Here is a 54,686-nt window from a genome sequence, read left to right on the forward strand (position 1 = left end):
CCACCTAGGGTAAAATAATAGGTGATCAGTGTTAGGAGTATTAGCAACATTGTGTGGCAAAAGCAAATAGGCTGAAAAACATTTATTAGGTATTGTAGCAAAGAAATAGTTTGGCTTCTGATGGAATGGCATTGAGATTTAAGTCTCTTGTGTCTCACCCTTCTATGAGATTGATAATGGAATAAAATCTTTTAAAGACACCTCTCAATTGCCCTGTCCTGTAGAGCTGGGTTTTTCCAACAGGTTAAGATAAGCAGAACTTCTTGTCCATATGGACATGTCTATGGCATAAAAACTAAAAAATAACTGTGGGTGTGCTTAGCAGTTCAGGAGTTGTTACCAGTGTGGCCACAAGCACTTTGTAATGCACAGATTACACATTCTGGCTGGGGTTCTAAATATCGATATATTGACATAAATGGTACCCTAACAAATGGTCTTAGGATTTGGAGGAAAGCAGAGGAAAATATTCTTGGTCTCTGTATTTGGGCCTATATTCTCCTTTATCCTCTCATCTTCAGTGTCTCTTCCCGGAATCCCTTCCCTTTTCTTTTGTCAAAAACATCACAAGGAGTGCCTTCCCCCTCCGTCCCTCCCCCCCCCCCCCAACCCCCCTCCCCCCCAAGCCCCCCTCCCCCCCACTTCCACAATACCTTTTTCCCGTCCGCACAGCTCTCTCCTGCCCACTTCTACCCTTTTTCGCTGTTCATTCCTCCATTTACAAGAGAAGACAGAAAGGAGCTGCAATTTGGAAATACTCCAAAGGTATTGTTTCCAGTTGTATAAGCTTTGCCTTTGTCACACTGCCATCATCTCTGGGGCATGGACTGCTGGCCTCTGAGCTCCAGCCCTTGGGCACCTTCAGCAAGCTCAGGGTTACCCAAAGGATGATTGTCATGTGGCTCAAGGACCATGGGATCTGTTCTGAGACAGAAAATTCCTTTGCAACTCCAGCTAACACCTTTCACCTCTGTGTGATCTTGGTCCATTCCTTTAACCTTCAACATATCATTTATAAAGCAGGATAAAGACAATCTTTGTTTCAGAGCAATGCAGTGAGATGACCTAGAGGGACATTTAGACTCCCTATAGAAATGAGACGCAAATGAGCACCCAAACCTACACAAGTGCTGTCACCTGGAGAGTGTGAGGTTGTAAATACGTGGTGGCCTGTCCTTTACTTTGCAGTACTTTTATTGGGCCACATAAAATGTGAGGAGCCATTGGCACACAGCTCTGGCCAGGATGAAGTTCTGTATGTATGATGCTGATTTCCCCAGGAACGATTAGAGGTGGGGTTTGTTTGTTTGGGGTTTTTTTGTTTGTTTGGTTGGTTTTTTTTGGTCTTCCCTGCCCTGTGGCATTGAGCATGAATTTCTCCAACAGCAGTGTAGCATTATGGGACAATGAGCTTTGCTTTCAGGGACAGTCATGCCTTGTTAGGTGATGGAAAACCAGCACTCCAGCTCAACCTGCAGCACTAGATACACAGATATTTCTGTAATATAGGAAGACTGGACATTAGGAGGAATTTCTTCACAGAAGGGATGATTAGACAGTGGAATAGGCTGCCCAGGGAGGTGGTGGAGTCACCATCCCTGGAAATGTTTAAGGAAAGCCTGGACGTGGCAGTCAGTGCCATGGTCTGGTTCACAGGGCGGTGTTCAGCCATAGGTCAGACTCGGTGATCTCAGAGGTCTTTTCCAGCCTCATGGAAAAGGTTGGAAAAGGTTCTGTGATTCTGTGGTTTACAACGTCTCTGTCCATGTGCTTCACTGCCAGCAATTAAACCGCCAGAGGCGCCACGGACGTTAACTACACGCACACTCGCTACTTTCTCCACTTCACTCTCGATTTCCTATTTTAATTTCTCTATTTTTTACTTCCCGCACTTGAAGGCCCATTTTCTCTCCGCCCGGGTGTCCCGGGTTAAACAAACCCTCACGGACCCTGGTCCCCCCGGCCCCTCAGCGCCGCTTCCCGCCAAAACCGCGCGCCCCGCGCGCACAGTCTGCCTCCGTTGCTATGCGCGATGACGCCGCTCACTCCGCTTTTTCTCATTGGCCGCTCTGCCGGTGACGGCACGGCGCGGCGCGGGATTGGCTGGGAGCGGGCGCGCGGGGCACGTCGGGGCGGGAGGGGCCGATGGCGGCCATCGGGGTCCACCTGGGCGCCACCTGTGCCTGCGCCGCCGTGTACAAGGTGAGCGCCGGGGGCGCTCGGGGCTCCCCCTCGGCCGTGAACCCCCGCGGCCGTGAACCCCCGCGGGCTCACGGCTGTGCCTTCTTCTCTCTCCCCAGGATGGTCGCGCCGACGTGGTCGCCAATGACGCCGGGGACAGGGTCACTCCCGCGGTGGTGGCGTTCTCGGAGAGCGAGGAGGTAAGGCGGCCCCTCCGCGGGCTGGGGTGGGGAGGAGGAAGGGACGGGGCTCTGGCTGCTACTCGGTTTTTCCTTTTTTTGTTTTCCTTTATTTCTCGTTCAGGTTGTTGGCTTAGCTGCGAAGCAAAGCAGGATAAGAAATATTTCAAACACTGTGGTGAAAGTAAAACAGATCCTTGGGCGAAGGTAAGAGAAGGGTCGGTGAGAAATTTTTCCCATTTAAGGCTGATTTAACGTCTCAGCACTAATACTGAAGGCATCTCTTAAAAAATCGCTCTGTTATCATAGAGTCACCGAATGGTTTTGTTTGGAAGGGATTTTAATGATCACCTCCCTTCCAACCCCCCTGCTATGGGCAGACACACCTTCCCCTAGAACAGGCTGGTACTGTGAGCTTCTTAGCCTGTGTTTTCTTCCAGCAGCAAAGAGATACTTCTGAAAATAGAAAAGCAGAGAAGAAAAATTGTATTTTAGGTCTGAACTTGTATGTGAAAATCAAGTTGTGAAATATAGTAACAAGTTTCATACGTGCTTTTCATACATAAATTTCTTAACTATTAATTCTTGCCACCTGATTGCTTTTCTGTGTGTAAAATCCGCTGTGGTTTTGTTTGCATGCAGTGTGTTACTTTTATTGCAATAGTGAAACTATTGATTAGTGCCTGTTGTGATTCCTTTTAGTGATCATTTGCACTGACAATTACAGTGGCAGTAGAGCTAAACCTCTTGGGTTGGAGTTAACATCAGAGATGTGACAAAACTTTTTAGTGATGACCCAGCTGTGTGTCACAGCCCTTTCATTGACAGGAGCCAATAAGATGTTGCCCATTCTGGTGTATTTCTCAGCCCTTTTCAGATGCAGAACTTCACTGAAATCTTATATGATGTTCATGGGGAATAGCAGGTTAAAATAGTGGTTTTGATTTTCCATTTCCATAAGTAGTAGGTGTTTTTTCAATCGTAAGTTTTGGAAAGGAGAATGAAAGATGCCACCAGTCAGAACTGTTGGGTTTTCTTTTACTCTATTAATGTATCTGTAGAGTGAAAACAGGAATTTTTGGTTCAACTATAGCTTGATGTGTTGGAGATGTTAAAAGGACTCTCAGCAAGATGCATTTGTGTGATCAACCTTGAACGCATGATTTATTTTGTTATTTTGAATTTTTATGTACAGCTCTAGTGACCCTCAGGCAAAGAAATATATTGCAGAAAGCAAATGCTCGGTGAGTATGATGATTTGTAAAGATTTATGCTTTTCTTGCCATTGTTTGGGCCACACCATGTCTGTGTTCTGTAGTGATCACCTCTCATCATGTGATGTTCCTTTGCTTCTATGTGGAATGTTTCTGTTTTTATCCAGTAGATTATCATGTTCTGGGGTCTGCCAGCATAGTATAGTTAGTTCCAACAGAATTTTTTTTATCTCATGCCCATTCTCCAAAGAGATGACTCCTAATACATTTAGGTAGTAGCATTGTGGTTTTTATTAGAGCTTTTTATTAGAGCTGAAGTTACAGCACCTTGTGATTAACATCTTTAACCCATTGATTTAATCTCAGTATTTAATTTTCATAATACTGTCCTTGTTGCTAGAAAATTTTGCAAAACAGGTGAAAAATTATCCTGGAAAATACATTAATAACAAAAGAGTGAGTTTTTCCCTGAGTTTTGACTGTTCATATTGCTGTGATTTTATAAATGGCTGGGGGTTTTCTTACCAGGAGTGTACTTTTGTTCTAAACATTGCTTTTGTGCTCAGGAAAACTTAATAAAAAGGGAACATCTCGACTCTAAGTTCTTAAGTGTCCCTGTTGTGTCTGTCACATTTACAGGTCTTTTTGTGATCTTTGATAAGCATCTGGAAAGCATGTATTCCCTTGCAGTAGAAAACTAATGCAGAGAGTGTTTACACAGTTTAGTGCTTTTTACTTTAAACAGATCCTAAATTAAACATTACTATTTGTTTTTAACCGAAGTACTGTCTAACAAAGATATGTTGGTTTTGCCTACAGATAATTGAGAAGAATGGAAAACTTCAGTATGAAATAGATAACAAACTTATTAACCCAGAAGATGTGGCAAAACTAATTTTCAGTAAAATGAAAGGTATATAATAATTAAATTCATAAGATGTCATGTATTTTGTTTTGTTTTGTTTTTTGCTCTTACTCACCATACTCTGCCTGTTTCTAAACAGAGACTGCACAGTCTGCCTTGGGTTCTGATGTGAATGATGTTGTTGTCACTGTGCCGTTTGATTTTGGAGAGAATCAGAAAAATGCCCTTGGGTAAGAGCATTGAGGTTTTTCTGTCATTTTATGTGCCCAAAACAGATGGGCTGGAAGATCAGCAGTGGGAATTCTGCTGCTGGACTTCAACTTGTGACCCTCACTAAGATATTGGGATGTTGTTTAAACTGGGAAAGTATGAAAGCAAGAGATTAAATCTTGAGCTGAGAAACTTTTAATGGAGTTTGCTGATGTGGCCAAAAGGAAATGCTGAATCACTGAAGTGAGAGAAAATTTCAATTTCATCAAAGATAGAACCTCATTTCAGATCAGGATCTTCAGTGACCCCTTTGAAATGCAAATAGTTTCTCACCCTCCTTCATAATTTCCCCTCCCTGCCCTTCATATTCTTCAAAGTGGTGCTACATGGCCTCTTGAGGTCTGCTTTGTATGGAATCATGCCAGTTTTCTACTTGGAAATTCTGTTTGGAAACACTTTTGCTCTAGCAGTTCCTCAGTAGGAAAACATAAGCATGCTTAAAGCTGAGCATAAATGGCAGCATCTATTTCTGCTTTCTGATATTTCTGCCTTTACATTCAACTGTCATGAAAGAAATAAATAAAGCACACCAAAAAGTTGGTCAGAAAAGAGTGGTCTGGGTATTTGCAGTGTCTATAATGAAACATGTATTACTCTGGTAATAAATTACTCCACTTCAAAGTGGAGGAAACAAGTTGTGGGGTATTCCCAGGGTCACTGAAGTTTCAAGAAAACATGTAAGTTAAATGTTGCAAGTGAGGCAGGGTACATTAATTTTGTTACCTGTTGAAATATTGTATCAAGGAGTTTTAATACCACATCTGAAGTGGTATTATGTGGTAACCACATCATAAGTTATGATCTTTGATTTCAGGTAGGGTGTAGTTGAGGGTATTTTGCAGTTTTTTATGGGCTATGTAGTCTGATAGACCATTGTTTTCTTTGACAGTGAGCACACAGCAAATCCAATTATTTGAAGAAAGCTGTAGCAACTGACCTTGTTGGTACTTTTCCAGTCACTCAGTTTTATTAATACCACACTATAAGCAAGGTCTGATTTGGTGGCACATGTAGTTCAGGTGCAATCTTAATAGTGTGTGACTATAGTGAGATCATTAAAGTAAAATGAAATGCTGTTATGGCTCATTGCAGGGAAGCAGCTGCAGCTGCTGGGTTCAATGTTATGAGATTAATTCATGAACCATCTGCAGCTCTCCTTGCTTATGGAATTGGCCAAGATTCACCCACTGGGAAAAGGTAAAATCCTAATATTTTACTTCTTTTTAAGCTGCTGTACTTAAGTCTTGAGAAATCTTAAATGAGGGAATGCTGTGTTGCCTTAGCATGAGGCTTGTTTTGCTTTTTTCTCTCAATCAAGACAATAAGCATTTAGAAGTTGTAATTTCATAGTGTATTGAATCCCTTTGTTTTGGTCTTTATATTTTGAGAATTGTCTTTAAAGATTTGTCCCCAGTTTCTGACTTTCTGTTTAATAAGCTGATTGGCTTGAAGAAAAATTAATCCCTTTTTAAACATATTTTGGCATAGCTGGTTTTAACTGTGGGAGATGGGATCATTTTACATGGGCTGGAAGAACTAAAGCAGAGCTCCTGGGTTCAGTAGGTACATCTAGTTGCCTTTATGAATATACAGATAATTCACTTTCAAAATAGCAAAGACTGCTGTCAGTTTGATTTTTTTTTTTTGTTCTTCTTGTTTGGTGTTTCTTTACCATTCTCATATACTGGTTTGATTGAAGCCTTCAATACGTGGTGGTAATCTTTTGACAATGTGTCAAAATTAATGCTACTTTCAATATTTTTTTAATGTGGCAGCAATGTGCTGGTTTATAAACTGGGTGGAACATCACTTTCTATCACAGTCATAGAAGTAAACAGTGGAATATATCGTGTGCTCGCTACAAACACAGATGACAGCATTGGTGGAGTTTGCTTCACAGAAGCTCTAGCACAACATTTAGCTTCTGAATTTCAGAGGTAAGATTTGAATTCCAAGCATGTTGCTGTTAGGACAGGATCCTTCATTATGTGGTGCTTGCTTAAAAAAAAAAAAGAAGTAGCAGAATCTCTGTGAGTGAAATGGTTCAAATAAAGAGGATGCTGAAGGAGCAGTCAGTTGTTTGGGGCCAAGGAGGAGGACTGGAAAATGCCTGAGTTTGGGTGGATGTTGCCCGAGGTTGGCATTGAACAATAAGGGCTCAGCTGTGGACTCTGCTGTGTCAAAATGTGTGCAAACTTTCAGTAGTGGCATTGCAGTTAATACTAAAATGTTCACCAAAGAAACAGTTCAAGAACTCTAACTTGTTTTTCCTTAAAGAAAGTGTTATGAGTCAAATTCCTGCCTCTTTAAACTGGTATCATCTTTTTTTTTAAATACAGGTCTTGTAAACATGATATTAGAGGAAATCCCAGAGCCATGATGAAGTTAATGAACAGTGCTGATATTGCAAAACACTCTTTATCAACCCTGGGAAGTGCAAACTGTTTTGTAGATTCGTTGTATGATGGATTGGATTTTGATTGTAATGTATCCAGGTAAGGCAGATCCTGAAGCTTCTGAAATCTTTCCAGGTGGTATTATGGATGTTCATTCAGTAGGCTTTGATTTCTGATGGTGTTTATTTTAGAGAAGGAAGTAAGACTGACGGCAAATTTGCTGTTTCATGTTGATGGTTCTGATATGCTGCAATCTGTAGTGGTCAGGGCAGTCACACCAACAGTGTTGCCATGATGGTTAGAAAATGAAGTGCAGAAAGGCACAAGGAGACCCCATCTTCAGAGTCTGGTTGTTTATGGGAAGGGAGTAGATATTGTAATGAATCAAGGTGGCTGTTTCCTTCCTCTTAGTGTTTTTATTGTTGTAATTTCCTTAAAGAAAGGATGGCTTGTGGACTCTTCATCTAAATGAGATCCAGAATGGTAGGAGTTCTGGAAGTCTTGATGTTGCTACTCGCTGAGAGCTGGAGTAGAAAGATCTTTTCTGTCTTTTTGTTCCTACTGCTGTGTCCTACTCAGTCTCTTTTCCCTTGGGATGATCTCTTACTGAAATTTTTAGCTCACTTTGATTGCTCTTCCAGGCAGCAGCAGCAGCTTTAGCAAAATGAAGCAGACTTTTCCATTCCAGAACTCCAGGAGCTGGAGCTGCTCAAATAAGGCACAGCACGTTTGAAAGTGTGAGAAGCAATAATATATAACTGGGGTCAGCTCCTTTTGGATCAGGATGCCAGTCCTGTGGATCAGTGTTGCAGACTTTGATTTGTTGCATTCATGCAGAATAGAACTTCATTTGCAGGCTTGCAAGAGACAAAAGCTAGCAAAATTTGTTTTTTAATTTGCTTAATCTACTCCCTGTGTGAAAATCAGAATGTATCTCTAAAAATTGAGTCCTTGTGTCCATTTTAAAGATCATGGAGCAGTTCCAGGATTTTTCTTTATTTTTTTGGCATGAGTCAAGACAGCAATACTGGTGTTGTCAAGACAACAATACTGTTTTTTTTTTCCTCTTGAATACACTGAAGAAGAATGAATGTGCATTTATGTAGGTGTTGTTGATGGAACAAATAGCACAGATATTTCCACAACAAAATCACTTGAAGGTTAATAATGGAAAGAGATGATTTTTTAAAAATCCCTTAGTACCAGCTGGAGAACTAAAGTATATTCTAAAAATTACTGTTCTTCCATTTCAGGTATTCATCTCTAATTGATGACATGAATCTTTTTTTGAATGTTTTGTTTTTCTCTTTTAGGGCCAGGTTTGAACTTATCTGTTCTTCACTTTTTAGTAAATGTGTAGAAGCAATTAAAAAGCTCTTGCAGCAAGTTGGATTTACAGCAGATGATATTAATAAGGTAATAATAGAAATCAGTTGTCTGTAGGACATTTCCACAAGAGCAATGCTTAGGGGGCCTGTTTTTCTTGCAGACTGAGATTATTTCATGATATATTTAAGCAATTTTTACTGGGATCAAACAAAGTCTATAGATTCAGGGTCTTTAGAACTGCTGTATTTGCTTTCATTTCAGGTATTTGAAGTTAAGAATAAGGTAGAGTCACATTTAATTGTGTGGTTTACTGCTGCATATTGAGTAGGTGGGGAGAATCTGTCTCCATTTGGTGCATTTGTGTAACTCTGCCCAAATCCAAGCTGAGGGGTACCTTCCTTGAGTTCAGTCTGTGGGCTTTTTTCTGCCTCCATTGAACTTTGGACAGGGTTTGCTGACACTTTTGAAGGAAGGCAAAGTTTTGACTTAAAGTTGAACAAATCACTAAAGTGTCCACTTGGTGCCTGTGCTCATCCTTGCTGGCTTAAAAAATCACATGAGGTTTTTAAGGTGCCAAACCAGAGAGTGCTTTAATCCCAAAGATGGTGAGCAAGGCAGCAGACATTAGTAATTTAATTCATGTTTCTTGTGCCTTGGTGTAGGAGAGGAAATTCATTTCACCCCCTTTGTACCTGTGCTTGGCAAATAGTGCTGCATTCACTGCTGGAAGAATTGGCTCATCAGGTCTGCAGCTAAAGCTGCCTGGTGCTTTTAATGACACTTGATGCTGTTTCAGACTCTTAATTAGTTTTTGCTGTGTCACGTCTCAGTTTCTCTGATGGGTAATGAAGTATCCCAGGCCGCTGTTCAAAGAATGGCTTTTGTATTCTGGTGGCAGTGGTTTTTAGGTGGCCTTTTAGGCTCTCGGGCTTTAATGCTTTGGATGGAGGGCAGTGGAGCACTTTGAATGTAAAAAAAATTAACTTCGGAGTTGTACATTAGATTTATGTTTTACATGAGGAAAAGTGGGAGTTAGCTTTGCTTCCAGATCTGCCTGATTTCAACAGAGTCACTGCAATAAGACTTGGATTTATGGATAATACCTGACTTGCTCCTTCCTACAGGTGCATGATGGAAGGGTGAGTGGCAAGCAGCACAAGTTACAACATGGAGAAAATTTAGATTCCAGGAAAGGGATGTGTAGCATGAGGGAAATCAGATGCTGACTTAAGGTTCTACAGAGTCTGTGGAGTTTGTATCTGTGGAGGAAAGATCCTGAGCAGGCTGTTGTAACTGTGCCTGTTCTGGCCAGGAGGTTGTACTAGATCTCCTCTGGAAGTCCCTTTCAACCTGATCTTTTTGTGATGAATTTTTCAATTTTCAAAGTGTTACTTTATCTGGGTGATTCTTGCTGTGAAAGAAACTTTAAAAAAGACATCGTATTTCCTTTAATTTCAAAAGCAAAAGTATCAGAAATCAACCAAAGATTACATCAGTTTTTATTTCAACAAGTGCAGATGATAAAATATCCCAGAGCAGTTTGCACTTCTGCACTGCAGGGTGTGACCTGTTTTATTTCACAGACTAAAGATTTGAAGTTACTATGATATGTTTTCCAGGTAGTTCTTTGTGGTGGGTCTGCTCGAATCCCGAAGCTACAGCAGCTGATCAAAGATATTTTCCCAACTGTGGAATTACTGAATTCAATTCCTCCAGATGAAGTTATTCCCATTGGTGCAGCCATAGAGGCAGGAATCCTGCTGGGGAAAGAGAATACTTTGTTAGAAGAAGATGCACTCATTGAGTGTTCTGCCAAAGATATTCTTCTTAAGGTAAGGCTAAATGTAGAATATTAGGGAATTGTACTGCTGCAGTGAATATATAGCACTAATTATGTATGATTGGTGTTAGAGAAACAGCATTGTTTATTGTTACTTCTACAGATTTGCTATAGATTATCAGTACATGGTAACTTATGTTTATTGACAGGAAAAACTGATTTTAAGGGGAGACAGGTTGTTTCTTTCCTTTGTTGTAATAGCTGGACTTCTCATTTATAGGAATGTCAGGGTTTTTTACTTGCTATGATGGTAAATGTGACAGAGGGAATGAAGCTTGGATTTCTTTTCTTGTGGAGCATTGTAACACTTCCAGCTCAGTGAAGCACTTAAAGAAAAACATGAACTATCTTCTTTTTTCAGGGAGTAGACGAGTCAGGGGCTGACAAATTCACAGTGCTGTTTCCATCAGGGACACCACTGCCAGCTCGAAGGCAGCACACCCTGCATGCTCCTGGAAATATTTCCTCTGTGTGCCTTGAGCTGTACGAGTCACTGGGGAAGAGTCCCATGAATGAAGAGGAGAAATTTGCACAGGTGAGTATCTGCACACTCCTGTGCACTTTTAACAGCAGCCACCTGGAAATCACTTGGACCTGGGAAAAGAATTAGAAACCAATTCCAAAACTTGTTGTTAGAAAATTACAATGACATGCATCTCTTTGGTATTGGTCTTTTAATTATTCTTCTGGACATGCAAAATATTGAACTACTTTGTAAAGAAAGTGATGTTTCCTTTTTGCATTCCTAAATGGCTGACAGGGTTTGACACTTGGCACTACTATAATAAGATCACCTGGGATGAGAGAACTTTACCAGTTATTCCAGTAGTGCACAGATCCTTCAACATTATAAAAATGAAACTGATAAAGAAAATGGCATAGCTAATGTGTTGATTACTTTTTCATCTTCTTAGATTGGACAGGATCTTGGTATTAAATATTGAATTTGATTTATCACTGTTGTAAGATGAAATGATTCTATCAAGTGAGGGTTTAAAGTTGTTGGTTAGGAGTCAACCTGCAGAGAGAACACAGCTTTTTTGAAACAGTTATGATGTGCTTTAGGTGGAAAGCATCAGGGGAGGGCCAGATGTGTCTGAAATTGATGAAATATTTAAGAAGACTGTTATTCCACCTTAATTCTGCCCAAATATCTTCAAAGGAGATAGGGAAGGGATGTTACCTAATAATTAAAGTACTGATTGTAAAGGACTCTCTGGGAGTGATAGGTACTTCAGCTATCTCAGGGATAGATCCTAAACCAGACCACAAAAACAGTAGTGCAAATAGCCAAAATGCATGAATTTTCACATCTTAGCTGTTGTGTCACTTCCCTTGAACTGCTGCACATGAATAACCTATTATAATCAAACTTTTTTTTTTTTTAATAGATTGTACTCCAGGATTTAGATAAAAAGGAGGATGGCCTACATGATATACTAACTGTTCTCACTATGAAAAGGTACCCAAAACACTTGTTGTTCTGCTGTTTACCCTGCTATGTCACACTTCTGATAAGGAGTCTTTTTTCCTGTTACAGAGTATTTAAATTTTTTTTGAGGAATTTCAGCATTTCATTGGTCACAGGCCTGTACAGTCCTAGCAGGGGTAAATTCTGTAGAAATGTGGGTTTTCTGCAGTACCTTTGGTGCTGTCATTGTTTGATTCCTAAAGAAACAAAGCTTAATACAATTGTGTAGATTATTTTTAGCGACTTGTGAACTGTTGATCAGTTTAACCATTCTTGAGAACAGTCAGGATCTCAGACTTCCTGTGGAAGTGGGTTGGGTAGTTTTGCTGAATGCCCACACTCTTAGGAAAAACTGAAGGAGAATTTGTCTTTTTTAGGTATGAAGGACTGTAGAATTTACAGTGTCTCTGTCCTTTCAGAGGCAGGGTTGTTGAGCAGATAAACAGTGCCACAGGAAATTTCTACTTGCTATTTAAGTTTCAAAATACTTCATTTTCTTATGTTAGCTATCAGGTATATTAATGCCTGTTAATAGACCTCACGTAAAATGCCTTGTTTGTCATATATACTGAGCACTGATGAGGAAAACATTTTGGAGATTACAGATGCAACTCTGTCATGCATAAAAAACCAGCATTATTTGGAAGGAGGTTTAAGTAATATTTAGGTGAAAAAGGGAGACGAAGTTTAGTAGAGAACATCTATTTCTACCTAAATTTTTTGTGTGACTGTATGTCCAGCTGAAGTAGGGCTCAGCATTTTTTCTTATTTTTTTCTTGGATTTTGACAATTGGAGGTTTTCCTTCTTGAAGGAGGTCCTTAGAATTTAAGGACTACTTACGCTTCAAAAGTCAAGTTCTTGTGCTCTGACAAGACATGCTTATCAATCCATTGCTGTTACTCAGCTCTCACAAGGAATGTTTTGAGTAATATTACCACGTATTCTATTTACAAACCTGTACGAAATAAATTCAGTTGCGATATTTAAATGTGTTCCTAGATCTATTCCAGCATATATAGAGAAGATAGGTGCTTTAAGGGTGAGAAGTGCATATAAAAACCCTGCCTAAATTAAACTTTATTGCATAAACCAATTTCATCTGTGTTGAAGCATGTTTGTCCCTGGATATTTTCATGCTGATCTGTTGTTCTTTCATCTGTGTGAAGACTTGTTTATCCTCTGTGGCACATGCAGTAGCATAATAAGTGTTGTGTTGAGATAATCCTAAACATTACTCTCTCTTTTATCTAGGGATGGGTCCTTGCACGTTACCTGCACAGATCAAGATACTGGGAAGTGTGAAATCATCACTGTTGAAGTGGCATCATAATCCATTTTGGAAGGCAACATTTTTCTAAATCAACATTTGATTTTTGTCTCTTACTGGCTTTTCTACCAAAGCAGTGACTCTCCGTGATGTCTCTCATGATTCTTAGAGGACTGTAATAAACTAAAGTAAAATGCCACCATGTTAATTTGCCACCAAGTCTGTTTAGAGTGTGGTGCAAAAAGTTAGTCAAGACATGTGACCAGCAGATTGTTGAATTACCTTATTAGCTCTTGATTTACAAAATGCAAAGCACAAATGCTTCTGCCTGTGGTTCAGCAACAAGCATATTACATGGTTTGAAGATTTTTCCTTGACCAATCAGGTCTTGTACCTGTTCAGCCAGTGCATCTGTGGCTTCAGTAGCATAGCTTTAAACCAGTGAGAATGAGACTGGTGAAAATCCACTCTCTGGTAATTACACTGGAATCCTGTGTGGTCTTGATGTTGCCCAAAACCATGAAGGTTGATCCCATTTGCGCTGGCCTCTTGAGCAGGTGAATTTTTTTTTTCAGGAGGTTTTTTCTGTAAAATGGTTTTGTGCTATTACCTGAGAAATGTAAGCGTTAAGTGTGCTTATTTATATGTTATTAAAAATACTTTTTTTTATGCAAGTCCTGGCAATCTTCATTCTCTGTGGCACTGTTTTAAATCTGTATTGTTATACATTTGTTTGGGTATAAGCTGGCAGGTTTTTTCAATAACAAGATGGAGTAGGCAAATGTGGTTATGGAATATGAGGGTCTCAGCCTAAAGTGCAGTTAAGGGACAACAGTTCAGTGCTTACTACAGTGTGTTACCTTGTAAAATACTGAAAGTGTCACAGAGGATCCTCAAAAATTAGAAAACATAGAGCAAGAGATCCTTGTCCGTGTTTGAAGAGGGTTGTAATTCCATTACCTGGGGTTTGAAGTGAACTTAAACACTTCAACAACTGCCCGAAAGGAACCTTCCTGTCTTTTAGTTGCCTGGCAGAAAGAGCCCGACAGGATGAGAGGTTGCTGACTGAAGCTGTGACAGGGGAGATTTGGGTTGGACAGTGGGAGGAATTTCTTCACATTAAAGGTAATTAGGCATTGGAATGGGCTGTCACGGGGCGGGGGGGGGGGGGGGTGGTGGTGAAGTCGCCGTCCCTGGAGGTGTTTAAGGAAAGCCTGGATGTGGCCCTCAGTGCCATGGTCTGGTTGACTTGAGTGGTGGTTGGCCATAGGATGGACTTGATGATCTGAGACGCCTTTTCTAAACTGATCGATTCTGTGATTCTGTCAAAGCTACATTAATAGTTAACACCTCATCTGAGGAGTGATGACTGTAACTTTTTTTTTTTCTTTTTGTTCTTTTCTTTGTTGGTTGGTTTGTTTGTTTTTACCTAAGAAGGGCCGGGCCCATTTTTCCGAGGTTCTGCTCAGTTCTGCAGTTGAGGGGCCCGGGAAAGAAGCTGCCTCGCGTTTCCCCCGCCTTTCCCAGGCACTGCAGAGCTGTAAAAGAACAAAAGCGAAATGGTTTTAAATCCGTCCCGCCTTCCCGGGCCCGTCCCGGCGGGGCCCCTCACGCCAGAGGCGGGAAAGGGGCCAGCGGGGGGAGCCGCGCGCGCGCCGGGCCGCCCTCTGAGCTCCGCCCCCTTCCGGCGGGGGGCGGAGCTGGCGCGACCAGAGCGCACCCCCCCCTCCAACATGGAGGGCTGGCGAGGAGGTGAGGGGGAGAGGGCTGGGGAAGCGGCCCCCCGGGGCTCTGCTGCCCCCCGGGCTCTGCCCGCCCTGCTCCGGGCGCTGGGGGACCGGGAGGAACTGGGAGGAGGACGGGCGGGGAGGTTCTTTCTCGTTCTCGGCGGTGGGAGCCGCTACCGGTCCCTGTCGCCTGTCTCTGTCAGGACCGTTCCCACCGCCCCTGCCCACAGACCCCCGGCGGGGCGGGGAGGGAAGGGCTGGGGGTCCTGTCCACTGCCTCAGGGGAGCTGTGGGAGGAGGGCGGGAGGTGCCCGGGGTAAACCTGGAACGGGGATGGGACGCGGCGAGAGGCGCTGGATCCCGGTGCGGCCGCGGGAAAAGCACCGCCGCCCCCTCCCGAGCTCTGTGCGCCGGGGGCCGCGGCGGGAGAGCCCCGCGGAGCCCCGGCGGAGGCGGGCACGGCCTGCGGCCGGCGGCTGCCGCTCTGGACTTCATCCAGCCCCTTGATCCCGGTGTTTCCCGGGCGCTGGCGCCCTGCGGAGTGTCTCGTCCCTCTAAATCCGCCTGGCTGACGGGCACTCGCGATCCTTCTGAATGAGGCTGTGGGTCTCTGTCTTCTGGTCCAATCACCATGGTTGCATCGCAAGTGCTCAGTTGCGCTTGACTACAGAAATTTGGCGGTCTTGTTAAAGAAAGGAAGTTTCCTGCTTGCCGTAGTTCAGTTATGCGATGCTGTAATTGTAGAAAAATTGCCCGGTTCTTAGTGTATCTTTCACCTGTGGAAGTCTCTGCCCTCCAAAATATTTCTTTATAAGGGTACTGTACAGAATAAAGGTGCAGGGAGGGAATCATTAACGTGTCTTTTACTTGACCTGTTAGAGGAGGGTTGAGTTGGAGACGCTGCAGTTGTACAAGAGATTCGTGGATTGCTGTCACAAATGGTAATGTGGGGAGTCTGGGATGAGGCATAATGATTTCAATTTAGCTGAGACATTAAATAGGATTCTTTACCAATTTTCTTATTGTAGCCTGGTATGTGCCATGTCTAGCTTCACTTGAGACCCTTCAAGAATTATGTAGGAAGGAAAATCTCACATGTAAATCCATTGGAATCACCAACAGGAGTCTAAAGAGTTATGAGGTGGAATATTTGTGTGACTACAAGGTAGAAGAGGTAAGAGAAACACAGACCAATTTGATCACTCTTTCAGCTGAAATTTGGAAGCAAGCCAAAGGTGGTTTTGCTTATAATGTAAAGCAGCAGGCAGCGAGGACAAAGCTTTTTCTGGCATCAAATTAAATATATTTTGAACTTTGAACTGTAAATAGAAAGTGGTGTAAACTTCTACTTTCAGTGTGCAGAAGGAAGATCTTTTCCTGAAATTACAGACATGTTAGAATATCAAATGTTTCACCTTTGCGTATCCAATGCTGATGCTTTAGGGTGGTAGCTCAGTATGAATTATAATTTCTCTCCTTTATTTGCAGACAACCACATGTATTTCTCTCTTAGTCTGATGAAGAATTAGGGCCATGTGCTGCAAATGGATTCCTGTGAAATTCAGTCTCAGGATTTGTCCTTGTTACAGTTATTTGTCCTTTGTAAATAAGTACAAAATGTATGCTGCTTCATTGTAAATACAATATTACACGTATCAAATTAATTACTGTTCTGGGAGGATGGTTGATATTGCCAATAGTGGAGTTTAGACTTTTTTTTGCTAAATTTTGGATTTATTTTTTTTGTTCTGTATGTGATACGACTGCATTCTGCTTGTGCATACGAGTCATACAGCGAGTTAGCATAACTTACCACCTGCCTGACAAACTAGCCTCCTCCTCCTCCAGGTATGCTGTTAGCAATCAGAGTTCATCCCAACTTCTGATTTCTTTGCCCTTAGAGATGATTTGTAAAGTATGCAGAGTTGTGCCATAAGTTAATTTGCAAACAAAAAAGCTGATTTTTCTCTTCCTCCCCAATTGTAATTTTTATGGGGACATCAAGGCCTTCTGCCCTGTGTACTGATCCTTAGCACCAGAGTTCTTGTGTTTGTGTGCTCTGTGATGCTGGATTTCAGCATCATGAACTCTGGCTAAATCTGTATCTGTTTCTGTATTTCAAGGGCAAAGCATACTATCTTGTGAAATGGAAAGGATGGCCAGAATCTTCAAATACTTGGGAACCTCGGAAACATCTAAACTGCCCTCTGCTTATTCAGAACTTTCTTAGAGACAAGAATGAATACTTGTCTCGGGGGAGAGAAGGCAAAGCAATGAAAGTGAGGAACCATGTTAAAACTTTGAAACCTGCAATTGCAGATTATATTGTCAAGAAGGCTAAACAAAGAATAGCTCTGCAGAGGTGGAAAGAAGAACTCAACAGGAAAAAGAATCACAAAGCAATGATTCTCGTAGAAAACACCGTGGATCTTGAAGGCCCTCCTTTAGACTTCTACTACATCAATGAGTATAAACCTGCTCCAGGAATAAATGTGCTCAATGGAATAACAACTGGCTGTGAATGTGCTGACTGCCCTGCTGAGAAGTGCTGTCCAAAAGAGGCTGGGTTTATTTTGGCTTACAATAAACGTAAGAAATTGAAAATCCAGCCTGGCTTGCCCATCTATGAGTGCAATTCGTATTGTAGGTGTGGGCCTGACTGCCCCAATAGGATTGTACAGAAGGGGACCCCATATTCCCTCTGCATCTTCAGAACCAGCAATGGCCGTGGCTGGGGAGTGAAAACCCTCCAGAAAATTAAAACCAACAGCTTTGTGATGGAATATGTTGGAGAGGTAGGTATGTATTTATCTTGTGTAGGTGAATTAGACACAATCAAGGAAGTGTTAGAGAAAATCTTAATGAGCTTTGTCTCAGATTTAACACTTCTTGGCTTCTTCACCCAGAGGGTGGTCAGACACTGGAACAGGCTCTGCAAGGAGGTGATCATGGCAACAAGCCTGAAGTGTTTGGACATTACTCTCAGACACATGGTGTGATTCCTGGGGATGTGCTGGGCAGGGCCGGGACTTGGTGATCCTTGTGGGAGTCTTCCAACTCAGGATATTCTGCAATTTCACTATATAATAGATCGTTCTGCTTTCGAGTAGAAAGATAAAGGGACATTCAAGTCCACAGCAAAATTATGTTGTCTACAACATTCCTTCATTCCAGAGCAGTTGTAAAAGGTCAAAAGTAAAGAGAATATTTATCTCATATGGCTCTAAAGAATTATTTTAGATACATGCCCTAATCGTATTTCTAAAAGCAAGTCCTTAATTTCTTTCATGGCAATCATACTCTTCATTCTTCCCTGATCATCTTTTTTGTAGTTTTTGCCATTCCCAAAGCAGAGTCATTATGAAACTCCCTGCACAGTCTTTCAGTCCCTTTTCTGTTTTGTCTGAATTTCTAAGGTAGTATTTCCAAGCATATTTATTACTTTTGATTAACAGCAAGAATAAGACTCATAGTACGGACATTTTCTATTTATTCAATCTCATACTATTTCAGAGAGAACTTTTATGTTATAAAATACAGTCCTTGAGTTACTCTTGAGATTTCGTATTGCCCTGTGTTTATGTGGTTCAGCCTCTGCTCTGTTGCAAGGCTCTTCACACCAGCAGTTCCTGGCAGCCTCTCTGTTACAGTGTGTTGCATTTCTGCCACAAACCTGCCTTGCTATTATGTTGACTCAAAGTATTTCCTTCTGTTCCTTTGTACAGTGTTCATGGTTTTAAGTAGATTTCCTCCGTGCTTCATGCCCCAAAGCTTCTAATTTCTCATGTTCATCCATTTCCTTTAAGTATACAAAAGGTCAGACATTCCAAATATCTCTGTTAGTGCAGAAGAGTGATTATGTAATTTTGTTGCTTAAAGGAAAGAGTGTGTATTTACTGTTTCACCTGAATCTACTTAGTATCTACTGCTGAGTTCTCAAATCTCATCTGTCAGATTTTAGAGGGATTTGTTGTCCAATTCCATCACATCTTGTATCTCTCTTGCTGCCAAATTATGATTTCTTTGCTGAATCTGCACAACAGAATGTGTTTAATGTGACAGGCTGCAGGTGAAGCTGTTAAAGCTGTTTTATCTGTCGTCAGTGACACACTCACCTAATGGAATAGATTGAGCTTTGTGAAGTGATGTCTGTTTGAGCTGCCATGAATAGGATCTTTCATTGCAGTCAAAAATAGCAGGAAAAGATGCTTCTGGGAAGAGAGGAAATGAATACTGGGCTATAAATGTGGCTGAGTTTTAAAGAGTGATACCTGTTGATCTTCTGTGCAGAGGGAAAAGGTTGAATCTTGGTTTTATGTGAAGTAAACAAGGCTTTCTGGATCTAATGGATAACATGTGTATATATAAACTTCAGGTAATAACAGTTTGGTTGTATTGTCATCATCAAAACAATTAATAGAGGGTGCTGCTATGTTGGTTTGTTTTTTTTTTTTCCCAGAGACAAGGTAGTGCTGTGCATCAGCTGTAGACAAATTGCATCCAGAGAAGGCTCAATCAATAATTAGTTCAGCTGTATATACTCTTATGTGTTCTTCATTCATTAGATGGAATGCTATTTCAACATCAAAAACTTATTTTGGTATTTTTTACTAAGTATTTTTTCTAACTTGATTGTGATTTTTGTTTTGAGTTAGTAATAGTTAATAATATAATGCAGGTTTCTTTTTTCCTTTTTTTCCTTTTTATTTTTTTAGGTGATTACAAGTGAGGAAGCAGAGAGGCGAGGCCAGCTCTATGACAACCAGGGAAATACATACTTGTTTGATTTGGACTATGACTCAGATGAATTTACAGTAGATGCAGCTCGATACGGAAATGTGTCCCACTTTGTGAACCACAGTGTAAGACCTTGTTTTATATATTAAGAATTTGGAGAATTATCCTAAATGTGCTAGAAAGTCTTCTACTGTAAACATTTCCTTAGTGTATTCATAGATTTTCTGGAGTAGTTTGCTTCATTTCAGTACAGTCCAGTTAATCAGGTGATGTAATAAATAGAATTCTTGGCCTTATTTGAATTGAGACTGCCTACAAAAATCTAGAGAAGAGATGCTGCCTGAACTGGACATCCTATAGGACAGGAGTTTTCACTGAATCAGCTGATTCTAGACAACCAAAATAGGGTTGGTTTGGGTGTGTTTTATTTTGAGTACCTGAAATGCTTAGCATGTGACAGGTCCTTAAAAAAATTGTCTGGGAGTCAGATATGACAGGAATTGATCTGTTATTTTGTAGCCAGGCAGGAGGGAATGTTACTCTGTATTTCATCCTGCAAACTTGGAAGAGGAGAAAGAAAAAATTCCTGTGCTTTCTTGGGTATCTACAGGGGAGAAATATAATTTTTCCTCCTAATCTAAACTTGCCAGAGAACTCAGAAATAAATTTTGACACGCAGTTTTTGTTTTGTTCAACTGAAGTACCTAAAGCAAGAAGGCTGAGCTGCATTTGTAAGGATTCCTGAACTAAAAATTATTATTTCTTACTGATCCGGTGTTTGTGCAGTATGCAGTCAGTGTTCTACAAATACAGAAGATTCATGTCTTCAGGTTTGTGAGATGGTGATACTTGTATTTCATGCAGGCTTGCCAGGGACAAGGATGAAGAAGAATTTTAGGTACAGACAGTTGCTCTTCACTTTTGCAAATGGAAGTATTCTCAGTCTTTAGTGTAAAGTTGAATGTCTGTAACTTCACTTCCAATTCTTTAATGTGTGATATATTTCACTGTTAAAGAACAAAAAAGCATGCAGAGTTTAACGGTTTTAGGGACTACTGACTTTGGACACTTAATCCAGAGAAAATGAGGGAGTGGTTTCTAGTTCCAGCTTAGTGACCTTCACTCTCCTCCTAGCACCCAGACCATGGCAGGGATTTCAGAAGCCAAGCAGATTTGCTGTTTGCAGTAGAAATTCATGCATACTATGAAGATGTTATCTTTGGCGTGGAAGCAATGCTTAAACATCAGTACAGGGTAGTGAGTTTGTGGGGTTTGAAACACTAGGTTGTTTTTACAACTTTAATTCTTTTTATTGGTTTTGTTGGTACATACTAGCATCTGAATGTAACCATTTTTGTTGTCACCTTTGAAGGTGCCATTGTTTTTATAGGTTGTTGCATATTAGTGTAGTCTGCACATTGTGCTAAGGTTGCCTTCATGGGAAGACTTGAATCTGATTTAAGATTGTTCTCCTGGAACATTATTTCAATTTGTTGATTTGAGAAGATAACTTAATTGCAGACTTCTGTCACTGAGACAAGAACCTATTTTTTCTTTGCTGTGATCTTGGTTTACTTAAACACTTCAGTGAAATTACATGTTAATTTTTCTAAACAGAAACTGCATTAATCTTTGTTTACAGTGTGATCCAAATCTTCAAGTCTTCAATGTGTTTATTGACAACCTCGATTTGCGTCTTCCTCGAATAGCGCTATTCTCTACCCGAACCATCAAGGCTGGAGAAGAGCTAACCTTTGACTATCAGATGAAAGGTCTGCACATTTTAACCTGGTTCTTGTGGGAGTTTTGGGGTGCTGGTGGGTTTTACTGCAGCCTGAATGATGGTAGCATTTCAGCTCAGGCATGGCTTTTTATAACACAGCTCTGGCTTTCAGAACAGTCATCGTTCATGACGTGTAGTGAAGAGAAGAGCACACCCAGAAGCTTTTGCCTGCATCTCTAGTGCATTGCCTCCCTTGGTGCTCCTAGCACATCAGGGATTGTGACTGGATTGTCTGGTGAAGCAAATGATTTTGAAGCTTTGTCCCAGGAATGCTCAAAGGAATGGTCAAGTTGCCCTTAAGTAAAGCTTTCCTTTTTTCAAGTCAGCATTTCAGGTGAACTACTTTCTAGGTAGTCTGCTAGTGATAGTTATTAAGATAGATACTAAGGCAATTGTAACAGGTCAGCAGCGTGAGGCACCATATGTTTGAGTTCTGATGTCTGCAGGCCTCAGTTGTGGATGTGGGTCCTATGGAACAGGTGTTTCAGCTGGGATAGAGTTAATTCTTCTCAGTAGCTGGTCCAGTGCTGTGTTTTAGATTCAGTATGAGAATAATGTTGATAACTCACTGATATTTTGGTTGTCGCTATGTGGTGTTTTTCTTAAGTCAAGGACTTTCTTGTGTCTCATACTTTACCAGTGAGGAGGTACTCAAAAAAAAAAAAAAAAAAAAAAAAAAAAAAAAAAAAAAAAAAAAAAAAAAAAGCTGGGAGGGAGCATAGACAAATGAACTGGGCAAAGGGATATTCCATGCCAGAGAATGTCATGCCCAGACTCGAAACTGGGGAGATATCCAGAAGGGGTTGATCAGAGTTCAGGGATGGCCTCTGGGCATCCATGAGCCATAAGCAATTGTATGTGCATCACTTGTGTTTGGTTTTTTCTTTTACTACTACTAGTAATAGTAATAATCAGCATAATCAGAATATCATCATCATTACAATATTTTACTGTTTCAATTATTGAACTGTTCTTATCTCAACCTACAAGTTTTACTTTTGGTTCTCCTCCCTGCTCCACTGGTGTGAGAGTGAGTGTGTGTGGTGTTTCATTGCCAGCTGGGCTTAAACTACAACAGTGCCAAATTGATCTTGAATCTTAAAACACCTCTGTCTCTGTTTGTGACACTGACATTGAAGGTCCTTGAAGGCCAGCTGCACTGTCAGCTGATCCATGTGGTTACCTGGGGGGTACAAAGCTCAAGTCTGAGTTTTGGATTCTGATGCGTATGCCAGGTGTTGTACAAGTAGCTGTAACAAGGGTGTCAGTAGAATCTGAGTACAGCTTCACGCACAGCCCTTTGAACTGGGTTCTTAGAAGGGCTTTAGAAACTGTTTGAATACTGGGCATGATCTTGGTCTGACTTTCAGAACTTCCTTACTTGTGTTCATCTGTGTTGCAGGTTCAATAGATCTGACTTCAGACTCTGCTGAAGGTCTTAGCCCATCCAAAAAGAGGATCAGAACTGTCTGTAAATGTGGAGCCGTGTGTTGCAGAGGTTATCTCAACTGAGTTCGGGTATCCAAAGTCACAAATATTTTGTTCTTTTTTTAATGTGTTTTAAGAAGACTCTTCTTTAACACGTATATTCAACTATTCTTACATCTAATGTAAATATGGATGGTGAAAACAAGGTATTGTGTTTGTAATTGAAATGGCATTGGCCAAAGAAAGAGATTGTAGTGTTTCAAGCCAATACAAAACTGGTAATGGGGATTAAAAATCCATTTTTCTAGAGCAGTTGTTTAGGAAGCTGTAAAATGTATGCAAAGAATGTACCTTGATTTGAATATTCCTAGAATCATAGAATGAGATTAATTGGAAGGGACCCTCAAGGGTCATTGTGTCGAGCTCTTAGTCCTGCACAGGATATCCCCAAGAGTCACACCCTGTGCCTGAGAGCATTGTCCAAACAGTCCTTGAACTATGTCAGGATTAGTGCTGTGACCACTGCCCTGCGGAGCCTGTTCCAGTGCCCAGCCACCCTCTGGGTGAAGAAACTTTTCCTGATATCCAGTCTAAACCTCCCATGACTCAGTCTCAGGCTGTTTCCTCAAGTCCTGTCACTGGTCACCAGAGGGAACAGATCTCTACCTGCCCCTCTGCTTCCCCTTGTGAGGATGTTGAAGAGCTCAATTAGGTCTCCCCTCAGTCTCATCTTCTGCAGGCTGAACAGACTAAGTAACCTCAGCTGCTCCTCATAAGTTTTCTCCTCAGACCCTTCACCATCCTTGTGGCCTCCTTTGGATGCTCTCTAATGGTTCAACGTTGTTTTTTTATGTTGTGGTGCCCAAAGCTGCCCCAGCTCTCGAGGTGAGGCCACCCCAGTGCAGAGCAGTGCAGGACAATCCCCTCCTTTGCTTGGCTGCTGATGCTGGGCCTGATGTACTCCAGGACAGGGCTGGCCCTCCTGCCTGCCAGGGCACTGCTGGCTCACGTTCAGTGTCACAGACATTCGGGTGTGAGCTTTCAGCCATAGGCCTTCAGGAGCTGATTCCAGTGGGATGAGGCGATGCTACATGTTTTCTCTACCTTGAGAAGTCAGGAGGTATTTGATTTGAATTCTAAATCTTAGTTGACTTAGTTGCTTTTTTGTTATATAAAGAAAAGCTTGAAGATCTTAGCAATAACATTTATGGCACTAGGGTGAGGGATTAAGGAGAGCCAGTGTGTAAATAAAGGTTCACAGGAGTGCAAATTGTAAAATGTCTGTGGATCTCCATGCAAGGGAAGTAGTTGCAGAAAGAAAGTTAGAGAGGCCAAAGCTCAATTAAAACTTAACCTGGCCACTTCTTTAAAGGATAGTAAAGAATGTTTTTATAAATACATTAATAGCAAAAGGAGGGACAAGGAAAACCTCCATTCTTTATTGGACACAGTGGGGGAATATGGTTACCAAAGATGAGGAAAAGGCTGAGGTACTTAACACCTTCTTTGCCTCAGTTTTCAACATTAATACAGTTGTTCTGTCCTCAGGACAACTGGCCTCCTGAGCTGGTAGACAGGGATGGGGAGTAGAATAGTCTCCCTGTAATCCAGGAGGAAGCAGTTAGAAACCTGCTGAGTCACTTAGATACTCATAAGTCCGTGGTACCAGATGGGATCCACCCTAGGGTGATAAGGGAGCTGGCAGATGAGCTCACCAAGCCACTCCATAACTTACCTGGAGAAAAGGAAGCTCAGGGCTGACCTTAACTCTCTCTATAACTCCCTGACAGGAGGGTGTAGCCAGGTGAGGGTCAGTCTCCCAGGGAACCAGCAATACCACAAGGAGACATAGTCTCAAGCTGTGCTGGGTGGGGGATGGTTAGGTTGGACATGAGGAAAAAATCCTTCAAGAACAGCTGATTGGACATTGGAATGGGCTGCTCAGAGAGGAGCACCCTGAAGGTGTTTTAAAAAGACTGGACGTGGCACTCAGTGCCATGGTCTGGTTGACAAGGTGGTGTTCGGTCATAGGTTGGACTTGATCTCAAAAGCCTTTTCCAGCCTGATTGATTCTGTAACTGGTATTAACAGATCCCAAGTGTAAAACTTGGACTTAGCTGATGTTATGTAGTGTGTTTTCAGTTGTTATGCTCTGATTTATAGTTAGGATTCTATAGGAGGACTGCAGTTCCACAGAGCTTTTGTAAATATGGAACTGTCAGAAGTAACATTTGCTGTTTGTTTTCATTGCAGAAATTTGGCAGTTGTGGCTGAAACAAGTTGCTGGCTGCAGTTTGGAAATAGATAGCAAAAGGTGAAGGAGAGCAGCCCATTGTCTAACAAAGCAAATGAATTGTAGAGACACGCTCTGTTATCTGTTAGGTGCAAAAGAGCCCTGGGATTGATGTACATTCACAACTGGTTTTGGTTAGATTTTTACATACTGTCTTTTTTACCTAGTGACAGACTTCTAAGATACTAGGCCTATATTTTCTGGTTGCAAAAAATGTTAACTTCAGTGAAGTTAGGCTAGGGGTGAGAATACCCATTTGCTGTAGACATTTGGAAGATGTTCTTGAATGTAAAAGCTGAGAAATGTGCTGTTCTTCAGCTGCTTGAGTCATCTTTTTTTTTTTTTCCTGATCATCTTAAAGTTGTCTTAATCTATTCATAACATATGCTAAGTTTCGATTGGCTTCAGAACCACTGAAGAGCAGTTGAGGTGGGTGATGAGTGGAGTTATAGCCAAGGTCCATGCTCTAGGGAAGATCCACATGCTTTTCTCTCATGGATTCAAAGCTGGTAAAACTTGCATATTGCTTACCGGTCATGTAAATGTTGACAGGGTCGGGCAGAATAATGTTGCTCCATAAATGGATGCTCCATAGCTGGATGCTGGCTATGTATCATAGGTCAAGCTAGTTACCTTTATAAGGTGCACAGCTGTTGGCTCAGGTGAATGAAGTCAAATACCCAGCATGTAACTGTTTACTTAATTTGTTAGAAAATGCCTTAAATTCCATGTTAATTACTAGCACTTCAAAAAAAGCATTTCAAGATTGTTCCTTAAGAAGCACAGTTGCATTTGTACTGAAGATCTGGCTCTTTGGTAGCAAATGACATTTTATATGCTACTAGCCAAAATCAGTTTTACACTTTTGGTGAAGAGCATGGGCCACTGGAAATGCTGTGTGAGTTTTGTAATCTACAATACAGAGATACACATTGAAATAGAGAGTTTATATTCTTTAATGAATAGGAAAAAGTTTGCTTAGATTTAAAAGTATTTGATGTGATCATGCTCACCTGTATCCACACAGTTGCTAAATGCTGAATCACGTCCGTTTTTATCATGCCCTATCTCTTAACGATCTTTCTTTTTAATTTAAAGTTTTAAGTGGAATGTGGAGCTTTAATGTCTGCAAACTCGTTTGGAGTCATTAGTGCTTTCTCTTGCATGTAGCTCAGATGAGCAGTGCATTCCATGTGGATGGAATCTGCAGTCTCCAGCTCCTTAAGCCGCTGCAGTCTGCAGCCCGCGCTGTCCCTGCAGGATGGAGCAGCTGCGGCAAGAGATGGATTCTTACTCCAGCCTCACCTGTGCTGGGGGCACAGGGCAGGCCCCAGGCTCTTTCTCTCCCCATGGCCAGTTTGATTTAAATATTTCAAGTTTGATTTAAATACTGCAAGTAGATGCATTTTAGAAGGTAACAGTTGTGGCAGTTGTACTGGAGTTCAGTGTCTGCCTTTTCTGGAGGCAGAGATGTTATCACCAGCACTGGAATAATGCTGCTGTTTGTTAACGATATGTGTGTTCTCTTCTGCCATAAATAAAGAACTGTTAATTTATGTTCTGGGAGGTAGCAGTATTTTGTATTTATTTGAAGGAAACCCACGGATCCAGTTTCCAACGTAGGAGCCTTGAACAGTATTTTATATTTACATATTCACAATGTATGTGGATTGCAGTCAGTGAATTAGCTTAATGGGACACTGTCACTTTTAAAACTCCTTTTACTGTTTTTATGAGTTTGGCAGAAAATTGCCAAACTGGAAATGGAGAAAAAGCTGTTTTCAATTTCTTAGGGAAGCTAAACCAGCCCAGCTTCTGCCTTTGTTTTGCTTTGTGGTCTGTTGGCATCGTCATGGTCACCAGTTCAGTCGTGTGTATGCACTTCTTGGGGGCTGGTGACCTGTCCCTCCAGCTGTTCTTTTTTTGTTGGTTTTATTTTTATTTTTTGGTAGCAAAACTAAAGCTGGAAGATCACCTGTAAGAAAAGCTATTCCCTATTTATTTAATCTCCAAGTTAAGTTAATCTTGGTTATTTTTAATGTATGTTTTAGGAACTGTATTAGAATATGCAGTTTGTAAGCTCAGGAATATTTTCTTTTCATACTGTGTCATCTCTAGTATTGCTATCTTCCTATAGTTTTTTGATTAAATAAATTAAATTTAGTTTTTCTCTTGTTGTTGTCATTTTTAAAACAAACAAAAAAAAATTAGCCTGTCAAAATTAGTTGTAGCAGTAGAATTTGCTTTAAGACTGCAACCTCTTAATTCCTAGCCTGTACCCAAATTTTCTAGGACTGTAAGGACTTCAGCAGAGGGACCATGAGGAAATGATGTGTTTTCAGTTTAGGGCTGGTGAGAACTGGTATAAGTTTACACTTGCCTGAAAGACTGGATTCCTGTATTTTTGAGCATCCTGTTAAAGGCAGCCCTAAACTTACATGAAGTTTTCAGATATGAAATGAGGTAACAGAAGAGGTTCTGTTTTGTCTGACTTTATTCACAGAGGTAGTTCCAACAGCACTTCCACTCACTCAGGCTTGCTAAAAAACCCCCAAAGTTGGTAGATCACGTTTGGAAATTAGGTTAGCAACTCCCACAAACAGCAGGAAAGGTAACAGTGGAGAAATACATGGATCTTGAATCTCCTTAAAATCATACATAGATTATGGCAATGCTTTGTCCCTCCTGCCTCTGTTCCCTGTGGCAGAATGCTGGTTGGTTTAACATTCATGTGTCACTAAACATGGCACAACAACTGAAGGCACACTCAGAGGGCAGAGATGTTGTGCTGAAGTATGTTTAATTCTTTGGGACTTAAGACTATGGATGGAAAACCTCAGGGATTTTTAGATGACTTCTGTGATTTGAATATTTTGTAGGCACTCCATTTTAGGAAAAACCTGAATTAGATTTCTATGTTAGAAGCTAAGAGTTTCGGCAGAAAGTTATGAGGGCACACACGCATGGAGAATGTATTGTCTTGATTTAAAACAGTGAAGTCCACAGAGTGTTGCAGAGGAGCTGAAGTTTTCTAGTACAAGAGCCTGTGTGGTATACCAGGTTATCTTCTGTGGCTGAGTTACCTGCCAGAGCAGGACAGGGCTGGTAATTTGGGAACCACAAGATTTTAACTTTTTCTGAAGAACAATTCAGAACAAACCAGAACACAGAGGAAGTGATGACAAGTTGTTTGCAATGAGTTGGAGGTGGAGCATATTCAGCAGTCTGCAGTACCTAACTCTGGAGTTACAGCTCAGTGTAAAGAGACTTTTTGAAATGAACAATTTGATTTAAAACAAATTAAAACCCCCTCACAACCTCAGTAATTCTCTAATCTGTTCTGCAGTTATTTTTTAAAATAACTATTAAAGAGTTTTAATAAAGATTAAATTGTTACAGTAATGATAAGCAATGGTAATAGTGATTAAAGCCCAATTACAGCTGCTTTGTTTGCATGGTCATTCTTAGGTGTTCCTCCCCACAGTTAATAGTGTGCTATTTTATTAAAACCTGAGATCACATTACAAAAGCAAACTCTTGGAGCCCATGATAAACACTAAATTTCATTTAGTGTCCTACCCTCAGTTTGGTCTGGTCCATTTTTTGTCTACTTACAGTCCTGGAAAATTGAACCTTAGGAGGTAGAAGGCTTTTGCTGTCCCTCCTGGGAATACTTTCTGAACACTTCCTTTTCAGTATTTTGTGGAAGGAACAATAAAGATACACAGGCTGCAAATTCCCAGTTCTGACAGTAAGATATTTCTGAATAAAGCACAACTCAGCATAGCTGCAGACAGTAATCCACAGGAAAAAGAATTCAGGTATTAATAGACATGCTGGGTATTACCACAAGGTAACAGGTTGTACCTGTTCTCAGGAGACTTTTTTCTCACTGATTATGTTTTCACCTGCTGCAAGTTTCTTGTATAAAAGGTGCAGTTTATCTGGGTGAGGTGCTTCAGCATCAGGGGTCAAGGGAATTTCGAAGTCTGAGGAGCTCTGGGAGTCCCTCCTCAGCTCCAGATCAGGAGTCCTGGAGCCATCACTTATTTCCACCAGCACATCCTGAACGTGGGCACTGCCATCTTCTGCAGCTTTCTCACAGTCTTTGCTATTCAAGCCACAGGCACCACCGTGGGCACAAGGTCTGTTCTGACCTGGTGGCTTCCCCCTGCTGCTGTCCAGCTGAGTGTCCCTGGGACTCTCCTGCAGCACAGGAGCCACTGCTCTGCTCCCACCTTTGCTGAGGTCCAGGGCACTTCTCTCCTGGGAGGTGATGAGCACTGTGTCCATTTGGCTATCCCAGCCCTGGCTCCCCTGCTCTGATATGTGTGTTGACTGAGAAGAATTTTGGGAGGAGATGTGTGTTGAGTCACTGACTCCATCTGAATCGCTGAAGAGTGACTGGGACCCACCAGCATCTGCTGAAGATGGGATGTTGTCCTCATTTTCAGAGCTTTCCTCTAGTTTATTACCAGTAAAAAATTCATCCCAGCAGGGGACATTGGCATTAAACTCCTGCTGGTCACTAGTTACTCCATTGAAATTGGCTGTGGAAGTGGCATCTGGCTCATGGGAAAGAAATTGAACTGTATTTCTTTCAGATTCTTCTTCGTCATCTTCATCATCGTCATCATTTGATTCCTCACAGTCCACAAAGTCTACCTTGAGGGATGTGTAAGTTGTGGTCCCTTTGTAAATTCCTGTGCTCTCATTAATGTTTCCTTCAGAATTTTCAGACAGTGCTGTGCTGGAGAGCCTGCCCTCTCCTCTCTGCTCTTTTGGAATCTTAGGCCTTGTAGAAATTAATTCTGAATCAAAGAGATCATCTTCATCTGGCAAGAAACAAACAGAAAATCACTAAGAAAAGTTCACACCTCTGCTAAAATCTTGTTGAGAGCAAAGTTTTAATAAAAATTCATTTAGTATAAGTTGAGGAAAATATTCTTTAACCCAGCTGGAGATTTTGCAGGATGATATTGACAGTGTTTGCCTTGCCTTGGTTAGCACAGTGCCTCACAGAGACAGCTAGAACAAGCTTTCCTAGGGCTGGTCTAGGACTGAAGGAAGGAACTCCATCCAAAAACTTACAGGGCTGTTGAGCATTAAGTACATTTTAAGACTGCAAACAACTGTGTTTTTACACAATTAGTGCTCTCTCACCTTCCTAAGTTCACGTAATTTCTATTTCTGTTGCTTTGCATGCACAGATTGTGGTGAACACCAAAGCTTTTGGCACCTCTGCTCAAGGTCTCAGACTTGCATTTAAGGTGCAGTAGCAGCAGCAGAACCTTTACCTGTATCAGATAATTCTCTCTTATGGGCTCTCTTCAGTGTTCCTAAGGGCTTGTACCTGGGTTCCATGATTCTCCTGTAAGACCTGCATAATGGCTTTAATCTGAAGGGAATGAGAAAAGCAGTTAATATTTAACTTAGTTAATGTTATATATTTAATATATAATAACTCAGCAGATGTTTTCAGGAGCAAAAGTAAATCCTTTAACTTGTTTTAAGTACACTGCTCCTTGCCTTTCACAGGCACTGCAGCAAAATGTTAAAGCAAAGGCAACAATACCTAGGACAATGTCCTTGATTCATTGGTGAGCTACAGCAGCTGAAAGGTAGAAATCTGTCCTTTCAATATATTTACCTTAAAACATGTACAGTTTTTGGAAACTATCTTGTAGTTCCTTCCTTACAGAAGACAAGCTGACAGGGTTCGAAATCTGACTACAGTTTTATTCAGTGATTATTAAGTGGAAATCTCCTTTCTTACTAGGGAGGAAAGGAAAAAAGAACAGGAATCTTTGTTTTGTCCAGACTAAGAGACACCACAGCTCTCCTGCTCCCTGAGGGTGCTTTTTAAGCTGCCAACATCTACAGCAGCACAGGAGAACTGGCCTCTGATGCTGTGCAGGGGAGGAGTTCAAGTCCCCAGAAAAACCATCTTTAAAAGAAACTTCTGAGAAGTAGCAATGACAAATAGAAATGGGTCACAGATCACAGTGAGATGAATCTGTATTCAGTTTCCTCCCAAACAGTGCTTACCAGCAGAAAAGCCTCTACACACAGATAGAAGTAGAATACAAACTCTGAGACTCAGCTCAACATACACATGTGCTTCAGAAAATCCAAGTCTGTGGGACTGAATATAGAAAAAAATTCTGACACACAAGTAAAGCAAAAGGCAGTGGCCCTACTGAGAGGCTGGGATTCAGGAGGGGAATTGTCCTTACAGGAACAGAGTTTGGATCACCTCTCTCCAGCAGCCACTTGTCACTTACATTTCCATCACTTTGTCCTCTGTTGCACCCACTGGCAGTACATTGGGATACACGTTCACAGGACAGATATAGCTTAGGAAATCCTTGATCTGAATTCCAGAAAAAAAGAAGATATGTAACAAATTATATCAACAGTTAAGAATGTCACCTAAAGGCACCACTGATGTGAGCACATCCCAAAGTACTAATAGTTTTTATGTAGACAATATAGCCCATGACTTCGTCAAAGTGGATATCTCTGGAACAAGGAAACAGGCCTGAAAGGATGCTGAGAACTCAGCCTCACCTAACACCTCACTGCAATTACCAATTACTACACAAACTATCACTGTCTCTGAAAGAAAAGGCTGGGCAGACCTAGAATGTGAGCCAGTGCTTCCTTGTCCTTACTGCTGCTGATCTTTTCAAAAGGGCATTTTTCTTACTGGAGTTCAAGTCTCCAGTTTTGCAGATCAAGTATTCCTTTCCTGTTCCTGAAATCTCTCCTAAAGTACCCTGTCAAAGCCCATTATGACAAAACACACAGTTTTTTCCTTACTCTGTTTTCTTCTAGACAATCTCCAGTAAATTTCTTGAAGAACTGTGTCCAGTTTGGGGCACTCCTGCTGAGGCTTTTTCAGTGCTGAGCACTGGAAACACTTGCAGGTTGCAGATTACACTGCCAGCTGTAGAGACAGCAGGACTGTCCTGGGGTCCATAATGTTATTGCAATTTTGTATCTAGCAGTTATTTACTGTTATTTTTTGCCTGTTGCTGTTGCACTTGTTAGGAAACTTAGTTTTTAACTTCTATCTACTCCTGTTCATTCCTTATTGGTGGAAAGGGATTTGTTGAACCCGTAAAGGAAGACAACTCCTTCCAGAGTGTTCTCCTTTAAATTGTCTCAAACCAGGACAAGGGCCCATCTGTTTTTGCATGTGGAGGTAGGAGTGCTAGTGTTACACTACCCCTCATATTCTTCCAGCAAATTCCACACTGGGACCTCCATCTAAAATCCTACATGGCAGAGCAAATTTAAACTTAATTGGGATCTTAAAAACAGTACTGCCTTCCTCCATTTTGTGGTGCAAGACTTTGTGACAGATCATTGTTAGCACTGATCCACTTTCGGTTTCTTAGGAGAAAGTAGTGTTTTTAGAGCTGCATCAAGTCACATTAAATGAAAGTGTGTGATTGTGGGGAGGATGCTGCCATGACCAATTTCCTTTCACTCTTCTAACACAGGAAAAGGGGCAAGAGTAGCAGTCAAGATGTGAGAAAATTCAGTTTAAATGTGTGGGCTGAGAAAAGAAGGCAAACCTACCCAAATCTGAGTCACAAGAGATAAACAACATATTGTAAACTAAAACTCCATGCTTAAAGCATTGCATAGTTATACAATAATCAAAAATAGAAAGGCAGTCAAAACAATTGTACAAGTGACCTAAACACTGAGAATGGGAAATAGGCTTGTAATCCTGCCCTAACAAGTTTCTCTGCAGCTATATTAAAACACATTTCTCTGTTGTCAGCATTCAGAACTTCCTGTCTCCTTACATCTTATTACTGACAGGATTTTTTCTTATTATGACAAGTCATATCATCCACTCCAGAATAATCAAAACTCTTTTACATTTTTTAGATCAATGTATATTCAGTACTAGAAGTATACAAACCTCGCTGTATGAAGAGTGGAAAGAGAAACAAGCTCTGTATGTTCTCTCCCCAGTCCTAAAAAAACAGAAGAGGCACAGGAATTAGGTAACTGCTCTTCATCTGTGGTCAACAGACCAGCATAACCTACTCTTGAAGTCCATTCTGAGATACAATTATACACATATCAGGCAAGATATAAACCTGAAACAACAGGAAGTTTCTGTGTGGTCCAAATGCTCACCTCACTATTATACTGGTTTTCTTTTTCCTTTCCCCAAACCACATTGTGGAGGGTTTGATGCTGATTATGTGCAGGGGAGTTCCATTAAGGCAAGTCATCCCACAGGGCAGTCTGTTCCCTCGGAAGCAGTCCTCATCCTGTCTAATGGATATAAAATTATGTTCAACAGTGACCGTTTTTTACCCAGAAATTAAGCAGCATAGTATCTAGCCAAACGAAGTTCTTCTCTCACTTCTAATTCTCTTGAAAAACCCTGTCACACCTTGGTTCTTTAGTGCAGCTGGCAAAGCAAATCAGTCAGGGAGACCAATGCCCCAATGTGCCATCTCAGTTTCTACCTGTGTTCCTTCAAGCTGGAGCCTCCAGCCCGACAGACATCTCAGAAATGGATGGCCACACAGTGTTTGGCTGCAGCAGGCACCATCTGAGCTGCTTTTCATACATTGAAATGGGTAATACCTGATTGATCTACTCTGGTGCTTGTCTCACTTCACTTAAAAACACCATTTTTAGGCTTCAAATACAATTAAACTACTTCTAGCATAAGCTAATACATTTTCCCTTAAAAAAAAACAAACAAACAAAGAAACTTGAACCCACTAACTAAGGTTTTCATTCTGCTTTACATTAAGTCACCATTTCAGCAGTCTTCATTAACCCAACAGGCCCCAAACATCACCACATTTAACCACTTTCACAGCAAAGTTGGGGGAGGCTTTGCAGAACGAACGCACCCGAGGATGTCGACAGGCGTGAATCTGTGTGTGTTGGTCTGTGGTAACATGGCACAGGATTTCTGGCATGTTCCTGAACATATCAAGTTTGTTCATGTGCACCTAGAGAAAGGCAGAATTTACTCTTTATTAGTTCAATGTGTTTGCCAGACTGCAGTTGGAGCAGGTATATAGATGGGATTCTGCTCTCCCCAAATGCTGGCAGGCATTTAAATTATTACTTCCAAAAATGACCAAGCAGAGATGTGTCAGCCAAAACTTGGACATCTAGAGCAAGTAGAACATACCACCTATACTGAAGAAGGATGAATACTCATGAGAAAATCAGAATATATATACTAACTACTAATGCTGTATGCAAATGACTTTTATCATTCACAAAATAAAAGGGAGGGAGGTAAACACTGAGTTTGAAAACTGGGAATTAACTTCTCTTTGGAAAGTCCAGATGTTCCAAACTGAAGTCAACTAGTTACCTCATCCTGAGCACAACTGTACTTTTTAAGGGAAGTTATTGAAACAGGCATAACTGTGACCTAGAGAAGCCCTCTGAACAGCCATTGCCCGCTCAGTGTTGGCCACAATCATTACTGAGGATCTGTTCCAAAGCCACAATGAGAGAAACATTACCTTGATTCCGAGTTCCTCACTGAGGTTTATGAATAAATACTCATATCCATAAGCAGCTTTGCAGTTCAGCCACACAACATGATTACGAGACAGTGAGGTCCAGCTTCGCACTAACTCCATGATCCCACTTAAACATTCCTCCTGAAAAGTGTAGAAAATGCTGTCAATCATCTTGGAAAATACTTCCAAAGTGTTGTGATTGCCTTGCAAGACTTACCTAACAAAGGGGTATTTAATTAATTAACAGTTTTAAGGGCCTTTGTTCTCATAATTTATTAGACTTACCCGGCTTGGTATGTGATAAAATTTGGGATCACAAAAAGTAGTGTCCAAATACACACTCTGGATGTCTTTTACCCTGGAGGATAGAAATGTGATATCAGAGTAAACATTGCATCACAGTGCTAAGATACACCACTTCCTCTCTCTTCAAAAGGAGGTAATTCTACCTCTTGATTACAAAGAATACATCAAATGGGGCTTGTAACTGCAGTATTGCATTTATATTTAATCCAGAATAAAAAATGAGGAAAAAAAATAATGAGTACCTAAGCCAAATTGTCCATGCCATATGATCTTCTGTTCTTTATCCCACAAATAGCTCACCTGGTCCCTGAATGCAAAAGCTCCATTCTGGCTGCTTCTCCTTTTGCAAGCCTAAAATCCCCTGTGTACAACACAGTGCCATTCTCACCTTCAAACAGAAACCTGCAAATGGCAACACTTGGGTCAAATTCCTCATTAAATGCCAGGTGGTGAAACATTTAAAGTATTGAAAGGACATACATGACTGAACCTGGACAGTGACCAGCTGGCAGAAGTGTCACCACTACATCTTCTTTCTGGAAGAGAGCGGTTAGCATTATTTTCAGACTGTAGTAAGTGCTACCAGTACTTTTGTCAGCACAGTGAGAGCAATGTATTACTCCCCACAGCCTCCTGCAGCATTTGGCATTGCTTTTAAAACCAGAGAGTCTCTTCACACTGCAACAAGCACTAAGGAGCAACCATTCCGTCATGGCAGAAGAGAGGACCAAGTATTGTATGGTGCTTATAAAGCAAGCTGGACAGAAGACAGTTCTATTTCCTTGATTCCTGGTGAGGAAGTACAGAATCACAGAATTGTTTGGGTTGGAGGGGACCTTTAAAGTTCATCCACTCCAACTCCCCTGCAAAAAGCAGGACCATCTTCAACTAGATCAGACTGCTCAGGGCCTTATCCTGACCTTGAATGTTTCCAGGGATGGGGCATCCACCACCTCTCTGGGCAACCTGTTCCATGTTTCACCAACTTCACAGTAAAATGCTTCTTCCATTTATCTAGTCTGAATCAACCCTTTTTTTAGTTTAAAACTATCACCCCTTTTTCTGTCACTACAGGAGAGGAGGGGCACATACATTTTAAAAATAGCTTGTGCACTTCAGATGCTGCAGCTGTGTTTCCTGTACTTGTGTAAACAGCATTACTGCCCATGACTGACATATGAACCTTTTTTGCCTGTAACTTACCTCACCAGATGTTTCATCTACTAAAGAAATCTGAGTTGGAGTTTCGACTTCCAATGCAACCTGTAACAAAATGATTAATTGCATTATAGGATTTACTGAACATTCTTTCATGTTTATGTCATGGTATTCATTATGTAGACATCTCTAGCACTCACTGGCTAATGCTAAGCCTGTAAAATTAAACTCATTTTCCCATAGTAAGTCATAAATTTCCATTTCCAGTGGAATAAATTTTCCTAAAAGGTATCTAAAAATTAAATGGAGATACCTCAACCAATGTGTGCATGCCTAAAAAGGTTAGAGCATGTTAGACTTCTATCAGCAACAGCTCTTGCTCCTCTGGATAGATCACATGCCTTATTTTTAGATGACTGAAAAGCCCAAAACATCCCAGTCCCACAGCAGTGGATCCTACTAGGAGAGCTCTGTACTGCAGCACTTCCCACTGCCCCCTATTATCAGAAGCTGAACCCACAAATCACCAGGACCAAGTATTCCTGTGTTTCCGCAGAGATAATTATTTCTGTTTCTGCAAAAAACCTCATGTTCAATTTCATAATGCCTGCATCTGCAAAGGGAAGGAAATAACCTCAAGTCACACCTGTACATAACACTGATCCCTTGCAGTCTGGCTCCAAACACTGGAAATCATGTAAATTTATTAAGTCTTTCAGTGATTTTATACTAAAACTTCTTCATGTTATAGTCTATTTTCCAAAAAGCAAAAGGAAAATCATATAACTTTAGATTATATACACTCCAAGCAATAAGACACTTTAAATGAAGCAACAGAAGCAGACAGGAGCAATGAAACATGAGCAAGGTAAAGAAATTAATACCAATGATCAGTACAAATGAATACAAATTCAAGTGTACAAATGATCAATATTAAGATGAAGGCCACATAAAGCTGAAGTTGAGAGAAAAGGAAATATTTTGTGGGGGGAAAAAAATTAAACAACAAACAGCAATAAACCAGTCCCACACAGCAAGCAGCAGGAAAGGCACATTGTTGGAAGTACTTAAGCCCTGAAACACCAATATACAGACACTCCTGAGGAGCAGGGAGCTGCTTCTTTCTGAGAATCACTGCTTGGAAAGTGCTATTTTCAAAATAAACACAAACTCACAATATGATTCTCCCAAAACTTGTATTTCCAGTTAGTCAACAACAATTCCTTAGTTACTGGTGAGCAGTAAAGTTTAACTTTCAAGCTGTGAGGAGACAAAAAACACAGATAAGTGTTTTTTAAAGTAGACACGAGGAACAATCTAACAACACATCAGCACCTGGCACCCATCAAACCCTGCTCTCAGAAACCTCTCATGTGAGGAGACCTGCAGATCTGGATGCCTGCAGGCTTCACTTCAGCACAGCAAATCCAAACCTACCCCTGTGTGCCCCTGTCTGCATGGTTTTGTGCTGACACAAATGCAGTGTGTAGTACAGGATCATGACCTATCTGCTTGTTTCTATACCCCTGCACTCACTCCTGGAACAGGCATTTGGGACAGTCAGCACACAGCAGAACACAGAATACTCCTTATGAAACTTGAGCTTATGCACACAGACCCAATGAGCAAAGAGAGATTCTCTGCTTGCATCTGAGGAGATGCAATATCTACTCTAATAAATCAAAGAGAGCCTAGGAACTGGTCCAGAACCTCCCTGGGCCCACTGCCACATTTGATCATCCTCATGGTGGAAAAGGTGCCCCTTGTCCTTTCTTTATGCCCTTCCATGAAAAGTCTGGCTCCATCTCCTCTAGCCCTGCCTGCAAACAGTGATACATGACTGTCTCCTACTCCTAAGGCTGAAGACATTTAGCTCTCTCAGCCTCTCCTCACACGGTCCTGGCCCCAGACCACCATGATGATGCTGACCAAAATACCAATTATCAATTTATCATCCAGGAGAGCCCAGGGCTGGACACAGTACCACAGAAAGGTCTCACAGATGCTGGCCAGAGGGGAGTAACTGTCTCCCTCAAACTGCTTGCTTATACACTTCAGAGAGCACAGCTGGCTCCTTCACTGAACAGGCACAGCACTGTCTCTGCGTACCAACACTTCCGGAGAATAAGAGGGATCCTCATGAAGCTCATGAATATCATGGAGTTCAACAAGGCCAAGTGTACCTGAGCTTGGACAACCCCTGATATCAAAACAGATTGATGGATAAATGGGTTAACAGCAGCCCTGCAGAAGACTTTGGGATACTGGTGGATGAGAGGCTGGGCATGAGCCAGCAGTATGCATTTGCAGCCCAGAAAGCCAGTATTATCCTGGGCTGCATCACCAGCACTGTGGGCAGCAGGACAAGGCAGGGGGTTCTGCTCCTGTGAGACCCCACCTGCAGTGCTGCATCCAGCTCTGGGGACCTCAGCACAGGAAGGACAGGTTCCTGTTGGAGCAGATCCAGAGACCAAAAAGATGCCCAGAGGGCTGGAGCACCTCTCCCATGAAGGCAGGCTGAGATAGCTAGGGTTCTTCAGCCTAGAAAAGATTTTGGGGGCGCATTACTGCTACCATTTGACATTTAAAGGGGGCTTTTAAGAATTATAGAGAGTGACTTTCTACAAGGACATGGTGTGGACAAGGGAGGCTGACTTAAAATTGAAAAGGGACAAGTCTAGATGAGATACAAGGAAGAAGTTTTTAAAATGAGTGAGGATGGTGAGGCACTGGAACAAATTGTCCAGAAAACCTGTGGACGCCCCATTCCCTGGAAGAGTTCAGGTAGGTTGGGATGTTGGAGCAACCTGATCTAGTGGGAGGTGTCCCTATCCCATTCCCACGCTGGGACTCCTGCCCTATGGCAGTCGTTCGCGCCGTTCTGCTCACGCTTTGACGCGCACCCTGCGGCTGCCCCGCCACCAGCCCGTACCTGCCCTCCAGCCTCCTCTTCAGGGCGGTCGCCCGCAGCCCCTTCATGTGATCTGGGGAGAGAGGCACGGGGTCAGCCGGGGGACACACGGGGCGGGGAGAGACGCACGGGGGGTGGGACGCACGGGAAGGGGGGAGGGGCGCACGGAGGGGACCCTGGCGGGCCCTCACCCTTGTGGCAGTGCGACAGGAAGAAGGCGCGCGCGCGCAGGTTGTCGCGGTCGAAGCGGTCGATGGACACGGCCGGGTACTCGCGCGTGCGGCCCCCGAACCGGCTCATGGCGGGCAGCGCGCGCTTCCGTCCGCCCGGCCCCCAGCCAATCCTGAGGCGACCCCGCCCCGCGCCGGCCTATCAGGGGCGGGCACGGCCTTTTAAAGGGGCCGCGGCGGGCGGTTGCCTGGTGACCGTTGGCGTCGTGAGGGGACGGCTGTGAAGGGACGGCCCTGTCGGGACAGCCGTGAGGGGTTTAGGGGGTGGGGGGTGGCCGTGAGGGCCGCTCCCATCGCGCCTCGGCCTCCGCTCGGCCCCGAGTGAGAAGAGTCCCTGTTTTGCGTCGCTTGAACCAGGTGGGCCGCCTTAAGGGCTCGGTGGGCGGGCTATGGCCGTGGCGGTGGAGGCAGGGTGAAGTTACAGCGCAGTTACAGATGCAGGCTTGGATGTCTGCCTGAGCGCATCGGAATGTACTAGGAGCTGTCGGGTAGAGTAGGTAGAAATCTCTGCAAAGGAGAACTTAGATTAGATATTAGGAAGAATTTTTGTACAGTGCGGGCGGTGAGGCACTGGGGCGGTTTTCCCAGCGAGGTTGTGCTGTCCCAGCCCCAGGACAGTTCCAGGCCGGGTTGAATGGGGCTTTGACCAACCTGATTTAATGGAAGGTGTCCCTGCTCGTGGCAGAGAGTTGGAACGAGATGATCTTTAAGGTCCTTTCCAACCCCTTGACATCCTATGAAATCTCTTACTGGCTCTTCTGAGACTCAAGCAGGTCCTGTGTTTGCTGGCTTGGGTTAAGTGATGTAGGAGAGATACAGCCATCTCCTCCCGCTGCTCTGCCCCAGGTCCTCTCCTATCTGGGAACGTGGTGCTCCTTGTCCGGGCTGAGGAGGCAGCAGGGCCCCCTGTCCCGCATGATACACTGGCCTGGACCCAGGGTGCCCCTACTCTTCAGCTTCAGGATTGCTGGTGAATATGGGTGTGCACCCTAGGTGTACCAGAATGGGTGAATGTGCAGACACCACTCCTCCCCAGCACCAGGCACACAGGCTGTGACCCACAGTCCTGCTCCACCTGCTGACATGGAACCCCTCATTCATGACAGCCCTCCCTCAGCAGCCAATTTTTCAGGACACATCCTGTTCCTGCTCCGGTGGCTGGAAATTTAGTACCCTCATTTACTCCAGATATCATAGGCCAGAGGTGCTCATGCCCCCAGCCTGACTCCAGGAGCTAGCACCAGTGTTCACTCGGACACAGGTCTCACCAGCAGACTTTGTCTTTGCAGCACACACACATGTGGAATATAGAGTTTGTGCAGAGAGACAGTTAAGGTTTAAGAAGATACAGTAGGCTAGAACAGTCTGTGATGCTGAGGTGTGGGGCTTAGCTGGGCATGTAATACTGACCGCTCCTGTTTTACACAGAACAGGCTTATTTTATACTCTTTTCTGTCTATTCCCATCTTTGTTTCTCACTGCTCCTGCACATTCCTCACAGATCTATTCTGTTCCATGGATTCCCACACCTCTCCAAGTCTGGATGCCCCGGTTAAATCTTACCAGTACGAAGTTGATTTACCAGGATGTCATTTGTGTAGTTTCTTGATAGCCCATCTCTTAATGCTAGAGTTGAGATTTGTTTATCTGTTTTGTTTTTTTTTTTTTCCCCCAGGTCCTTGTCTCTGCATATTTTGTTTGTTTCCCCCTTTATCCTGTATTTCCCAATTGACAAGGTCCCTGGTCCCTGGCCAGGTGTGATTCTCTCCACCAGCTTCCTCATTTGCTGCTTAGGTTTGAGTCCCCATGTATTGTTTTATGGCTTCCTCCCTTTCCTGTAAGCCCGTGTTGCAGTGAAGATGGTCCTTGAGCAGATGCCCTAAGGGAGCAGACACTCTCCTCCCACAGACCCTGACAGCCTGTGTAACTGTTCAGGAAACCACCATCAGGGAGCCCAGGCTAGTGAGAATTCCACAGTAATTGTGTTATTATTAACATAAAAAAAAGTGTTCCCGAGGCCAAAGCACTCACTGTTTACCCTAAATTAGGAGCAGGCAAACATTGTCATCTTAGCAAAGTCCACTCCACTGCTAAAAAAATCCCTTTAAATGAAAAGTGTTGATGTTAAACTGAGTATTTTCTTACCATTCCCTTGTCTTCTTTATTTGCCTTTATCTGTCTGTTGTTTTTAATCTCTTCCCTGAATTCCTGGCTGGAGTACAGCTGTCCTCTGCTCTGCTACAATGAAAACAGCCCTGTGCCTGGAACTTGGACACATAATAGACAAAGAGTACAATTTTTAAATAGCAGCCCCAAAATGGGATGCTTTCATTATACGAAGTCACTGAGCTGGAACTTTCAATGCATGATCTTTATATCTTTATTTCCTGGGCAGGAAGGCCTGTGGACAGGCACTGGGAATTAATGGTGACTCACAAAGTGCCAGACCTACCCACATGTCTCAAAGAAAAACATTCATTAGGTGAATCCAGCACGTCCTGTGAAGAAGAGCTTAACACTAATGACATGTAAGTTGTCACAAGACACTTAATTTCATTAGAGCCTAGCATTTAATAAGATCTAATGTTATTGCTAGTCATATTGACTGTCTAAAGTCAATATTGACTGACAGCAGTTCTCATCAAACAGTGATGAACAAACACAGAGCTTGAAAAATCCTGTGACAGCTACAAAAGAGCCCTTTGCAGCACATGAGAAAAAAAAAAAAAACTTATGTTGAGATAGATATATCAAAGACTACCCTAAATTTAGAATAAGGATCTGTGCTTATCCTGTTAATTTGTATTTGATACCTCATAAGCAGATGGGAAAATTACTTTTTTTTTTAGTAAATGGCTGCTTTCAATTGTGAAATGCTGCAGTGCCTAGTAAAAGAATTCTTGGAGTAATGAACTGAAATAATAAATGATTTAGTGTTGCCAGAAAAATGTCCTTTTACATATTTTTATTGATCTCTAATAAAGTGTATTCAGTAAGAGATGAAAGGCCCTTTCTTTGTTTCCTGATTGCTCTCTGCACAGGTGTGCAGACTTCCTTCTGCTACTTCCACATTGTGATACCAATAATTCTTGATATAATTTTCCCCAAGATTTTTATCTTGTGGTGCAAGACTTTTTTCCCAGTTTCTGCTTTTCTAAAAGACTAGTGTCATTTTGCATTTGATAAGACTTCAGCATTCAACTTTTCAAGCTCTCTGTTGATATAGGAACTTGCCAAGTAAAGAAATTGGGCAAGGCTTGGAGGCAGCATCCTACCCACAGGGAAGGAGACTCTATTCATCCTCTCACTGCAAAATCCAGAAGCTTTCATTCCTTGGAGATACTTTCCTAATTATGAAGCTGAAGCTTGGTGACATTTCAAAACTGGGAAAGGACTCATCTCTGATCATACCTGCTAGGCATGATAGAGATGTGTGTGTTTTGCCTGCAGAAGCAACAAAAGTTCTCTTTGAGCAGCAAAAAAGCAAGTAGCAAGTAGCTTAAGAAAGCAAATGCAATGAAATTCAGATGTAAGAAGTCAAATGGTTATTTTTTTTTTAAATATAGTTCAAATCCATCCCTGGTGAGTATCCACTATCTGCAGATTTTTTAATTGTTTTTTTGCTGCTATTGTTTTTAGTTTGTTTGGGGTTTTGGTGGGGTTTTTTGGGTTTTTTTTTCATTTATCTATTTAATTAATTTTCTTTTCAGTTTGAGTTTCAGCTTGTTCCAGTTCTTCTCTTTTCAGGTTTAGCAGTTGATTAACCTGTTTGCTATGTCTGAACAAATGGGTTTTGTGTGAGGAGGAGTCAGTGGCAGTCAGTTTAATTGGGCAAAGGTAGAAAGGGGTGAATACTGGTGGGTTGTGTTCTGTGTCTCCTTATCCAGTTTATCTCTGCAGACCTTATCTCTGTCAGTGGCACTGTGCCCATGTCACTGACTGTGCATTTCTCCTCTCCCACCCTGAGTGTTTGCCCAGATCTTGGTTCTGTGGTTCCCAGTTTGGTGTCACTTCAGGAGCAGGAAAGAAAAATCTGGACATCTACCTGCCTGCCCCAAGGGGACAGCAACTGCAAAGATGTGAAATTCAAAAATACTGCATTTAATTTTTTTTAATGCATCAATATGCACAATTAAATTTTAGAAAGGTTGAGTCAAGATGTAAGTGGAAGTACAGAGGAGTTGGGTTTGTTTGAGATCAAGTAGTGCATTTAATTTGATTCCAACTGCTTATAACTTTTTGCTTTTTTAACCTCAGACTTTGAGCTCTGTAATTCCTTTTTTTTTTATTTTTTTAATTTAGTTCTATTCATTACCCTATGTCCCTAACAAAATCACTTGCTTCTGTCTTCTCCATTTAATTTTTTTAAGTCTAATTTCAGGGAGATGTCCAAAGTTCCTGAAGTCATGACTATAGCTGACATCAAACCCAAATCTATGCATCGTGCCAAAATATGGTCAGATGACGTAGAGAACTTGTACAGATTTCAGCAAGCTGGATACAGAGATGAGGTGGAATATAAACAAGTAAAACAAGTCGATGAGGTAAGATTTAGAACTTTATAAGGGTTACTACTTTAAACTTCTGTCTCATGTAAAATGATTAAAAATGGAGGTGCTGCTTATTTCCTTTCATTTAGGCTCAGTTCTGTGTTTCCTCACAGGTCTGACTTGAATTCTTGAGCTGTTGTTAACTGTGTAGAATAACTCACAGAAGTGAAACAGTAACACTACCCAGCCTGTGTTTTGTTCCCCCTCTCTGATGCATTTAGAAGCATCACAGATCTCTGTGAACACATGTAGGTGATCTCCCAAGGAATAATTCAGTGTTGAGGGCAGAAATATTTCAAAGTGAGTTCTCTGCAGCTTTCCCATTAGTCTGTCAACAGACTCAATAGAAAACTCGCTGACTGTCCATGGAGTCAGTGCTGTGTCATTGCTGCTGCTCCAGTTTGCAGTTGGATTGTGTGGTAGCACAGTCAGGCTTTGTGCACACTCACAACTTGGCCTCTGTCAAAATGATGTCCACAATGGAAATATTTGATGCCAGCTGTAAAAGGCAGTTGTGACACAGGCTCTTGTCAGCACCAAGGACTCATGTTTCTGCTCACCACAGTTGGTGGTGATGCTCCCCCGCACATCAAATGAGCTATTGAGTAGTGCCAACTATCCGGAAGCTACTGACAGGTTAGCTACAGGTTAACACAACAAACGATGTATCATTTTTATTACAGCTCTGTAATTTTTCTTCCAAAGCAGAAAATATAGTATGCAGAACAGACTTTTAAAAGATGTTGGCCTCCTGTGCACATAAGAAACAACAGAAAGTTCCAAGAAACTCACTCCCCATCCAGTTAACTCAGAGCACAGCAAAACATGTTGATGTGCATAATAAGAAACAGTTTATTATTTTATTGTGGGCTCTGATATCACTGCAAAGGCTGTGGTATCATTTTCAGTAACTGTAGAAGGAAATCATGTCATTGTTGTGGTAGGATCTGTGTGTTTAAGATTTATGGCACAACGGCCAGCAGTTAAACCCTGATGAAAGTTAAAGAATCCCACACACTCATTGTAATGTGAGTGTGCATTCTGTTCCAGCCTGCCAGGGCTGGCACTGATTCTCTTTCAAGTTACATACTCCAAAATGTCTTGTTTAGTCCATATTGGGTTTCTATAATGCAGTTTTTACTAAAGATGCAATTATAATGTAGGTGGAATGAATATTAAAGCTGTTATGTTTACACAGACAGTGCAAATAACACAGTTGTATGCCTGAAGTCATAAGGTAAGTGATGAAACCACTTCTGGGTTTTCTCCAACAGAGAATGCTCCAGTCTGACATCCTGTTGTCAGCTCTGCCTGGAAGAGAAATAAGATGTTTATTACCTGATTTTTAAGGTTTAGTTTAATCAGAAGCAGTCATAGATGCTCAAGCTGAACGAGCTACTAAAGTCATGAAGCTGTTGAACAGGCAAATGCTGAAGCCTTTAATTTAAAGCTTTACACTGTGGAACAGTGGAGAGCACCAGGGTGATGCTGAGTTTGTGTGACTGATCCTACTGTCTTTGAGACTAATACAATCTGCAGCTTACCTTATTTTCATGAAATTGCTAATGAAAATCGCATTTCTCATAGTCAGAAGGATCTGAAAGAAACCTTTAAGTGTGTGTCAGTATTACAGAAGCAGACTTTTGCAGCCTGTCCAATTACTGAATAACTGAATAGCATCAATGTTATATTCCTTAACAAGGTGTTTTAAAAATTTGTCCAATTTTAAATTAGCCTGTTAAATATCCTTAGATTTCTATTTCTGGGCTTTTCAGATCACATAACTTTATACCAAACCTGAAAACTGATTTCTGTCATCTTGTTCTCAATGTGTTTTTAAAAGTTCAGCAAGTTAATAGAAAAATGGTATTTAGATGCAAATGAGGGTTTCCTCTGGAAGGAAGTATACCCTATATTCCTTGCAATGTCATGCACAAACATCATTTAATGTGAGCATGTTCAGGTGATTTTATACCTTTTTGTTCTACTTATAGGTAGAGTGCTGGCCAGAAAGTGGATTTATTAAGAAACTTCAGAGAAGGGACAATACATTCTATTATTACAATAGGCAAAGAGAATGTGAAGACAAAGACGTCCCTAAAGTGAAAGTTTATGTGTATTAGTCTTGTTACTCTTCTAGTTGGTTTGTTTTTATAAACCATTTCTTAAGACCTGTAAGTAAATGATTTGTGAAATCTGGCTTACCTTAAGTATCCATGTCATGTTTAGATAGAATGGGAAGTGCTGGAAATGTAGAGAAGCCTGAACTATAGACATAAAAACTTCACTTTTTCTTTCCTATAAGCAAAAGCCTTATTATTCCTCATTTTCCTGGTTACAAATGCTCTGAAATAAAGCTAAAAAGCTGGTAAATGGACATCATATATTTCAGTTACCTGTGTAACATCCATTGTAAGTACAGGCATCAATCGTTCATTATTCCAAACAATATAATCTTGTTGACACTAATGGTTAATGTCAGCCATAGTGTCTTGGTGTAGCTTAGGTTTATGAGACTCCAAAGAGCCAAAGTGAGGCCAGAGCACTGACTAACATTTCCTTGGAGCAGAGCAAGAAAAACAAGCAAAAAATTTAAGTGAAGGACACTGAACCATCAAGTAACAATGGCCAGTGCTGAGCTGCAGTTATAAAGACTGGTTATTGCAATAGAAAGTTACAACAGAAATGTCTGTCTATCCCCAAAGTATTTTTGTCAGGTGCCTGTTCTAATTACTCAAAGAGGAAGTATTAATTGACTTAGTAGCATCTGCCTTCTTGTGGGTGTGGATTGTGGATTCACAGGTTGGGAACATGGATTATAAAACTCCAGGAAGAACATGGAGTCCACACTCGGTAATATTTATGGGAAAGTGAGGTACACAGATGATATGTGGGATTTCTGGGCAGAATTCATCTCATCTAACTTCAGATGTTACATTGTCAACATCTTCACCTGATCCTGTCATTTGGACAGCCTTTGTTCTGAACAGAGAGAAGTTCTTGTGGGCACAAGTAATTTATTTTAAGTGCAGCTGTGTAACATTTTCTTTGAACGTGCTGCTGTGACATCAGCTCTGCAGCAGCTGCCCATACCTGGGCTACTCTGAGACACTCAGTGAAGATGAAGGAATGTACTTACCTTCACTCATGAGGGGATTTAATTAAAAATCTTTGAGATGCCAAAACTCTTGATAATTGACCACTAGAATAGATTGCTTTTTATATAAACCAGTAGGGGGTTTTGTGGTAGTTACAAAAAAAAATGTTATTAATATTTCCTATCTCTAGACTGCTGACCAAAGGTATCTAAACTTAGTTTTAGGCACGAATTAGCAATGTACATTTGACCACCTATCTTATGGCTATTCTTCATTTATTTGAGCCTAAAATGGAGGCAGAGTCAGGATGAGAAATAGAGGACTTACAGCTCCTAGTCAGAGTAAGTAGTATGGGTGCAATATTCAAAAGACCTCATTGACAATGGCTGGTGATAGTATCCTCATCTTATTTAGAGTACTTGGAAAGTTCTAGCTTAAATTTGTATTAACTCTGTTGGAGAAACAACTGAAAGATACTCTGAAGCAACTATGAAACTTATATTCCCAGAAGGTTTTAATGGCATATAAAAAGAGAGTTACTGCAATGTAGAGAAATAAAGCATTGCTACAATGAATGTCACTTCAGCCTTTCATTATGATTTCTTCTTTGCTTGGAATGCTCTGGATGTACTTTTAAAAGACAGGACTTTTTGCATACTTTGCAGTTAAATAGTGGGAACAGAACAATTACCAGATAACCCATCAATTTTGTCACTTTAGTTTAGTGGATCTCACTTTGTTAACTGTATAGATTCCTAAAAAGCAAGTATTCCAGTGGATATGAAAACAGCCTTTAAAGAATTTCTCAAAAAATAGATGTGTTGTATAGCCAGCTCAAATTTATTGTCAGAAATTATTGCTATCAGCACACACAGAAGAAGTGAGAACATTTGGTACAGCCGTTTTCTCAGTCTATAAAAAAGACAAAGTTGGGCATTTGAGAACAGAAAACTGCAGGTACCTTTTTAGGATTTAATGTGAATTCTTTTCTTCAAGAAAAATTTTTAAAAGTTGAAACACATGTAAGAGATTTTCTGGGATTCCCTCATTTTACCTGACTACTCCTCAATGTTTTTGCAATATTGCTGGATGCTTCTGTCTGTATTTTAAAACCATGACTGTGCATTTCATGCAGCCCATGGATATTTCACTTCGAATGAGTAGCATGGGAATTCATGTTCCACTTTATATGAGTTGACAGATCCTTCCCACTTTGAGAGAGTGAATTACCTAGATATTACTTATATTTTTCAGCATTGTCAATGTAAAAAAGATTGAATGTCACTGTGATATTTAAAAGATTCACAGCATGAAAAAGAAGGACAAGCCTTGTAATTAGTAAGAGCAGTTTACAGAGATGGCCTTTGTCAAGACTGTGGTGAATTTGGGAGTTCTCTCAGTTCATTAGCAAAACAGCAGGTTTTGTACTGGCAGTGTTGGTTTCAGTTATAATTTGACATCAAGCTCATGCTAAACTTCCGGTGATGTGACCACTCCTCCAGCCTGCCAAAGTTCTTCCTGTCCGGGCTTTGGCCTTCAGCTGTGCTGGATGAGTGTGAAGCTGATACCTGAGTACCAACAAGGTTTCCTGTGCTGCCTGGGTGCTGCTGTCAAAAGAACTTAGGCTCAGTGTTTTCTCTTATCTGATACATCTGTAACTGAAATATCCCTACCTCAGTTTTAAGCAGGTGGAGAACTGTGAGGTCACTTGTCTCTTAAGCTAAGTTATGAAGGAGTATCAGAAGTAAGCAATCTGGAGAAGCTGTGCTTCATTTAAGTGTGACACAACAGTACTTATCAATGTAAATCATTTCTGAACATCATTATACAAACTTTTAAAATTAATTTTAAAGAGCTAAAGCACATATCTCAAGTTTTATTGTCTAGAGATGAAAATATGTGCTATTTTTCTGCTTTGAGTCTTAGTAAAAAGTAATTGTGTAAAAAAATACTTCCCCAGATACTTATCTGTTGGTATTTCTCTTATCAGGGAATACTGTATGTACTGCTCTCAATGGCCATTTGCAGCAGCTCAAGGAATGCCTGGTGGCAAGGCTCTCTGTTAGCTTGCAGCTGCCAACACCTGATCTACTTGGTCTATTCTAATTCCCTTCATAGCTTTGTACAAGAAGAATAAATGCTTTTTGTGCCTGTTGGAGCTCACAAGTGTAGGGAAAACGAAGTTCTAAGACCTACTTTTCAGGCTTTGTGTTTGACTGCTACACATGAAATGGCAAGAGTGTAACCTTCTGTATTCCAGACTGGTGCACTCTGTTCTTCAGGCTTTGCTGGAATCCATTATGGAATGGTATTTTCTGACAGTGATACCATGATGGTTTGATTGCTTTACAGTCACAGCAGCTCAAAGCTTCACACAGAAGGATGGTAGAAGTGTTTTGATTTTCACTTAGGCACCTGAAGAGATGGTTGTTTTTCCATCTCTGAAGACAGTAGAACCTCAACCTTTTGGTTTGCAAACATGGTTCCCTTGTTTCAAAGTGTTGAAAATGGTTGGCCTCAAACTTACTAAAAACAACTTTCTAAGTCAGCAGCTGTTGGTGCTGTTGTTCCTCACATTGTTGATACAAATGTGCCTGAAAGCAGCCGGAATTGAGTCCCCCTACACTCCTTGCAGATTCCCTCCTGGTACTCCAGTTCCTCTGAATTTATCTTATTCATTGGATCTGCTTTCTCAGTAGCCTGCCTGTGCTGAACACCTCTTGGCAACTGTAATTACTTAAACCCCCCATGATTTCTTTCTTGTTGCAATTGAGACTTTGCATTTAGTTCAAGTCTGAAGCAGAGCACCCTCACAAACAGCATTTGGGATGGTGACTGGGGAATGTCTACTGACAGCAGAGTTCCAAGGTGGCACCAAAAAATCACTGCAATGTAACTTTGAACAAACATAATCATTTTTATGGATGCTTTGTTCTGCCAGTGTATTTACATCTCTCACTGTTGAGATAGAGTATCTTTGCTGCTTGTTGCTTTTGGCTCTTCTTTTTCCCTCAATACTCTTCCATATTCTCTGCCTTCACAGGCACTCCACACTCATGGGTCTCTTGAAAAGCCTGCTCAGTGTCCTCTGTCCTGGCTCCCTCAACCAGCCCTGGCTCAGACCCTCAGTCTTTTCCAGGGGCTGGTACAGAGCAAAGGAAATTTAGGATGGGATAAGAAGGCAGGCCAGACTGCATGGATCAGGGCCAGGGCCCAGCCAGGTGATTGTCCTGCCCAAACGCTTGCTGTTGTGTCTGATCCCTCCAACCTCCTTCCTTGTCATCTTCCTACGCTTGTTCCACCCTGATCCTTCTCTTCCTGTGTCTTTGGTCATTTCCCTAAACATCCTGTAGTAACTTTTGTTCAGTCCCCCAAGCCAGTTCAAATACAGTGGAGGGAATCCCCCTGTGCTCTAATTTCACACTAACCACGTTTTCTCTGTCTTATCAGTTACAACATTGAGGCAGATCCTCTCCAAAGTCAGAGTCGCTCCTTTAATGGCCCATCAGTCAGTGCCTGGCAAGGTCTGGCTTCCCTTATTGTCTCTCTAATCACCTGCTCATTAATGGTTGTGTGCCTGTGTGTTCAAATCACTGTTCTCCTCGTTATTGGTTACTTCTGTGATACGGAATGACCAGACACTTTACTAAAGCAGATGCTCTCCAGTTTCACACGCCCTGCGGCAGGCGCTTGGCTGCGCTCTGAGCGATGGTGTAGAGGCACCTACGCACCGGAGCTCCGCGGTGCTGCCGCTGCTCGCGTGTCCTGGCAGGCAGCAGCTCCAAGGGCGTGGAGATACAGGGAGGGGAATGGCCAGAGGCAGAAGCAGGAGGGGGAAGGGGAAGGGAGGGAAGAAGGGGACGGGTTCAAGGGAGGACGAGCAGGTTAAAGAGTCAAGCACACGGATGCGTCAGCATTTTGCCAGCCATCTCGTACCCGCAGAAACCTCCTCCCCTGCTGGCAGCTCTTGCTGGTTGGGGAAGTAGGACGCGGTTCCAGCTCCTCGCTGCAGATGTTCCTCCTGTCTTGGCAGGAGCACCCGAATACCTCATCCAAGGGGGAGCTGTCCTGCTCGGGTGGATAAACTGCTGCCAGCTGCTTGGGGGATGGAGCAAAAAGCAGGGAGACTGGATATACGGCAGGCTCTTCATGTTTGCCCGGGGTGTCTAGAGGATGTCTGCTGTGCTGTCCTGGGGAGCATCCTCGTGCCTAGTACAGGATGTTCCAGCCAGTGCTGGGATGTGAGCGAGGAGGAGCCAGCAGGTGGGCTGCGAGTGCCAGGAGATAAGTGCTGAGAGGCTGTGCCTGGAGAGATGGGCTGGAGCCAGGCACACGCGACACAGGGATGTGTTGAGCAGTGTTTCTGGAGAAAACAGCCTGGTGCCCCTGCAGATGAACCTCTTTCCGTGGCTCTGGTTTCCTAAAGGTACAGATAGTGGAGCTGTTGCTCTGTGGTGGTTACAACCTGCCAACTCCTATCCTAACTTCCCTGAGAGATACACGTCCATCTTCTTCAGAAGGAACTTGAGTCATAATCCAGAAAGGTTCTTCTTCCCTCCACTGGACTCTTCAAAAAGGAAGAGGTCTGTGTACCAGAGCTGAAAGATCACTGTTTGAAAGAGATGCTAATTAAAAACATGAAATATCTCTTTGATAGCCTATGACTCTTAACTTTGGTCTCAGCAAATGAGAAAGATTACTACACTTGCAACTACAGAGATTTATTTAAAACTTCAGTGGATTAATATTTTGTCAGACCAGAGCAGTATTTCAACAGAGAAGATAGATAGGTAGATAGATGATGGACAGATAGACAGGTGTCAAGGGTGAGTTCAGAAGAGGTGTTTAGAAGAGATATTCATTGCTATAGAATGTATATTGCAAACAGATTATTGAGAATGCAAGGCAACAGAAACAGAAGAAATATAAAAACTTAAGTATGTTATAGACAGTAAGATGACATTAAAATATCACTGGGAATCTTAATTTAGGAATAGCTTCTCTGTTATTTACAATCTTACCATTTATATCCATCAGATGGGGAAAAACATCACACTAAATGTTCATAATTCCTGCTTTACTATATCAGAGCAAGGTAGTAGGATCCATCTATACCAGATGAAATGAATCTGTAGCTGAGGAGGATGTGAAACATCATTTGCTAAATACAAACACTTTCAGTTCAGAAGTCCAGGGTCATGTACACTTTCAGTCTTAAGACGAGTAGCTCAGTACTCTCATTTCACTAATTTTAGATCTTAACAAACTTTGGAAAACTGGAGAGGTGCCAGAAGACTGATGGAGAGTCAACATGAACCAGTACTTAAAAGGAAATGATACTAGACTGGATAAACAGACTCTAATCAGGGATAAATTAATGAAGTAGTTACACTGGGACACTCTCAATAGAGGTTAATAAGTATTTTCCACTGTGCTTCACTGATCAGACGCATCTTGTTTGATACAGACAAAGTGAATACAGAGATGTAACACAGATACAGAGCAAGGAGTGGTTTTGTTTCTGGAACATTATTTTACTGCCTGAGGACTAACAGAGTTTCCAAACACTGTCATCAGTCTCGGTCCAGAGTTACCTGACTGTAAGCAGTGACTTGTGCTGTGCGAGACCCCAAGATGAGAGTTCACACCTCTCACTTGGGATGGAGCCCTCCGCTCTCAGACTCTGTGAAAGCCATAAACTTTAGTAAGATAACAGTTCTCTTGTGCAAATAGGATTTGCATGACTTGCTTTTCAATTCAGAGGTTGTAGCCACTGCAGGATTTGAATTGCACATGCCCATGGAGAAGAAAAAAGCCTGTGGTTGGGGCAGTGCCAGCTGGAAACATGTCAGCACAAGAGGCAGCAGTCTGGATTTCAGGCAGATGTTTTAGTCAGCCTCTGGCTAGCCATTGTTTAATGGAGCATGTGCCTCAGGAACATCAAGTTTTGGGAAGAAAATCTCCTTCTCCTGGATGAGGTAGCCTTGAGGTGGCTTGGGAAGATGGATGAGCCACACAGACTCTCACACCTGGTGGGATGACCTCTCAAAGTGTGCTTGCTGTGGGCATAGAAAGTTTTTCATCTCACCTCTCTGCAGAGAATCACAAAATCCTACATTTTGAGGCTGTGGTAGTGTCAAAGGGGAGCATATGCACATATTAAGGAAGGACAAATAGGTGGATAATTTTCTTTCCTGGTCATCCCACTGTGGAAAGCTTAAATGACAAGATGGAAATCCTGCAAAATCAGGAGGTGGTACTGCTGCTCTGTCCTTTTGCTATTCAAAGTACCTTTTTTCTCCTTGAAGAGCAGTACCAATGCAAATTTCCCTGTGATGTTCCTGCCACCCTTGGTGGGGTGACAGGTGATGTCTGACTTGCAGATGCAGCAAATGAAAGGATGTTTTGCTGTTCAGCTGCTGTGCAACGACCGGTGTCACACCGAACTCTATCCTCTGCTCTTCAAAGGGGTGTTTTGAAGCAGCCCCATAGCTGCTGCCCCACTTACTGTCTGCCACCAGCTCAGAGGAGCAGGTGGTAAACTGCTTATCCATCTATCAGAAGCCCAGGAGGGAAATTTGCATTATATATGCATACCCATGCATATATTTATGAAACGTTTATACTTTTGAAGATATTTTTTCTCAAAAATAAAAAAAAATATTGAGGATATTTTTCTCTAAATCTATCGAATGCCGACTCTCTGCTGAGATTTTGGAGCATGAAGGTGCAGATGGGAAAGCTTCTGCAATACATTAAGTAAGATAATGTAAAAGAGGGAGAATCCACAGTCCTCATAAAACTCAAATGCTGAAAAATCCACAAGAGAATGAAGATTTTAATAAATAATTCAGACAATATATCCTTGAATGAGAATGTTTCAGCTTCCTTATTTGCTCAGTCTCTCATCTGATCTCCATGAGTTAAACATAAATGTGGAAAAAGTGATATGAAATAGTTTTTCAGAACTGTTTGAAGACCTCTGCCTGTATTCTGGAGCTTGAAGGGATGCCCTGGGCTGAGGTTTGCACCGGATCTGTGAGCTCGTGCCTCCCTCTGCTGACTGCCTCTCCAGACCTCTCTCTCTTGGCTGCAAATCATAAAAGGCCGTGGTTGTTTTCCCCCTCCTGTTGGGCTGATGTTCCTCCCTAAGTCCCAAGCAATGACAGTAAAGTCTGAGGAGCTGTTGGACACGGGCTGCTCACATCAGCCCCAGCCCCACAGTGCCAGTGGGTGTCACCCCAGCAGCCCTGTGTTCCCTGTGTGGCATCTGCCCCATGGGTGCCAGTGCCACTCTGGTTCTCCATTAACTCTAAATTAAAGCATCCATGTTCAGGGGAAAAACTCTGAAAGCAGTAAGGCAGAGACTCAAGGAAAGTTACCGTAAACTGAGAGATGCAGGCAGAGACCTTTGGCTATATCACTAGATTACGCCTGGGGTATACCGGAAATATTTCACTGAATTTTTTTTTTGTGAGTTTGACTATGTCTGTAACACCACTTGGTACCAGTTTTAAAATCTTTTGGTCCTAATAGGCAGCTGCTAACTAAAGTTGTCTGTGGCAACTGCAAAACTTAAAGGTTTTGGATTCTCTTCTCCTTTCACACACTCCCTACAGAAAGTTCCTCTCCTCTCAGCAGAACGTGTGTCCCCAGCAAAAGCAAGAAATGTACAAATCTCAGCATGACAGGATCAACTGAAAATCGTGCCCCTTGCTCTGGGGGGAGGACCATGCTGGCTGTCCTCGAGCTGGTTGTCCCTTGGTGATCTGCCAGGGTCGGGTGACCCTTTCTGTAGAGGGAGTCAAACCCAACTCTCCTGGGATGATGGAGAAGGATCTCAGTGTTGTAAATGCCTTGTCCATTTATTTCTCTTCCAGAGTATTTCCTCAGGCTGGGGGCTGATAGAGATGAGATTAAAGTCTATT

The 54,686-nt window shown here is 41.9% G+C and overlaps 4 protein-coding genes across 9 annotated transcripts; 3 read left to right on the top strand and 1 right to left on the bottom strand.

Moving 5' to 3' along the window:
- Positions 1 to 2,121: 2,121 nt before the first annotated feature.
- Positions 2,122 to 13,687, top strand: HSPA14 (heat shock protein family A (Hsp70) member 14). The gene is made up of 14 exons (XM_066182752.1): positions 2,122 to 2,202; positions 2,301 to 2,381; positions 2,485 to 2,567; positions 3,556 to 3,604; positions 4,394 to 4,487; positions 4,579 to 4,669; positions 5,802 to 5,906; positions 6,485 to 6,646; positions 7,049 to 7,204; positions 8,419 to 8,521; positions 10,054 to 10,266; positions 10,636 to 10,809; positions 11,666 to 11,736; positions 12,998 to 13,687. The coding sequence occupies exons 1-14, from the start codon at positions 2,146 to 2,148 to the stop codon at positions 13,074 to 13,076; spliced, it is 1,518 nt and encodes a 505-aa protein (XP_066038849.1). The 5' UTR covers positions 2,122 to 2,145; the 3' UTR covers positions 13,077 to 13,687.
- A 1,031-nt stretch (positions 13,688 to 14,718) lies between these two features.
- SUV39H2 (SUV39H2 histone lysine methyltransferase) lies at positions 14,719 to 29,609 on the top strand. Of its 4 annotated transcripts, none has more exons than XM_066182760.1 (7): positions 14,732 to 14,765; positions 15,769 to 15,914; positions 16,864 to 17,535; positions 19,456 to 19,602; positions 21,120 to 21,249; positions 22,663 to 22,778; positions 29,586 to 29,609. In XM_066182760.1, the coding sequence occupies exons 1-6, from the start codon at positions 14,747 to 14,749 to the stop codon at positions 22,770 to 22,772; spliced, it is 1,224 nt and encodes a 407-aa protein (XP_066038857.1). In that variant the 5' UTR covers positions 14,732 to 14,746; the 3' UTR covers positions 22,773 to 22,778; positions 29,586 to 29,609. The 4 variants fall into 4 exon arrangements, with proteins under 4 accessions (XP_066038858.1, XP_066038857.1, XP_066038855.1 ...); XM_066182758.1 differs by lacking the exon at positions 29,586 to 29,609 and adding an exon at positions 24,942 to 27,129; XM_066182759.1 differs by lacking the exon at positions 29,586 to 29,609 and adding an exon at positions 26,152 to 27,129.
- DCLRE1C (DNA cross-link repair 1C) lies at positions 27,458 to 39,228 on the bottom strand. Of its 2 annotated transcripts, XM_066182756.1 has the most exons (14): positions 39,072 to 39,228; positions 38,902 to 38,953; positions 37,145 to 37,229; positions 36,015 to 36,074; positions 35,292 to 35,347; positions 35,112 to 35,213; positions 34,791 to 34,863; positions 34,506 to 34,646; positions 33,876 to 33,977; positions 33,142 to 33,278; positions 32,921 to 32,975; positions 31,266 to 31,354; positions 30,279 to 30,379; positions 27,458 to 29,816 (listed from the first exon to the last, which is right to left on the bottom strand). In XM_066182756.1, the coding sequence occupies exons 1-14, from the start codon at positions 39,178 to 39,180 to the stop codon at positions 28,855 to 28,857; spliced, it is 2,124 nt and encodes a 707-aa protein (XP_066038853.1). In that variant the 5' UTR covers positions 39,181 to 39,228; the 3' UTR covers positions 27,458 to 28,854. The 2 variants fall into 2 exon arrangements, with proteins under 2 accessions (XP_066038853.1, XP_066038854.1); XM_066182757.1 differs by lacking the exons at positions 37,145 to 37,229; positions 39,072 to 39,228 and having other exon boundaries at positions 38,902 to 38,948.
- Positions 39,229 to 39,318: 90 nt separating this feature from the next.
- MEIG1 (meiosis/spermiogenesis associated 1) lies at positions 39,319 to 47,302 on the top strand. Of its 2 annotated transcripts, XM_066182762.1 has the most exons (4): positions 39,319 to 39,467; positions 41,506 to 41,638; positions 43,492 to 43,654; positions 45,655 to 47,302. In XM_066182762.1, the coding sequence occupies exons 2-4, from the start codon at positions 41,535 to 41,537 to the stop codon at positions 45,781 to 45,783; spliced, it is 396 nt and encodes a 131-aa protein (XP_066038859.1). In that variant the 5' UTR covers positions 39,319 to 39,467; positions 41,506 to 41,534; the 3' UTR covers positions 45,784 to 47,302. The 2 variants fall into 2 exon arrangements, with proteins under 2 accessions (XP_066038859.1, XP_066038860.1); XM_066182763.1 differs by lacking the exon at positions 39,319 to 39,467 and having other exon boundaries at positions 41,550 to 41,638; positions 43,481 to 43,654.
- Positions 47,303 to 54,686: the final 7,384 nt, after the last annotated feature.

Source organism: Chamaea fasciata, unplaced genomic scaffold (assembly GCF_029207755.1).
Source record: "Chamaea fasciata isolate MVZ Bird 193981 ecotype frontalis unplaced genomic scaffold, bChaFas1.0.hap1 SCAF_5, whole genome shotgun sequence".
Lineage (NCBI taxonomy): Eukaryota > Metazoa > Chordata > Aves > Passeriformes > Sylviidae > Chamaea > Chamaea fasciata.

Excerpts from the sequence above, each read along its gene's own strand:
- HSPA14 (XM_066182752.1), top strand. The coding sequence starts at position 2,146 with ATGGCGGCCATCGGGGTCCACCTGGGCGCCACCTGTGCCTGCGCCGCC. Across the intron at positions 6,647-7,048 it reads TTAGCTTCTGAATTTCAGAG|GTCTTGTAAACATGATATTA; the intron begins GTAAGATTTGAA and ends TTTTAAATACAG. Across the intron at positions 10,810-11,665 it reads AAGAGGAGAAATTTGCACAG|ATTGTACTCCAGGATTTAGA; the intron begins GTGAGTATCTGC and ends TTTTTTTAATAG.
- SUV39H2 (XM_066182761.1), top strand. Across the intron at positions 19,603-21,119 it reads CCCACTTTGTGAACCACAGT|TGTGATCCAAATCTTCAAGT; the intron begins GTAAGACCTTGT and ends CTTTGTTTACAG. Across the intron at positions 21,250-22,662 it reads CTTTGACTATCAGATGAAAG|GTTCAATAGATCTGACTTCA; the intron begins GTCTGCACATTT and ends TCTGTGTTGCAG.
- DCLRE1C (XM_066182756.1), bottom strand. The coding sequence starts at position 39,180 with ATGAGCCGGTTCGGGGGCCGCACGCGCGAGTACCCGGCCGTGTCCATC. Across the intron at positions 36,075-37,144 it reads AGTTTTGGGAGAATCATATT|GTTGCATTGGAAGTCGAAAC; the intron begins GTGAGTTTGTGT and ends ATTTTGTTACAG. Across the intron at positions 30,380-31,265 it reads GAGGACAAAGTGATGGAAAT|ATTAAAGCCATTATGCAGGT; the intron begins GTAAGTGACAAG and ends CATTCCCTTCAG.
- MEIG1 (XM_066182762.1), top strand. The coding sequence starts at position 41,535 with ATGGTGACTCACAAAGTGCCAGACCTACCCACATGTCTCAAAGAAAAA. Across the intron at positions 41,639-43,491 it reads GAGCTTAACACTAATGACAT|GGAGATGTCCAAAGTTCCTG; the intron begins GTAAGTTGTCAC and ends GTCTAATTTCAG. Across the intron at positions 43,655-45,654 it reads AAGTAAAACAAGTCGATGAG|GTAGAGTGCTGGCCAGAAAG; the intron begins GTAAGATTTAGA and ends TTCTACTTATAG.